Source organism: Nomascus leucogenys, chromosome 7b (assembly GCF_006542625.1).
Source record: "Nomascus leucogenys isolate Asia chromosome 7b, Asia_NLE_v1, whole genome shotgun sequence".
Lineage (NCBI taxonomy): Eukaryota > Metazoa > Chordata > Mammalia > Primates > Hylobatidae > Nomascus > Nomascus leucogenys.
Window position 1 is genome coordinate 65,520,962 of NC_044387.1, and position 72,089 is coordinate 65,593,050.

At 37.2% G+C, this 72,089-nt stretch overlaps 1 long non-coding RNA gene and 1 pseudogene across 1 annotated transcript; both read left to right on the forward strand.

The window, feature by feature from the left end:
• The first annotated feature begins 18,656 nt into the window (after positions 1-18,656).
• On the forward strand, positions 18,657-20,637 carry LOC100604725 (annotated as a pseudogene).
• A 4,205-nt stretch (positions 20,638-24,842) lies between these two features.
• LOC105740087 lies at positions 24,843-48,247 on the forward strand. The gene is made up of 2 exons (XR_001116101.2): positions 24,843-24,963; positions 45,553-48,247. It is a non-coding gene; the product is annotated as an uncharacterized LOC105740087 (long non-coding RNA).
• Positions 48,248-72,089: the final 23,842 nt, after the last annotated feature.

Consider the following 72,089-nt stretch of genomic DNA (forward strand, 5'->3'; position numbering starts at 1 on the left):
TCCTTTGTCCACTTTTTAATGGGGTTGTTTGTTTTCTGTTGGTTAATTTGTTCTTTATAAAAGTTCTTTATAGATTCTGGATATTAAACCTTTGTCAGATGAGTATCATATTTAGATGCATTCTTATACTGTCGAATGACTGAAAGAAAAGTTGCTACTAAAATTCTGTGGGGAGAAAAGATGATAATTTTAGTAAATGATGCTGTAACAATTGGATTTCCATATGGAAAAAAATGAATCTTGATGCCTACATCATTCCATACATAAAAATTTAATTTGAGTTTATCATACACATAAGTAAAAATGGTAAAATCATAAAAAATCTTTTGAAAAAGTATAGGAGAATATCTTCATTACTAATGCAAAAAGTACTAAATGTAAATTTTAAAATGTTAGATTAATTAATCGTAATAATTTCTCTTCATCACCATAAGATATATTAAGAGAGTCAAAAAACAGGCCACAGAGTGGGAGAAGATACTGACAACACAATATTCAGCAAAGGAATATGTACAGAATATATTTTTGAAAAACAATTTTAAGTTGGATAAAAGACATGCCCAGAATTGTTATAAAAGAAGATATACAAATGGCCAATAAATGTATGAGAAGGAATGCAAAATCATTACTCCTCATGGATAGCAAATTTAAACCACAGATACCATCACACACCCAGCAGAATGGCTAAAATTGAAATGGTTGGCAATATCAAGTGTTAAAAAGAATGTGAAGCAACGGGGTTGCTGGTGAAAGTGTAAATTGGTACAACCTGTTTGGAAAACTATTTGGCAGTACCTCATAAAGCTAAATATCTACCCACTTCATTGCCCAGCAATTATACTTCTAAGTACATATTTAAGAGAAATAAATACATTTTTACTTTAAAAAGACATAGAACATGAACAAGAATGATCACACCCGTTTTATTCATGATAACAAAAGACTAGAAATAACTGTACATCAAAAAGATCATGAATAACAGTATAAAAATTTATAGTGTATTGCTGTATGGGGAATACTCACACAGCAATAAAAAAGAATAAACTGCTGCAGTGGTAAACATTTAACGACTGTCTCTCCAGCGAGGGAAAAAGTCCTGATTGGTAGCATTTCCTGATTTTTGTGGCATAAATACTCCCACCATGGCCATTTTCAAGATACCAACACGAAGTCACAGAATGCAGCATTGCAAAGAAATGTGCACAACTGCAAGCTGTGTGAGCCAGCTTCAGCACAACGCTGCATTACTAATACATGCAACAATATTGAGGAATCTCTCACACCCTATGCTGAGCAAAGTAAGTACAAAGTAGAGAGTGTCCAAATATTGCTTTTATATTAATTAGAAGAATAAGAAAAAATATTTAATGATCATAGAAGTCAGAAAAGAGGTTACTATGGGGAATTGGTCTTGATAGGAAAGCAGGACAAAAAACCTTTCTAGGATACTAGAAATATTTTATATCTAACTTTACTCAGTGATTACACGCAATATATATCTCATATCTCGATAGATTTACATAAAAATTCATCAAGCTGTAAACATAAAATTAGTGTGCTTTATATGCCTTACTGTATATATGTAATATATGAATTTTTAAATTTTCAAGTAGGATAATGTTGAGTAAATGTAGCTAATTAAACACACATTTTTTTGGTTCATTTTGAAATCTGATTAAAGGAACAGAACTTTTTTAAGGCAAAGACCCATCAGAACGGGGCAAATAGGAAAGGAGACTACAAAATATTTGAAGCTAGAAAAATACTGGACAAGAGAAAATTACTAGTCTGAGAAAACTAAATGTTAAGCTGCCAGTGGAGAAGGCCAATACCAACATAGTTTACACCACAGATTCTCCAAGAAATTCAGAAACAATGCAGAAGTTATCATTAAAAACAAAAGCAGGGGAATGGTGCTAAAACAAGGAAGGTTGGTTGACAGCTTCCAGATGCGAAAAAAACAAGTCAAATATTAAAATTCGGGAATTAGAATGCCCTCTGAGTTTTCATAAGCAACACTGGAATCTAGAAGACAATAGAAAAATATGTTTTCAAAATTATTAAGAAGATTTACAACCTAGACATATTTATCCAAAGAAGTTATCAATCAAGTATGAAGATAGAATAAAAAATATTTTAGACATGCAAGAACTCGTAAATTTTTCTCTCACAAATCCTTTCTCTGGAAGTTATTAGAGATTATATTCTACCAAACTGAAAGAGTAAACTCAGATGGAGGATTCTGGCAACAGGAAATCCAGAGTCAAAGGGAATCCTAAATCGATGGTAGCAGTGATCCTGGAATGATCTCTCTTAATAGTAATACGGAGTAACCTGCCCATATTAGAAACTGTAAAAGGCTTAGAGAAATTTCTTCAAAAGGATGAAGTTGATAGAGTACCTAATATGTCTCAACATCTGAAGATGTTCACTTAGCAGTTTTGAAGCTGGTCATGTTATTCCTAGAAAGTCAAGTAAATGACATCCTCTGCCCCTTCCCCACCCAAAAGAAAGATATTAACTTCAGGGAACATGAATATTTGTCATAGGTTGCTTCATAGCATTTTTAAAAATTATAATAACAAAAGCAATAAATAACTATAAAACTATACTGTGAAATTATATTGAGGATAGAAAGTGCGTGCATATGTATTTGGCACAGGGAGAGAAAAGATAATCAAACCCTCATCCTCCATGAAGGAAGTTGAATAGATAATGCCTAAACTGAGAATCGAGAAGTAGCAATGCAGCATGCTATTCAGATATATAAAAATTGAATGAAATAAATAGCTAAAAAAATTAGTTTTTTTTGTGAATAGTAGGAATGTGAGACTGGAGGCAGGATCCAGCTATTATTTTCCTATAACAAGCTGTGGAGAATCATTTGATTATTTATACTACATAAATGTATAATTTTGATATACATGGTTTTTAAAAAGTAGAAAAGTTTGAAAAAGTAATGTTCAGATGAAGACTATAAGAGGCAGATATTGGCCGGGTGCGGTGGCTCATGCCTGTATTCCCAGCACTTTGGGAGGCCGAGGCAGGCAAATCACCTGAGGTCAGGAGTTCAAGACCAGCCTGGCCAACATGGTCAAACCCCATCTCTACAAAAATACAAAAATTAGTCAGGCATGATGGCAGGTGCCTGTAATCCCAGCTATTCAGGAGGCTGAGGCAGAAGAATTGCTTGAAACCGGGAGGCAGAGGTTGTAGTGAGCTAAGATCGCACCATTGCACTCCAGCCTGGGCAACAGAGTGAAACTCCATCTCAAAAAAAAAATAAAATAAAATAAAAAAGAGGCAGATATTTAAAAATTAGAGATCTTGGAAATTAAATATAGAATTATTGACTTTTTTTAAAAACTCCATAAATGCCCACACATAGACAACTGGTTTTCAACAAAGGTGTAAAGGTGATTGAGTGGACAAAAGACAGGTCTTCTGACAAATGATGGTGGGCCAAGCCAACATTGATATTTACAAAAAAATGAATTTTTGATCTATACCTTTCACCATATACAAAAATGAAGTCAGTCACAATGGATCACAGACCTAAAGGTAAAACCTAAAAGAAAGACAGTCTACATGACTTTGGATCAGGTAAATATTTTGTATATATGACAGTCCAAGCACAATTCATAAATAAATAAATTGATAAATTGGGTTTCATCACAATTTAAAATTTCTACCCTCTCAAGAACACTGTGAAGAGTATGAAAAAAACAAGCCAGAGGCTAGAAGAAAATATTTACAAAACATATGACTAAGAAGGTACTTGAATCCAGAATATATAAAGAACTCCTAAAACTCAATTATAGGAAAACAAATGACACAACAACAAAAAAGGGGTAAAATATTTGAACAAACAACCCATGAAATACAGGTGGCAAATAAGTACATTTTTAAATGCTCAATATCTCTAGTCATCAGGGAAATGTAAATGTAAACTACAATAGCATCCCCCTATACACTTATTTAAAGGGTTAAAATTTAAAAGATTGACCCCACCAAGTGTTGGCAAGGATGTGGAGAAATGGGAAATCTCATAAACTACTGGAGAAAATGTAAAATAGTACAACCACTTTGGAAAACAGTTTAGCAGTTTACTTAAATAGTTAAATATACATCGGCAAAATGATCTAGACATTCCACTTCTATGTATTTATTTAAGAGAAAGGAAAGTATATGTCCATAGAAAGACTTGTGCAGGAATGTCCATGGCAACTTATTTATTTATTTATTGAGACAGAGTCTTGCTCTGTTGCCCAGGCTGGAGTGCAATGGTGTGATCTTGGCTCACTGCAATCTCTGCCTTCTGGGCTCAGGTGATCACCCTGCTTCAGCCTCCCAAGTAGCTGGGACTACAGGTGCAAGCCACCATGCCTGACTAATTCGTGTATTTTTTGTAGAGATGGGGTTTTGCCATGTTGCCCAGGCTGGTCTCAAACTCTTGGGCTCAAGCAATCTGCCTGCCTCCAGCTCCCAAAGTGCTGGGACTACAGGTGTGAGCTGAGTTGAGGGTCAGCCTCAACTTTATTTTTAATGACCAAAAACTAGGACCAACCCCAATGTCCATCAACAGGTGAATATATACACAAGCTATGATGTATCTGTACAACAAAAAAAATTCAGCAATAAAAAGGAATGAACTATTGATACAAACTGCAGCATGAATGAACCTCAAAATAATTATGCTGAGAGAAAGAAGCTAGACAAAAAGAAGCACTTGCTGTGTGATTCCACTTACATAAATTTCTAGAAAATTAAAGCAAATATAAAATGACACCAGCATGGTGGCTCATGTCTGTAATCCCAGCTACTCAGGGGGCTGAGGCAGAAGGATCACTTGAAGCCAGGATGTCAAGACAAGCCTGGGCAACATAGTGAGACTTTGGCTCTAAAACAAATAAAAAATAAAATCATAATCATTTTTTAAATTGACAAAAAGCAGATCAGTGGTTGCCAAGGGATATGAGGTGGAGAGAACAATAGGAAGAAATTCCCAAAGGCACAAGAATTCTCTTAATAGATATGTTCATTATCTTGACTGTGGTGATAGTTTCACAGATGCATATACATTTGCCAAAATGTATCAAATTATCCATTTTAAATATGTACAACATTAAATTATTGTATGTTAATTACACTCCAGCAATGCTATCTTTAAAATATCAAGGCCATAAGAGACAAGGAAAGATTGAAGAATGGTCATAGTTTGGAGGACAATAAGGAGACATGACAACTAAATGGAATGTGAGATCTTGGACCAAATAAAGTCTGTATTTTAGTTTAATAGGGTTATACCAGCACTAATTTATTAGTGTATAATTGTATTATGTTTTGTACCAGTGCTAATTTCTTAGTTTATAATTGTATTATATTATGTAAGATGTTAACATTAAGAAAAATTGGTGAAAGTGAGTGGGAACCATTTTCAAAACACTATACACCTTTAATTATTTCAAAATAAAATATATTTTCTAAAAAAATCTACAGAAGGGATAACTCCCAATAGGACAAAGTTAAAGAACAATCAAATTAGAAAGTATAACTGAGGAATTCTAGCAAATGGAAAAATAAATATTTTTTGAATACAAAATTTGAATGACATGGAGAATAGATGCAGAAGTATTAACATTAGTAGTACATTCAAAAGTCTATAGAAACTGTATGAGAAACAAGAACTTAAGTAACAAAAGCAAAAAAAAAAATTCCCAGAACTTAAGGTTAGCATGAGTCTTCAAATAGAAAAAGTCATCATATTGCTAAACAGGAAAAAATGCTTTTAAAACCTATACCTTGAGTCCTGGCACCAAAATTTTAGAACATCAAAAATAAATAGTAAATCTTAAAAGCTACCAGAAAGACAGATGACCTGGAATGGAAGGAGAATCAAATTTATGTTAGATATCCCAAAAATAATATTGGTAACTATACAATGAATGGAGTGATATATTTAAAGATTTAAGTGGAAATAACTTGAAACATAAAGTTGTCTATCCAGACAAACTATCATTCAACAGTAAGAAAAATATAAAATATAGTCAGATATATAAAAATCCTAATGTATACTAGCTCTGATGTTGCACAACTCCAAGTCCATGTACATGGTTTTCCCTGGAGTGGTGCAGTGCACAGCCTGTGTAGTGTGTGCAGTAAACCTAATCCATAGATCCTTCTTGACAGAATTAAATTCAAGGGCAATCACGAGAAGAATAGGATATATTTCAAACAAATATAATAAAAGTATGGAACAAAGAAAATTTTATTGCTGAAAAGGAAGGGAAGAAAAAAATATGTATGAATAAAAAGTATGGTAATAGAAAACAAAAATATCATAAAAAGATTATGAGAATTACCCTCCCACTGTAAATAACCACAAAACTGAACAAAATATGAAACAACGCTTCTAAGATATTCAACAATAGGCAACATAGTCTTGTGACACTTGAGAAGCAGGAAGCGAACAAGATGAAACCTATGATTTTCCTGGCTTTCTGCCAGGTGGTAGTTTTACACAGCTCAAGAAGGGGATTATACATTCTCTTTATTTTCTCCTGAGGTGAGAAGAGATTGGAATTCAGGGAGGTCAAAATGACTAGAATTTATGCAGCAGAATTCCAGAGACGGGGAAACTGTGAAACAACAGCTCTACATTCTGCAAAGGAATCTTCTGGAGTGTTTGGAAGAGTATACTAACCTACACATCCATGAAATAAAACTCCTTGAGACTGAGAGCAGGAAATCAGTAGGCTGGACTATTCCCAGAATGAGTCTAGGAATAATTCACAAATCAGGGTACAGAAACTTCATAATATGCAGAACATTTGGAAGAGACCTCGGAAAGGTTAGATGTCAGTAGTGGGGCTAACCTAGGACTAAAGACTGCTCTAAATCCACTTAAGCAAAATTTAAAAGAACTAAAAGTGCTTGGCAAAACAAACTACAACACTCTTTAAAGGAATAAAATGAAATCAGGTACTCGACAATATAAAATTTACTGTGTGGAATCTAATTTAAAAATGAGCAAGCATGCAAAGAAGCTGTTATGAACTGAAAGTTTATGCCTCCCCCAAATTCACATGTTGAAACCCACTTATGTGATGGTATTAGGAGGTGGGGCCTTTGGGAGGTAATTAGGTTTAGAAGAGGTCGTGAGAGTATAGTCTTCATGATGAGATTAGTGTCCTTCTAAGAAGAGAAACAGACCAGTGCTCACTCACTCTCTCCACCATGTGAAGATACAGCAAGAAGGCAGCCATCTGTAAACCAAAAAGACACCAGGCACCTTAATCCTGAACTTTACAGAAATAAATGTTTGTTATTTAAGCCACCCAGTCTATGACGTATTTTGTTATAGCAACCTGAGCAGACTACAAAACAAACAGAAAAATGTTACATATAAGCGAAAGAAAAATCAATAGATAGAAAAACAAATGATGCAGATGATGAAATTGTCAAAGACTTTAAATCAAAGTGTATTAATATTATACTGAAAATTTTAAAGAAAAATATCAACACAATAAGAATGAGAGATAAAAATGATACAAGTGGAACTTTCAGAGATGAAAAAAAAATACACAGTATAGGATTAACAGAAGAAAATATTAGTGAACACAAAGCTATAGCAAGAGAAACTATCCAAAATAACACACAAAAGAGATAATTTTTAAAACAATGAATAAGGCCCTAGTGACCTGTGGGACATTATCAAGCACACTAACATACACATAATCATACTCTCAGTAGGAGGGAATGTAAGGGCATGGAAATACAGAAAAAATGTTTGAATAACTACTGGATGAAAACTTTACAAATTTGATCAAAATTATAAACATGATAGTCCAAGAAGTTTAACAAACCTCAAGCAAAATAACACAAAGATTATTCCTACCAAAGCACATTATAACAATGTTCGAAAACAGTGATAAAGAAAATCTTAAAGCCATAAAAAGAGACATATTACATATAAAAGTACAATGATAGAGGTTGTATCATTTCTGGTAAGGCACTTTTTGTCAGAAACTATACAAACTAGAAAGCTGAAAAAAAAAAAATCTAAAATTCTACACCCAGTAAAATATGTTACAAAACGAAGGCAAAATAAAAACTTTTCAGGCAAACAATGGCTTAGGAAATACATCACCAGTAGAACTGCACTAGAAGAAAAGACATTCTTCAAACAGAAAGAAAGTGGTACCTAATAAAAATTTGGAACTACCCAATGGAGTAATCAGCACCAGAAATGGTAAATATGCAGGTAAATATGAAATAAATTTTTACTGAGTTTTAATTAAAAGATCATTGACTTCAAACAGGCACAGTGGCTCACGCCTGTAATCCCAGCACTTTGGAAAGCCGAGGTGGGTGGATTGCTTGAGGTCAGGAGTTCAAGACCAACCTGACCAATATGGTAAAACCCCATCTCTACTAAAAATACAAAATTTGCCAGGAGTGATGCTGCATTCCTGTAATCCCAGCTACTTGGGAGGCTGAGGCAGAAGAATCACTTGAACCCAGGAGGCAGATGTTGCAGTGAACTAAGATCACGCCACTGCACTCCAGCCTGAGCAACGAGAGTGAAACTTTGTTTCAAAAAAAAAAAAAAAAACCATTGACTTCTTACAGCAAAATAATAACATGAGCTAGACACTATTATCTCCATCTTATAGATGAGAAACTGAAGCACACCTTGGTTAAGTAGCTTTCCCAAGGCCACACAAAGTGATAGAGCTTCTGTTTGAACCTAGATGGTCTGAACATTTGGCCCCTACATTATAACATTATATAATAAAAAAACATTATTTTTTCTCTATAGACAGGGTCTCTCTGTCACCTAGGCTGGAGTACAGTAGTATAATCATAGCTCACTGCAACCTTGAACTCTTGGGCTCAAGCAATCCTCTTGCATCAATCTCCCAAGTAGCAGGGACTACAGGTGCACACCACCATACCTGGCTAATTTTTTTTAGTTTTTGTAGAGACAGGGTCTTGCTCTGTTTCCCAGGCTGGTCTTGAACTCTGAGTGATCTTCCCATCTCAGCCTCCCAAAGTGTTGGGCTTATAGTTGTGAGCCACCACAACTGACAAAACATCAAATATTTATAAAATAAAATATTATAGACCCAATTAAATAAAATAAGTATGAACTTTATGTATTAAAATAGATGGATCTCAAAATATTGTTAGGCAAAATTAGCAAGTTATACAAAGATACATATAATATGAAACCATTTATGATAAAAACAAAGGCAAACATAAAAATAACATTGTGAATTTCACAAGGGCATATATATCTATGAAAAATATCTTTCAAAATATGAAAATATTCATGCCAAATACAATAACAGTCATTAGGAGAAGGAAAATGACCTGAACTTGAGAGTGTTGATCAAAGAAAACTTTAGTTTTATCTGTAATGTCTTAATTTTTAAAAAGTAGAAAACATTCATATAATAGTTATCAAGCTAAAAGTTTGTTACTGATTCTAGTGGACCAGTAATATCAACTATATTAATAATAATCAGTGTCAGTAGTATCAATGACAGTATCAACAGTATCAATGACAGTGTCAGCAGCATCAATAACAAACTCTTAGCTTGATAGCCCCAAAAGTGGATGATTTAATCTATTTTAAGTACACAAAGTCATGTGCAAATAATGAGAGTTTTATGCATGTTTCTTGGAGGAGCATTTTAAAAGTGAGCACTATTTTTATGAATAAACCTAAAACACAGAAGAGGTTATTGTAACTAGCATTTATATGTCACTTCAGAGATAATTATCAATTTGTGAATATATTCTACCATTTTTCCAGATTTATTGAGATATAACTGACAAATAAAAATTGTGTCCATTATAAAGTAAATTGATGTTTTATGTATGCATTGAGAAATGATTACCACAATCAAGCTAATATATTCATCAACTCACAGTTATCATGTGTGTGTGAAGAACATTTAAGATCTACTCTCTTAGCAATTTTCAAGTATACTATACATTATTATTAACTATACTTATCATGCTATACAATAGATCTCCAGAGTTTATCCTATAAAACTAAAACTTTCAACCTTTAACCATATCTCCCTATCCCCCCTCCCACCCAGCCCAATAACCACCATTCTACTCTCTGCTTCTATGAGTTTGACCTTTTTAGATTCCACATATAAATGAGATAATGTATCATTTGTTCCTTCATGCCTGGCTTACTTCACTTAACCTAATGTCCTCCAGGTTCATTTGTGTTGCTGCAAATGACAGAATTTCCTTCTTTTTTGAGACTGAATAGTATTTCATTTTGTATATATACCACATTTTCTTTATCAATTAATCTGTTGATTCTATATCATGGCTATTGTGAATAATGCTGCAATGAACATGAGAGTGTGGTTATCTCTTCAACATACTGATTTTATTTCCTTTGGATACATACCCAGAAGTAAGATTGCTGGATTTTATGATAGCCCTATTTTAAATTTTTGGAGGAACCTCCATACTGTTTTCCATCATAGCTCCAATAATTTATATTCCTACCCTCAGTGCACACAGATTCCCTTTTCTCTACATTACCACGAACACTTGTTTTCTCTGGCCTTTTTGACAATACCCATCCTAACATGTCTGAGGTGATATCTCATTGTGGTTTCAATTTGCACTTCCCTGCTGATGAGCATTTTTTTTATATCTGTTGTCCATTTGTATGCCTTCTTTTGAGAAATGTCTATTCAGGTTCTACACCCATTTTAAATTGGGTTATTTGCTTTCTTGCTATTGCATTCTTTAAGATGCTTATATATTTTGAATATTAACCCCTTTTCAGATGTATGGTTTTTAAATATTTTCTTTCATTTTGTAGATCGTAGCTTCACTCTTGTTTGATGTGTGTGTGTGTGTGTGTGTGTGCATGCGCATGTGTCTATTTGTCTGTTTTGCTGTGCAAAACTTTTTTAGTATGATGGAATTCCATTCTTCTAATTTTGCTTTTGTGTCCTGGGCTTTTGGGGTCATATTCAGAAAGCTATTGCTCAGATCAGTTTCAAGAAGCTTTTCCCACAAAATTGTTAAAAAGTAACTATAGCTAGAGAGGTCCGTTCCAAGATGGCCAAATAGGAACAGCTCCGGTCTGCAGCTCCCAGCATGATCGATGCAGAAGACAGTGATTTCTGCATTTCCAACTGAGGTACCTGGTTCATCTCATTGTGACTGGTTGGACAGTGGGTGCAGCCCACAGAGGGCGAGCCAAAGCAGGGTGGGGCATCACCTCACCCAGAAAGCGCAAGGGGTTGGGGGATTTCCCTCTCCTAGCCAAGGGAAGCTGTGACAGACTGTATCTGGAAAATCGAGACACTCTCACCCAAATATTGTGCTTTTCCAATGGTCTTAGCAAATGGCACACCAGGAGATTATATGCTGCACCTGGCTCAGTGGGTCCCATGCCCATGGAGCCTTGCTCACTGCTAGTGCAGCAGTCTGAGATTGACCTGCAAGACAGCAGCCTGGCAGGGGGGAAGGCATCCACCATTGCTGAGGCTTGAGTAGGTAAACAAAGCGGCCAGAAAGCTTGAACTGGGTGGAGCCCGCTGCAGCTCTGCAAGGCCTGCTGCCTCTGTAAACCCCACCTCTGGGGGCAGGGCATAGCTGAACAAAAGGCAGCAGAAACTTCTGCAGACTTAAACATCCCTGTCTGACAGCTCTGAAGGGAGCAGTGGTTCTCCTAGCATGGTGTTTGAGCTCTGAGAACGAAAAGACTGCCTCCTTAAGTGGGTCCCTGACTCCTGTGTAGCCTAAATGGGAGACACCACCCAGTAGAGGCCAATTGACACCTCATACAGGTGGGTCCCCCTCTGGGACGAAGCTTCCAGAGGAAGGATCAGGCAGCAATATTTGCTGTTCCGCAATATTTGCTGTTCTGCAGCCTCTGCTGGTGACACCCAGGCAAACAGGGTCTGGAGTGGACCTCTAGCAAACTCCAACAGACCTGCAGCTAAGAGACCTGACTCTTAGAAAGAAAACTAACAAACAGAAAAGAATAGCATCAACATCAACAAAAAGGACATCCACACCAAAACCCCATCTGTAGGTCACCAGGATCGAAGACCAAAGGTAGATAAAACCAAAAAGATGGGGAGAAACCAGAGCAGAAAAGCTGAAAATTCTAAAAACCAGAGCACCTCTTCTCCTCCAAGGATCGCAGCTCTTTGCCAGCAATGGAACAAAGATGGACGGAGAATGACTTTGACAAGCTGACAGAAGTAGACTTCAGAAGCTCAGTAATAACAAACTTCTCCAAGCTAAAGGAGGATGTTCGAACCCATCGCAAGGAAGCTAAAAGGCTTCCCACAAAGGGAAGCCCATCAGACAAACAGCAGATCTCTCAGCAGAAACTCTACAAGCCAGAAGAGAGTGGAGGCCAATATTCAACATTCTTAAAGAAAAGAATTTTCAACCCAGAATTGCATATCCAGCCAAACTAAGCTTCTGAAGTGAAGGAGAAATAAAATCCTTTACAGACAAGCAAATGCTGAGAGATTTTGTCACCATCAAGTCTGCCTTACAAGAGCTCCTGAAGGAAGCACTAAATATGGAAAGGAACAACCGGTACTAGCCACTGCAAAAACATGCCCAATAGTAAAGACCATTGATGCTAGGAAGAAACTGCATCAACTAACTGGCAAAATAACCAGCTAACATCATAATGACAGGATCAAATTCACACATAACAATATTAACCTTCAATGTAAATGGGCTAAATGCTCCAATTAAAAGACACGGACTGGCAAATTGGATAAAGAATCAAGACCCATCAATGTGCTGTGTTCAGGAGACCCAACTCACATGCAGAGACACACATAGGCTCAAAATAAAGGGATGGAGGAAGATCTACCAAGCAAATGGAAAACAAAAAAAAGCAGGGGTTGCAATTCTAGTCTCTGATAAAACAGACTTTAAACCAACAAAGATCAAGAGAGACAAAGAAGGCCATTACATAATGATAAAGGGATCAATTCAGCAAGAAGAGCTAACTATCCTAAATATATATGCACCCAATAAAGGAGCACCCACATTCATAAAGCAAGTCCTCAGAGACCTACAAAGGACTTAAGACTCCCACACAATAATAATGGGAGACTTTAACATCCCCTGTCAATATTAGACAGATCTATGAGACAGAAGGTTAACAAGGATATCCAGGACTTCAACTCAGCTATGCACCAAGCAGACCTAATAGACATCTACAGAACTCTCCACCCCAAATCAACAGAATATACATTCTTCTCAGCACCACATGCACTTTTTCCAAAATAGACCACATAGTTGGAAGTAAAGCACTCCTCAGCAAATGTAAAAGAACAGAAATCACAACAAACTGTCTCAGACCACAGTGCAATCAAACTAGAACTCAGGATTAAGAAACTCACTCAAAACCGCACAACTACATGAAAACTGAACATATACAGCCATGTGATCTTTGACAAACCTGAGAAAAACAAGAAATGGGGAAAGGATTCCCTATTTAATGAATGGTGCTGGGAAAACTGGCTAGCCATCTGTAGAAAGCCGAAACTAGATCCCTTCCTTACACCTTATGTAAAAATTAATTCAAAATGGAATAAAGACTTAAATGTTAGACCTAAAACCATAAAATCCCTAGAAGAAAACCTAGGCAATACCATTCAGGACAATACCAAGTCTTTGCATGCGCAAAGACTTCATGACTAAAACACCAAAAGCAATGGCAAAAAAAAGCCAAAATAGACAAATCAGATCTAATTAAACTGAGGAGCTTCTGCACAGCAAAAGAAACTGCCATCAGAGTAGAACAGGCATCCTACAAAATGGGAGAAAATTTTTGCAATCTACCCGTCTGACAAGGGGCTAATATCCAGAATCTACAAAGAACTTAAACAAATTTACAAGGAAAAAAACAAACAACCCCATCAAAAAGTGGGCAAACGATATGAACAGACACTTCTCAAAAGAAGACATTAATGCAGCCAACAGACACATGAAAAAATGCTCATCATCACTGGTCATCAGAGAAATGCAAATCAAAACCACAATGAGATACCATCTCACACCAGTTAGAATGGTGATCACTGTCAGGTTTGTCAAAGATCAGATAGTTGTAGATATGCGGCGTTATTTCTGAGGGCTCTGTTCTGTTCCATTGATCTATATCTCTGTTTTGGTAACAGTACCATGCTGTTTTGGTTACTGTAGGCTTGTAGTATAGTTTGAAGTCAGGTAGCGTGATGCCTCCAGCTTTGTTCTTTCAGGTTAGGATTGACTTGGTGATGTGGGCTCTTTTTTGGTTCCATATGAAATTCAAAGTAGTTTTTTCCAATTCTGTGAAGAAAGTCATTGGTAGCTTGATGGGGATGGCATTGAATCTATAAATTACGGATTCCCTATTTAATAAATGGTGCTAGGAAAACTGGCTAGCCATATGTAGAAAGCTGAAACTGGATCCCTTCCTTACACCTTATACAAAAATTAATTTAAGATGGATTAAAGACTTAAATGTTAGACCTAAAACCATAAAAATCTTACAAGAAAACCTAGGCATTACCATTCAGGACATAGGCATGAGCAAGGACTTCATGTCTAAAACACCAAAAGCAATGGCAACAAAAGCCAAAATTGACAAATGGGATCTAATTAAACTAAAGAGCTTCTGCACAACAAAAGAAACTAACATCAGAGTGAACAGGCAACCTTCAGAATGGGAGAAATTTTCGCAACCTACTCATCTGACAAAGGGCTAATATCGAGAATCTACAATGAACTCAAACAAATTTACAAGAAAAAAACAAACAACTCCATCAAAAATTGGGCAAAGGACATGAACAGACACTTCTCAAAAGAAGACATTTATGCAGCCAAAAAACACATGAAAAAATGCTCATCATCACTGGCCATCAGAGAACTGCAAATCAAAACCACAATGAGATACCATCTCACACCAGTTAGAATGGCCATCATTAAAAAGTCAGGAAGCAATAGGTGCTGGAGAGGATGTGGAGACTGTTGGTGGGACTGTAAACTAGTTCAACCATTGTGGAAGTCAGTGTGGCGATTCCTCAGGGATCTAGAACTAGAAATACCATTTGACCCAGCCATCCCATTACTGGGTATATACCCAAAGGACTATAAATCATGCTGCTATAAAGACACATGCACACGTATGTTTATTGTGGCATTATTCACAATAGCAAAGACTTGGAACCAACCCAAATGTCCAACAACTATAGACTGGATTAAGAAAATGTGGCACATATACACCATGGAATACTATGCAGCCATAAAAAAGGATGAATTCATGTCCTTTGTAGGGACATGGATGAAACTGGAAATCATCATCCTCAGTAAACTATCGCAAGGACAAAAAACCAAACACCACATGTTCTCACTCATAGGTGGGAATTGAACAATGAGAACACATGGACACAGGAAGGGGAACATCACACTCTGGGGACTGTTGTGGGGTGGGGAGAGGGGGGAGGGTTAGCATTAGGAGATATACCTAATGCTAAATGACGAGTTAATGGGTGCAGCACACCAACATGGCACATGGATACATATGTAACAAATCTGCACATTGTGCACATGTACCCTAAAACTTAAAGTACAATAATAAAAAAAAAAAAAAGAATGGTGATCATTAAAAAGTCAGGAAACAGATGCTGGAGAGGATGCGGAGAAATAGGAACGCTTTTACATTGTTTGTGGGAGTGTAAACTAGTTCAACCATTGTGGAAGACAGTGTGGCAATTCCTCAAGAATCTGGAACCAGAAATACCATTTGACCCAGCAATCCCATTACTGGGTATATACTTAAAGGATTATAAACCATGCTACTATAAAGACACATGCACACGTATGTTTATTGCAGCACTATTCACAATAGCAAAAACTTGGAACCAAACCAGATGTCCATTAATGATAGACTGCATTAAGAAAATGTGGCACATATATACCATGGAATACCATGCAGCCATAAAAAAGGATGAGTTCATGTCCTTTGCAGGGACATGGATGAAGCTGGAAACCATCATTCTGAGCAAACTATCACAAGGACAGAAAACCAAACACCACATGTTCTCACTCGTAGGTGGGAACTGAACAATGAGAACACTTGGACACAGGGTAGGGAACATCACACATGGGGGCCTGTCATGGGATTGGGGGCAGGGGGAAGGGTACATCAGGAAAAATACCTAATGCAAATGACGAGTTAATGGGTGCAGCAAATCAACATGGCATATGTATACCTAGGTAACAAACCTGCACGTTGTGCACATGTACCCTAGAACTTAAAGTATAATTAAAAAATAAATAACCATAGCTACAATCATTTGTTAAGAGATACAGGTTACAAAAATGTAAATTATGACATGAAAAACATTAAATATAAGTGGGGGAAGTAAAAATGTAGAGTTTTTGTATGCAAAATTAATTGGTTATCAGCTTAAAATAGTCTGTTATAACTATAAGACGTTTCATGCAAGCCTAGTGGTAACCACAAAGCAAAAACCTATAGTAGATACACAAAATATAAAAATAAGTATTCAAAACACACCACATAGAAGATCATCACCATCAAACCATGAAGAAAAACAGCAAGAAAGGAAAAAATGAACAAAAGATCTATAAAAAAACCAGAAAAAGACTAACAAAGTGGCAGTAGTATATAGCATATCCTTACCTATAAATAATTACTTTAAATGTAAATGGATTATATTCTTCAATCAGAAGCTGTAGAGTGGCTGAATAGATCTTTTAGAGACCAAGGCCCAACTATATGCTGCCTACAAGAAACTCACTCCACCTTTATGGACACAGATAGACTAAAAGTGAAGAGATGGAAAAGGATATTCTACTAAATGGAAACCAAAAGAGATCAGGAGTAGCTATACTTAGATAAAATTTTCTAAGTCAAAAACTATAAAAAGAGGCAAAGAAGGTTATTATATAATGATAAAGGGGTCAGTTCATCAAAATGACATAAGAATTATATACACCCAATATCAGAGCACCTACATATATAAAGCAAATATTAAATGATCTGAGGGGAGAGAGAGACTACACTACAATAATAGTAGGGTACCTCAATACTTTACTTTCACTGTGAACAGATCATTCAGACAGATAATCAATAAAAAACTTTGGACTTGAACTACACTTTAAACCAAATGAACCTAACAGACATATATAGAACATTCCATCCAAAAGCAACATAATACACATTCTTCTCACATGCACATAAAATAGTCTTCAGGATAATTTGTTAGGTCATAAAACAAATCTTACCAAATGTAATAAGATTTAAATCATATGAAGTATCTTCTTTCACCACAACCGTATAAAACTAGAGATCAATAGCATAAACAATCTCAACAATTTAAAAATATGTAGAAATTTAGAAACACGATCATGAATAACCAATAGGTCAAAGGAGAAATTAAAAGGTAAATTTCAGAATATCCTCACACAAACAAAAATAAAAACACAACATCCCAAAACTTCTGGGATGCAGCCAAAACAGTTTTAGAAGGTAAGTTTATAGCAAAAAACACTTACATCAAAAAAGAAGAAAGATCTCAAATAAACAACCTCACATTATATGTCATGGAACTAGGAAAAAAAAAAAAGTGCAAAGTCAGCAGAAGAAAGGAAATAATATAAGTCAGAACAGAAATAAATGAAATAAAGACTAAAAAAGAATCAATAAAACTACAAGGTTTTTTAAAAACTTAGTTATACTAAGAAAGAAAGCAGACTCAAATAAATAAAATCAGAAATGAAAGAGGCGACATTACAACTCATACCACAGAAATACAAAGGATCATAAGAAACTATTATGAATAATTCTGTGTCAACAAATTAGCTAACCTAGAAGAAATGGATAAATTCCTAGAAACATGCAACCAACCAAGACTGAATCATAAAGATATAGAAAATCTGAATAGACCAATAACAAGTAGAAAGCTTGAATCACTAACAAAAGGTCCTCATCAAAGAAAAACTCAGAACCAGATAGCCTCATGGTAAATTCTTCCAAACATTTAAAGAAAAACTAATACAATTTCTTCTTAAACTCCTTTTAAAACTTGAAAAGGAGGGAACACTTCCAAACACATTTTATTAGACCAGCTTCACCCTGATGCCAAAGCCAGAAAAGGACATTGCAAGAAAAGAAAATTACAGACCAATATCCCTGATAAACACAGAAGCAAAAATCCTCAAAAGAATACTAACAAACCAAGTTCAATAGCACATTTAAAAAATAATATTTTGTGATCAAGTAGGATTTATCCCTATCCTAGCAAGGACTATTCAACATACTCAAGTCAATAAATGTTATACACCACATTAACAGAATAAAATACAAAAATTATATGATCATCTCAGTACATGCAGAAAAAGCGTTTGACAAAATTCATAATCTTTTTATGTTAAAAACTGTCAATAAGTTATGTGTAGAAGGAAGGTACCTCAATATAATAAAAGACATATAGGACAAGCCCACAGCTAGCATCACCCTCAATGGTGAAAAGCTGAAAGCTTTTCCAGTAAGACCAGAAAAAGACAAAGTTGCCCACTTTCAGCACTTCTATTCAATATTTGATCATTTAAACTGCTTATGAAGGATGGCTATTAATTCAATGTTCAGCAAAACTGTAGTAAGTCCCAACCAAGGTGTCAGGCACTATTATAATAAATAAGAATACATTATTTAATAAGAAATACATACCACTCCAGCCTTTACAAAACATGTAGTTCAAAGTAGAAGAAAGGACTTTTAATTAGTCATTAGGCAAATAGGACAATGAAACAAAAGACATAGCTCAGAAATAAATATATACTTCCCTCACTGACCGCTGACGACCTGCCTCACCAAGCGCACGCCCTGCCGCCGCCCCGCAGAAACGCTTCGTTTACCCACAGTCTTTTGCCAGATGAGACTGGTGTCCAGGGTACTGGCTCCTCATCTCACTTAGGCTTATGCCAAAGATAATTTTGGTGCAGATGCCTGAGCCTTAATGCTTCAAGGTGTAGACCTTTTAGCCCATGCTGTAGCCATTACAATGGGGCCAAAGGGAAGAACACTGATTATTGAGCACTCAGAGCTGGGGAAGTCCTCAAGTAACAAAAGATTGTGTGACTGTTGCAAAGTCAATTGACTTAAAGGATAAATACAAAAATATTGGAGCTAAACTTGTTCAAGATGTTGCCAATAACAAATGAAGAGGCTGTGGATGGCACTACCACTGTTACTGCACTGGCACGCTGTATTGCCAAGGAAGGCTTCGAGAAGATTAGCAAAGGTGCTAATCCGGTGGAAGTCAGGAGAGGTGTGATGTTAGCTGTTGATGCTATAATCGCTGAACTAAAAAAGCAGTCTAAACCTGTGACCATCCCTGAAGAAATTGCACGGGTTGCTACAATTTCTGCAAATGGAGACAAAGAAATTGGCAATATAATCTCTGATGCAATGAAAAAGGTTGGAAGCAAGGGTATCATCACAGTAAATAATAGGAAAAGTACTGAATGATGAATTAGAAATTATTGAAGGCATGAAATTTGATTGAGGCTATATTTCTCCATACTTAATTAATACATCAAAAGGTCAGAAATGTGAATTCCAGGATGCCTATGTTCTGCTGAGTGAAAAGAAAATTTCTAGTGTCCAGTCCATTGTACCTGCTCTTGAAATTGCCAATACTTACCGTAAGCCTTGGTCATAATTGCTGAAGACGTTAATGGAGAAGCTCTAAGTACACTCATCTTGAATAGGCTAAAGGTTGGTCTTCAGGTTGTGGCAGTCAAGGCTCCAGGGTTTGGTGACAATAGAAACAACCAGCTTAAAGATATGGCTATTGCCACTGGTGATGCAGTGTTTGCAGAAGAGGGGTTGACCCTAAATCTTGAAGACGTTCAGCCTCATGACTTAGGAAAGTTGGAGAGGTCATTGTGACCAAAGACGATGCAATGCTTTTAAAAGGAAAAGGTGACAAGGCTCAAATTGAAAAATGTGTTCAAGAAATCATTGAGCAGTTAGATGTCACAACTAGTGAATATGAAAAGGAAAAACTGAATGAACACTGGCAAAACTTTCAGATGGAGTAGCTGTGCTGAAGGTTGGTAGGACAAGTGATGCTGAAGTGAATGTAAAGAAAGACAGTTACAGATGCCCTTAATGCTACAAGAGCTGCTGTTGAAGAAGGCATTGTTTTGAGAGGGGGTCATGCCCTGCTTCGGTGCATTCCAGCCTTCGACTCATTGACTCCAGTTAATGAAGATCAAAACATTGGCATAGAAATTATTAAAAGAACACTCAAATTTCCAGCAATGACCATTGCTAAGAATGCAGGTGTTGAAGTATCTTTGATAGTTGAGAAAATTATGCAAAGTTCCTCAGAAGTTAGTTATGATGCTATGGTCAGAGATTTTGTGAATATGGTGGAAAAAGGAATTATTGATGCAACAAAGTTTGTGAGAACTGCTTTACTGGATGCTTCTGGTGTGGCCTCTCTCTTAACTACAGCAGAAGTTGTAGTCACAGAAATTCCTAAAGAGAAGGATCCTGGAATGGGTGCAATGGATGGAATAGGAAGTGGTATGTTCTAACTCCTAGAAGAGTGCTTTACCTTTATTAATGAACTGTGACAGGAAGCCCAAAGCAGTGTTTCTCACCAATAACTTCAGAGAAGTCAGTTGGAGAAAATGAAGAAAAGACTGGCTGATGTTAAAGAAATCACTAAAACCATCAGTTACTGGTTTCAGTTGACAAAATATATCATGGTTTACTGCTGTCACTGTCCATGCCTACAGATAATTTATTTTGTATTTTTGAATAAAAAGACATTTGTACATTCCTGACACTGGATAAAAGAGCCATGTACCAATATACTGCTTTCAACTTAAATCATTGAGGCATTTTTACTACTATTCTGTTGAAATTAGGATTTTAGTGCTTGCCACCACCAGATGAGAAGTTAAGCAGCCTTTCTGTGGAGAGTGAGAATAATTGTGTACAAAGTAGAGAAATATCCAATTATGTGATAATCTTTGTGTAACAAAAATTTGTTTAAAGTTAAAAAACAAATATATACTTGATTTATGATAAAATTAACACATGCTAAGGATGGTCTTTTCAATAAACTGGATATTAAAGATATATATCTTGATGTACTTATTTTATATCATACACAAAAATCATTTTTACATGAATAGTATAAAACAATAAGCTTCTAGGAAAAAAAAACAAGAGAATAAAGTCATGATTTAGGGGTAGATAACAATTTCTTAAATAAGACAGAAAATCTACAAAGAAAAATATTGACAAATTATACTTTATTAAAATTAAGAACTTCTGTTCTGAGAAGATTGTGTGAAAGGTAAGCCAAAGACTAGGAGATGATATTTGTAATACACACATATTCAACGACAGACAAATATACAAAATATATTACAAAAAGAATATAAAACAAACCTCTAACATATCAACGGAGTGTGGTGGGAGAGGCAGCCCAATAACAAAGTGAGCAAAGACTTGAACAGGAATTTACAAAAGAAGATATATAAATGACCAATATATAAATGGCCAATAAAAAGATATTCATCCTCATTAGTCACCATTATGGAGATGCAATTTATAAAAACACAATGAAGATGCCACTTAGAATGACTTACCATTAGAATGACTAAATAAAATATTGGCAATACCAAATCTTGACAAGAATGCAAAGTCACTAAAATTTTCATACATTGATGGTGAGAGTTTATTTTTTATTTATTTAATTTTTAATTTCTGTGGGCACATAGTGGGTATATATATTCATGGGGCTGGTGGGAGTTTAAATTAGTAGAACCCATTTAGGAAACTGCTTGACAGTATCTACTAATACTGAACATATGCCTACCCATGACCCTGCAAATTCACTCTTAGAAATACACCTAATAGAAATACATAAATCTTTCAGAAACAAAAGCAGATACAAACATAAAAGAATGTTCATTATAGCAGCAGCAGTCATGATAGCCATAAATTATAAAGGACACAAATGACAATGAACAGTAGAATGGATTAAACAAATCTCGGTATATTCATTCAAAGAAACAGGAAAGAAAGACCATTGCCGTTCACACCATGAATGTTACAAACATAATACTGAGCCAAAGAAGACTCCAAGAAATACAGACTGTATGGTTTCATTTATGTGAAGTTCAAGAAAATACAAACTAATCTGTGGTGCTAGAAGTCAAGGTATTAGTTACCTTGAAAGAGCTTATTACTGGAAGAGGGAGAAAAGGGGTTTTTGGAGTGCTGGTAATATTATATTTTTTTTATCTGAATGGGTGATAACATGTATTGTGCACATTTTGTGAAAATTCATCTCTCTCTCGCTCTCTCTATATATATACACTCATGATTTGTTCACACTTTTGTGTGATGCTATAATTCAATTAAAAGTTTATTTAAATGAAAAGAAAATTAGAAATTTGATGAGAGTTTTGGAAATTAGCAGGATGATATGCAAGTATATCACAGAAGACAGATAAAGTCAGGACAGGCATCCTAAAGGACATACTATTTAAATTGAACTATGGGAATTAGCCAGGAAAAAGTAGGTGTGGTGTCAGCAGCAGGGAACAGATGGAGTGGAGAAGGAGAAGACTCTTTTAGGAAAGAAAGGATTTGAGCAGAAACCTAGACACATGAAAAGGGCATAGCTCATTCAAGATATAGAAGGAAGTCTGATGCAAGCAAAAAGACCTAGTGTAGGAATGGCAAGAAATGAGGCTGAAGACATAGGCAAGGCCTAGGTCAGACAGGGCCTTATATGCCATATCAAGAGTTTCAAATTCTATCTTAAATGCAATGGAAAGTTATAGATACACTTTTAGTACAGGCCTGACATGACCTGGTTTTATTGTTAGAAGATGGCTACAGCATGGAGAATTGATTACAGGGAAGAAAGACTGGAATTGGAGAGACTGTTTAAGAGACTGTCACAGTACCCCAAGTAGGAGATGATGGTGGATTCCATTAGCCTGGACAGAGGGAATAGAGAGAAAGAAATGTAGGATGTACATTGATGATGGGATATAAGGTATAAAGAAAAGGTACAAGTCAGGGAGGTTTCCCAGAGGTCTTTCCAGACAATTGGGTGGATGATAATGCCAGCTATTGAGATAGGGAATCCTGAAGAATGGTTAAATCAAGGCAAAAGGATGTGTTCCATTTTAGACATACCGACTTTGAGATCTCTGCAGGACATCCAAGAGGAGGTCTCAAGTAAGCATTTGGATACATAAGTCACAAATTCAGCACAGAGGGCTGAATTGAAGGCATAGGTCATTAGTGATTCTACTTCTTGTTGGCAATAGAATGTGCGACAGAATTATTTTTCAATATTAACATATGCTTTGTTTTTGTTCAAGAATTCTCTTTTACCCCATAACCTACCCCCATTCTGGCAACAAGACTTTACCATATTAATTGTATCAAAAAAGGGCCAAATTCTAGACTTCTAAGTCAAAGCTCTGAAGGACTTGAAGCCCAAATTTTACATCATAAACAATAGATTCAAAATAATACATAATCAGTTAGAATTAGTTTTCCTGCCCCAAAAAAGATAAAGAGTTTGAGGTTTGGGACAGAAAAGAGTTGAAGAAGTGACAAAAATCTACACTTAGGTGGTTTCTCTGATTAGGGGCCCTATTTATTACCCTCTACCCAGACCTGCCCTGGGCTGAGTCTTAGGAAAGGGAGAGAAAACAATGGAAACCTCAGATATGTAATCAGCTAAAATATCACGGAAACTATGTCTCAGTTCTCCTGTGAATCCCAGGGAGTTGACAGGTTCTTCAGAGCTACCTTAACATAGGGCAGGGTAACTAAGCTATAACAGACCTGTCCCGGACAGCCTGAGTGTTCCATGTTCTAGTGAGGCATGGGAAAATAACAGAAGTTGCTGAAAGAGAGAAGTGAGCGCTAAAGACCTATTGGTCAATATGAGAAAAACATAACAGCCATTTCAATGGATTGATGACCAAAAAGAAGATGAGAACAAAGATGTATCAAACAATATAAAAGTCTTATTAAAATACCATTACCTTGCCCCAAATCTACACAATAGATGTTAGCTCTTGGTGGAAAAATACTTCATAACAAACTATCCCAAACTCAGTGTCTTAAAATAAGAACTATTTAGCAAATGTGTCTGCAGGTTTGCTGGGAGTTAGCTGATCTAGGCTGATGTGATGGGGGGTAAATTCTGCTGGACATGTCTCTCACTCTTTTTCTAGGACTGGTGGACTAATTGAGGCTTGTTTTTCTTATGGTGCCAGTGAAGGTACAAAGGTCAGCACATCCAAATCTGCATATGTTTCAAACCTCTAATCACATTACTCCTGCTAATATCCCACTGATGTATATGGCTGCTAATATTCCACTAAGTCCCGTGGCCGAATCTGGAGTGAAGAGCTCAGGATAGCCTTGTCCAAAGGTATTCAGTAAAGAGAAAGGTGAAGAATTGGGGCCATCGATTCTATGTCTACTACATCCATACTTAGATGAAATCCCTGGAAGTGGAGGAAGGAAATATCTATGATTTAAACACAAAAGATACAAATTAGTGACAGAAAAATAAAATCACATTGCTTGCACACCCAGGATTTCGAATTGGGATTTGAAGGACTATTACAATAGGGGCATAAAAAAATGCAAAAGGAACCCAAAGGAAAAATCCCATTCTGACATCAGAATGACATCACAAATAAGGTGACATTTGATGAAAGTCCTATGAAAGATGAGTAGAATTTTGAACAACTGAGGTTAAGCAAAAGCACAGAATCATGAAAAATATTCTTTGAAATGGCAAAGATTTCTGTGGCTGGATCATGGGATTTATTGAGTGGAGCGATTTCTCCTCAGGAGACCAGACACATGTGAGCTATGCGAATCCACGGAAGTGTTGTTATCTTTCTATTTTTTCCTCGCTTATGTGAAGGACTATAGGTCAGGAACTGTGCAAGAGGAGGAATGTGCATATGTTGGGGTGGGGATAGATAGGGGAGGTCTGGAATGGATAATTCATTTCAAACTCAAAAAAGCAGACTGAAAGAAGACATAGGGAGAACAGACAGAGAAACCATGAAGCTGGAAAAAGATTAGAGAAAACCACAAGAAGACCTGTTTAACTCTAATTTCTGTGGTTTTTCTGATGAAGATGTAGTATTAATTGTTTCAGAGTTCATCAGAGATCCATGTATCTTAAATCTGAGATATAAGCCAACTGAAAACAAACATTCCACTTGAGTGGCATTTTAATGACACAAAGGCTAAAAGGAAAAATAAAAGATTTGCATAGCAATAACTATCATTGCTTTAAAGCTGCATAGAATTTTCAGAGCCCCGAACAACCACCAAATCAGGAATTCAAACCGCACCCTGGGAAGGCTGGGCTTCTTTTTGTTAAAAAGAAAAACCAAAGATCTCTGAGGTTAGTTACCAGGCAGTAAAAATCAAAAGTCCAAACTCCCCTCTAACCACTGAATATTTGCCATGTAGACCCACACCCACCTAGGACATTGCCAAAACCCCAAAAAAGTACTATGACTAAGATCCATGTCTTTCTCTGGGTACTATTTCCACAGAAAGCTTCTTATGTCTCTTCCCTGACATTTCACAAAATAGAGAAAAAGGAAAGGGAAAAAATGTCCCTGAGGAAAGGCTAAGTGTAAAGAAGAATTTGATTTTGGCATTGCTTTGAAAGGTTCCACTTACTTCGTCAACCGATGGAATGCTTATTGTTGAACCAACACCATAAGAAAGACACAGCTTCAGCTTCAATAAGACTGCACTGTATGCAAAAACATTGAATAAATGGATAAATAATAATTTTCGAACTCCTATTGTGTGCCAGAAATGGTAGTGAGAATTCTACATGTAACTCAAAGATCCTGACAAAGATTTTATAAAGTAAGTATTTTTATTATCCCCATTTTATTTTATTTTATTTTATTTTTTGAGATGGAGTCTGGCTCTGTCGCCCAGGCTGGAGTGCAGTGGCGCAATCTCAGCTCACTGCAAGCTCCGCCTCCCGGGTTCACGCCATTCTTCTGCCTCAGCCTCTCCGAGTAGCTGGGACTACAGGCACCCGCCACCATGCCTGGCTAATTTTTTTTTTTTTTGCATTTTTAGTAGAGACGGGGTTTCACCGTGGTTTCGATCTCCTGACCTCGTGATCCGCCCACCTCAGCCTCCCAAAGTGCTGGGATTACAAGCGTGAGCCACCGCGCCCGGCCTATCCCCATTTTATAGATGGGAAAGCTGAGGCAGAAATAGGTTGTGTATCTTTCCCAAGGTTGACATGATAAGAAAGTAGCCAAGTCAGGATTCAGTCCCAGCACTCTGATTCCAGGGCTCATCTGCTCATGTGCTATGTTCACTGACTCCTAGAGAAGAAATTAGAAATAACACCACCCTTACATTAAACTTTCCAAAGAATATAAAAAGAGAGAACATTTTCCAACTCATTTTATGAGACCTGGATATCCTTCACTAAAAGCTGACACGGATATAATAAATAAGGAAAATTACAGGCCAATCTGTCTTGGTAAGGTAGAAGCAAAAAAATGGTATACCAAAATAACAACGAATTGGTTTCAGAGAATTCATATAAACAAATAAGAAAAAGATAACCCAAAAGAAAAATGAGATTTCACAAAAGAAGATATCCAAATGGTTAAAAAAAAAAAAAGGAAAAAAACTTTTTTTTCCTTAAAAAACTATTTTTAAGTGCTCAATGTCATTAGTCATCAAGGAAATGCAAATTAATGATACAACATGTCCACCCGAATGATTACAAGTAAAAAGACTGACAAGACAAGGAGCTGGTGAGTATATAAAAGAAGAGGAACTCTTGGTACAGTCACTTTGGAGAAGAGTCTAGAAGTAGCTACCACAAGTGAAGCCATAAAATGCCCTATGAACTAGAAATTCAACTCCTAGGTTTTTACTCAGCAGAAATTCACATATGTGCACCAAAAGACACGTACAAAAATGTGTTTGTGACACCTTTATTCATAAGAGCCCAAAACTGGCAACAACCTAAATAACTATTAACAGTGTAATGGAAAAAAATGTGATCTATTTATACTAGGGAGTACTATACAGCAATAAAAATGATCTACTGCTATACACAATAATTTGAATAAATCTCACAAATTACAATGTTGAGCAAGAAAAAAGCCAGACATAAAAGTGGGCATACCCTCTATTTCCATTTACATACTGTTCTAAAATAGGCAAAACGATCTATGGTGACAGAAGTCAGAAAAAGACTTATTCTCTGGGAAGTGTTTGTAGTGACTGGTAAGAGAAGAAGGATGCTGGGAATGCTTTATTTGTTGATCAGGGCATTGGTTACATGGTTGTGTCTACTTAATGTTTCAAGTATAGTTCCAGAAGTAACACCTTGGTGAGAGAGAAGGTAATCCAAATTCATGGTATGTGTATCTTAAGTGAAAGTGGTTCAACCAGGTAGAGGAACATCAAGCAGACTAAATTTCAAAATCAGCTAAACATCCATAGCATCATTTATTGAGTATCTAAAATATGAATGAAACAAATGTTAAGTCCTGAAAATAAAAAGATGAAAAGGCAAACTTCCTATCAGCAAATTATTCACAATCAAGCTGAAAAGGAGGTATAAAAATAATCTATTTCAAAACAAAGTCTGCTCTCTTGGAGTTAGGCGAATAGTTTTGAGAGTTTAGAGGAGTGAGGGAAGGCCCTCCAGAAGTGGCAACACTTAAATCTTGTAAGTTTTGCAGGGGAAAGGGCTTCAACAGCCCTTCATCAGCCCATCCATCAAGTGGGAGAGGGAGGGGGTCTGGGCAAAGGTATTTCAAACAGTTGACTTCATTTGCAAAAGAGGACACTGAGAGAAAGCATTGTCAATTATAGGAACATTAGGTAGGTAGGTATAACTAGAGCTGAAAATGCAAGACAGAAATAGAGGTGAGGCTGGGCAAGTAAGGGTCTTGGATTTTTATACTGTGGGACATTGGAGCTATTGGAGCTATTGAAGAATTTTTGTTTAATCTAATGTGAAGGGTAGATGGGAGGAAGGTAAGACTGGGAAGATGAGGTAGGAGGTTTTGCAAAAATTCAGGAATATATGTCAGGTTTTATTAAACAATTCAAAATCTTAGTGGCTTATAACAGCAAACATTTGTTTCTTACTTACAGGTCTGTGGGTCAGTCATGGTCAGTTTTAGCTTGGCTGGGTTGGGCCAGGCTTGGCTTGGCTCTAGACTGCATAGGCAGACTCATGTGTGCTCCGTGGGTTTTCCATTACAAAATTTACGATGAAGGAGCAACGTCTTTTCTGTTCTTCTACTGGTGGATGGCAGGAGTGCAGGGAGGTAGTGGGGTGGGCAGAAACATGCAATATCTCCTAACGCCTCTACTCAGAGCTAGCACAGCATCTCTTCTATTCACCTGCCATCAGCCAGAGTCTCATGGCCAAGCTCAGTGTCTATAGGACGAAGTAGGATACTCTACCCATAGGGTGAGGAAAGAGAGAATGAACACTTGTTGAACATATTAGCTCAATCTACCACACCAGGCAAAAGATTATGAGCCACTAAACTAAGGCAGACAGAGTAGGAATAAACAAGAGGGGATTAAGAAACCAAGACTAACCAGATTCTGATCCTAGCTATTCTGGCTGGACTGAGATGGACTGTCTTGTGAAGAAACTAGGAAATTAAACCAGAAGTTTTAACTCAAGGAAGTGCCTGATTAGAGTTGGGTAGTCAATCTAAATCAATTAACTAATTTGAAAACATTAGCCCAAGATGAGAAATTCAAGAGCAAAGCCTCTCAAAGAGAGATAATGAGAGAGAAGAATTTAAATCAGTAGTAGGAGGTGGGGTCAGTAACAATCTTGAGCTTATTCCAGTCCTCGAGGTAATGAGCATCCTGGGAGCTCTCAAAAGGCAGCCCCAGAACATAGAAAGAATGACAGAATAGAAGAAGTAGGAATGGGAGAGTTTAGGATGACTCCTAGCTAGGCAGGCTAACAAATTAGGTAAATACTAGGGTCCTGCTGGGAATTATGGGACATAGAAGAAGAGAGTTTCAGAAAAAAGATGGTAAGTTCAATTTGGCTTGATTTTTGAATCTGAGCCATCTAGGTGAGCATGCCTCCTAGTGAGTTGACAATCAGGCCATAGAGCTCCCTCCTGTTTTCACATTCTAGAATTCCCTTTCTCTCCTCTGTCATCCGTCCAAAGTCTAAAATTTTCATGATCATTTAAACTTCCAATGCTGTCTTCCTTCTCTGAGGTGCTTACATTTGAAATTAGCATACCTCATTTAACATGGGCCATTTGTGTTATATATACACATGCACACACGTATGCACACATAACAATTCTGTACCCAAAAGTAAACTGCAAGTTACATAATGACAAGGCCTTATGTGACTTTTGTATCTTCTTCAGAACTTTAGCACAGTACTAGAAAAATGTTGAAACCTAACTAAAAAATGCATTTGATAATTAACTATTTCATAGTACTTTTATGACCTAGTTCGAACAATTGAAATAATTCTTATTCTTTAAATGCTTATCCTGGTGTGTATCTCCATGACTATATCTTTGTGCAGTAAACAATTGTTGAAATTTTAACCTTGATTCATACTAAGTGGCAGACAAAAGTTAACCTGGTTTAAAAATTAGGCCATAATAATCAATAATCAAGAGTCTTGAGAGTTGACAGTTTGTTTTTTTTTCAAGATGGTAGATTAGAGGCTTTTAGCACATCTAGGCTACTTGAAAATAGCAAGATAGTACATAAAGATCAACTTTGTGAGCTTTAATTCAAGAAGAAAAACAAGAATCCACCAGAATTATGAAGGACACCCCAGATCCCGGAGATGAGAACACTGGCAAAGAGCCTCCATGACAGTATCAGGCTGATAAAAAAGTGAATCCCCAGTATGTAAGAGAGGCAGAGAGCCTTCCTCCATGACTCACCTTTCCACTGGGGATCTGAGCAACCCAGGCCAAGTGAGAATACTTTGTTTCCCCCAGGCTCTGGAGCTAACTTGGGGAGAGTCTAGGAGACACTGTAAGGGAAAGATACCAGGAAAAGCTGCAGACATTTTCCTAGACTCATAACTGAGAGCAGAATGCCATTTGTAATGGCATTGGTAGGAATATAAATTAGTTCAGCCACTTTGGAAAGTAATCTGGAGATTTTTCAAAAAAATTTAAAGCAGAACTACCATTTGACACAGCAATTCCATTACTGGATATATACCCAAAAGAAAACAAATCTTTCTACCAAAAAGCACATACACTTGCATGTTCATCACAGCACTATTCACAATAGCAAAGACATGGAATCAATCTAGGTGGCCATCAGCAGTGGGTTGGATTTTTAAAATCTAGTACGTATACACCATAGAATACTACACAGCCATAAAAAAGAACAAAATCATGTCCTTTGCAGCAACATGGATGCAGCTGGAGTCCATTACCCTAAGTGAATTAACACAGGAACAGAAAGTCACACACTGCACGTTCTCACTTACAAGTGAGAGCTAAACATTGGGTACTGATGGACATAAAGATGGCAACAGTAAAAACTGGGGACTACTAGAATGGGGAGGGGGAAGGGGGAAAGAGTTGAAAGACTAAGTATTGGGTACTATGCTCAGTACCTGGGTGACAGGATCAATTGTACCCATGCCTCAGCATCATGCAATGTACTCAGGTAACAAACCTGCTCATGTACCCCCTGAATTTAAAATAAAAAATGGAAAAAAAAAGAGTTGACAAGACTGAATTGTCAACTGTTTTGTGGTTTCTTTCCAAGCAGATGCCAGTCAAAAGAAATAATACATGTTACAAATGTAAAAGCATCCAGAAAATCTAAGTATTTTCTTATAAGTGGTTTTGATTTTTTATATACTTTACATTCAAGTTACTGTCCATTCTACGAGAGAAGGAAGTATAGAGAGTAAATGATAAGCTCAAACTTATACAACTTTTTGTTTGGAGGCAGGAATAGAAGACAGGTCTCTAACTTTCAGACCAGAGCACTAAGACGAAGTGAGTGTAAACTCATAACCAGCTGCTTGATCCTAGTAGGGCAGGAATAAAAGACACAATTGGGGCAGCTAAAATTAAAGGGAATGTTTTTAAGTCTTTTAGTTCCTTTTTTAAAGGTAGGCTTTGAAAAACTTCATTTTGTGAGGTGTTCAATGGGGACCTGGAAAACTGCTCTTAGCATTTTAACATAAATTAAAAATCATTTAAGCAGACCTCTATTCAGCTCTTGCCAACTGCACATTTATTTTTCTGGTAAAGGAGGCTTTGCTGTTGCAAATGAAGGGGAAATGAAGGCATTAGAGTTTGGGCATATCAGTGAAAAAAAAGAGTGAATGTGGATGTTGGATTAAGTTGCTCTCATGGCTGCAATTCCATTTATCTGGGCAAGGAATTTGCCCCCCAACAAAGTACTCTTTAAAACATTCTCTGAAAACTTAAGTCGCTGTGTAGAATCTGGAGTTGCTGCAGGTGTTTCTTAAAAGCTCATTAGCCCTCCAGAGAACTATGAAAATAAAATCACATCAGACCTAATGAGAGTCAGAGAGCAAGGTGGTCAGGGAAGAGCTAAGTTAGGAGGGAGCTGTTTTAATTGCACCTGTATTGAGAGGTGGGTGACCTCCAAGAAGCCTGTAAGCTTAGTTCCATTTTGGATAAGCAACTGAAAGAGTGGGGGATGGGAATGGGGAAATGAAGGATAAAACATTACTTGCTAATTCTAAACATATGTAGCCTGTGCATTGGTGAGTTGAGGTTGGCAAAGGGTAAAACAAAATCTTGCTGCACTGCTTTCCTCAGTGACAGCTATATTTGTTGATTTTTCCATTGGCACCGAGCATTTTGAGTCTCCATTTTCTTAATTCTGAAACAACAGAGGGCAGTCATCTCTCACGGCTGAATACAACACTTGACATCTATGTTTTCATATAGAGAAGATCATCCTCTGTGGGCCTGCAAAACATCAGTCTCACTCAGGCCTACGGAGTAGAGAAATTTATATATCCACAGTCTGGTGGGTTCAGAGACCACAGACTACACCTCTTCCTTTCCTTCTTGGCTTCTTCCATTTCCTAAAGCATAACCAGTATCTGAATAGAATACGGCACATAAGGTTCTTCCCCACCCGTTTTCTCCTATTAATAGAACATGGCAAAGGAAAAATCCCATGAATGTCAACAGCTAACTCAATTAAAGATAGCCCACCTGGAGTGAAAATTAATCAGTAGCCTCCTCTTTTAGAAGGTGAAAGAGAAGTCAGGAAGGGATGTCACAAGTTACCGTATCATGGAACGTGAGAATAACATGAACCAGGAAGCTGCATGTTCTGCAGGAACTAAGAAGACAAGGTATATTCTATGATAAGTAATGTAGCCAAAAAGCTTCTTTTTCACTGTGCTTAAGCTAGGACTGGCTGGGAAATAAAGCAGCTTTGTGAATATTTTATTAGTTCTTTCTTATGGGTGAAGTACTTCTTGTAGAAAAACCTTTATTAATTAAAAATGAGCTTTACGAGAATAAGTTTCCTTACTTCTCCCTACACTTCTGCCAAATCTTGTCCCAGGAGGTTGTGAGAGAACCCAACCCACTAACTGTGGTCCCATTTAAAGTATTATAAACTTTGTCCTCTTTGAAGTTACAGAGCTGAAATATTGTACACTTTGAGCAGTCTGTAAGCTCCTTGAGAGTGAGTACCATCCATATTCATCTCAATATTTAGCACAACACCTACCATTGTCTGTGAATATATTTCAACTGGTATCAACTAATATTTATAGAGAATATACATTGTCCAAAACATGTTATTAGCATGACACGGGATATAAAGGTAATTAAGAAATTTATCCCTATTCCCAAGGTCTTTCTACAATAGAAGAATGTGATTAGAGATGTACAAATATTACAGTAATGCCAGGTGAAATAAGAGAAGTATCGTGAAAGAAGTACAAATCATGAAAGAATTTTAAGGGAGAGAAAAAGCCTCTCTTTCTGGAGGTATCTGATATGGTTTGGCTCTGTGTTCCCACCCAAATCTCATATTGAATTGTAATCCCCAGTGTTGGAGGATGGGCTTGGTTGAAGGTGACTAAATCATGGGAGTGGTTTCTAATGGTTTAGCACAATCCTCCTAGTGCTGTCTTGTGATAGAGTTCCCAGATCTGATTGTTTGAAAGTGTGTAGCACTTTCTGCCTTGTTCTCTCTCCTGCCAGCTATGTGAAGATGTACCTGCTTCCCCTTTGCCTTCTGCCATAATTGTAAGCTCCGAGTCCTCTCTAGAAGCAGAAGCCTGCACACCCTGCAGAATCTTTAGCTGATTGAACCTCTTTTCTTTACAAATTACCCAGTCTCAAGTATGTCTTTATAGCACTGTGAGAACAGACTAATACAGTATCCATGAAAGCTAACTAGAGCCAATAATTTTTTAGATAACCCTGACAGATCAACAGGATTTAAATAGGCAGAGCTGAAAAAAGAAAACTGCTTAGTGTGATATGCATACAGAGAATAATGATTCTGTTTGGCCAAGGAAAAGGACACACAAAGAAAAGTGAATGTTAAGGCTGGAAAGGTGGATTCAGTCTAGCAGAGTTTTCTCAAGTTGCAGGTTATGAATGGATAAATATTGTCTGTTGGTATTTGGTATCTATTCATGGCCCTTTCTATTCTATATTATGGTCCCATACATCAAGCTCTAGAAAGCTAAATATTACATGTGCAAGACTCTTTTGCAGCTTAGGTTTTATATATGATTTAGAATCTGACAATGAGACGTATTCCTATAGAGTTTGGAAGGCAAAAAGGAGATGTGAGCCAGTGGTGTGCAGCAGTGTCAGCTAACAAGATTGAAAATTTGGAAGACATTTCAGAGAGCATTCCAGGAGTCCAGTTTTCTGAGGTTATGCTGGGAAATCTCCAAAGTTGAAAGATAAGACACTGTGCCTTGAACACCCTATAACTATGAAAAAGGCAGTATTTGGTAGTCTCTTTCCATTCAGAAGGCAATATGTATGAGTATGGCAACTATGGGATAGTCTCAGCTGGGAAAACTCAGCTCTTTGACACATGGTGTCATATCTTCCAGCAACCTAATACTGTACAGGATTTGGAAAAAGAAACAAACACACAGCACCTTTTTCAGCTTCTCCTTCAGTCAAGTTATCTGGTATCCCATTGACCAATGCAAGTCTCATTGCTAAGCCCAACAACAGATAGAAAGGGACTATAAAGTTACAAGTCAAAGTGTATAGATACATGGCAGCCATTAAGTGGGGCCATTAATGCAATCATCTACCAAACTGAGTACGTGTTGAAGCTGCCAGTTTTGAGTAGGTCCCAGAATAAGAGAAGGCTCTGCAGCCAGTCTAGGCTGCAGTTCAAGAAGCTCTGGCTTTATGACCCAGTATATCTAATGATTTTTAAATTGTTACAGATGCAGATACTATACATGCACTCCAGCAAGTGTTGATAGGAAAATCCTGAAATTATCAGAGCAAGCTATTTCCCTCTTGGGAAATACGTATTTACCAAATACTCTTGCTACATTGCAACCTCTCCACAAACTAATACACATGGCCTTATGAGGAGTTCCCTGCAACTAATTAATTGAAGAAGAAGAAAAAAATGTCAGCCTGGTTTGTAGCTGGCACCAGCCAAAACTGAACTGCTGCATATTAAAGCCCCAATTGTAAGTTGCCCAATAAAAGAACAATCAGAAAAAGCAATATGTTCAATGAGCAAAATTTTACGCATTTTTTTTGTCTTTTTTTTTCTTAAGATCCAATTTTAGTTGAAAGAAAAAGCAGAGGAAGGATTAAAGGTCACTTGAGCTGGTTGAAACAAATATACACCTCAGGGAATATCCGCACAGGAGCCCACACCTTTGCTGCCACACAAACACAGAGAAACAAGGTGCGTGAATAACAGGAAATGTATGTTTAAGAAGTCACGTGGCATGCAAAGTGAAAACAAGGAAGCAGGCTTGCCCTCAAGGTGGAAGGTCCAGCAGTGGCTTTCCACTAGGAAAGTATCCAAGTCATGGCACCAAATATGTTAGCGGTGGAAGGGATCCGAGTTACACCAAGTTACCAGTGGCCTATCTTCGGGTCTGTAGCAATTTCAATTCTTGCTTCCTCAGAAGACAGAATTCGACTGAGTGGCATAAGGCAGAATTAGAGACTGAGGCAAGCTTCAAAGCAAGAGTGAACATTTATTAAAAAGCTTTAGAAGAGTAAGGAAAGGAAGGGAAAGAGAGAGAAGAAGGAAAGTACCGCTTGGAAGAGGGCCAAGCAGACAACCTGAGAAACCAAGTGCACCCAATGAGCAAACTTAAATAGTGCATCTGGCTCTACACTTTGCCTGAAAAGACAGAAAGAAGGGTTTGAATCTACAGTCCATGGGAAAGAGCTAATGGTTTGGCCAGACAATCTTGCATGGGAAAGAAAAAAGATTAGAGAATTAGTTACGAGAAAGTCTGGAGAAAAGGCCTATTGCTGGACTCCTCAGTATGGCAGAGTAGGAGAACATTGTGTTCCACTGAATTCTCACCACAGGGCTGGCTTCTCCATTGAGGAGAACCTACCTAGTGAGAAGAAGAAAACCTGGTTTGTGTATTTCATTTAGGCTTTTTCACTGGCTACCCTAGGGCTTGGTCAATAAGCATAGAAACTTACTGGCATGATAGCCAAGATGGAAGTGATGCATGACTCAGCAATATGAACTTTCTCTCACCAAGGAAGATGCAGAAAACGATACTAATGAATATCTGCTACATCAAGGAAACAGCAGAAAACACATAAATATACACAAACACACATACAGAGAGAGAGGGAGAGAGATGTGAGAATATTGTATCCATAAAATAGAACAGTTATGGTATTGAAAAAGGTAAAATTATTTTAGAAATAATTAGAAGTTTAAAATATAACTCTTGATTTAAATAATTCAATATATAGACTAAATAGAAGAATGGAAAAACATAAATATCAAATAACTTAGCTTGAAAATTGAAATAAAAAAATTATCCCAAAACACAGTAGTAACACAGTACAAAGACACGTGAGTAGAAAACTGGAGACATAAAATATGGATGTAAGAGTTCTAATATTCAAAAAAGAGCCCAAATAGCCAAAGCAATCCTAAACAAAAAGAACACAGCTGGAGGCATCACACTACCCAACTTTAAACTGCACTACAAGGCTATAGTAGCTAAAACAGCATGGTACTTGTACAAAAACAGACACATAGACAAATGGAACAAGTTAGAGAATCCAGAAATAATGGGGGTACACTTACAACTATCTGATCTTTGACAAACCTGACAAAAACAAGCAATGGGGAAAGGACACCCTATTCAGTAAATGCTTCTGGGATAACTGGCTAGCCATGTGCAGAAGATTGAAACTGGACCTATTCCTTACACCATATATAAAAATCAACTCAAGATGGATTAAAGATTTGAATGTAAAACCCAAAACTATAAAAATCCTAGAAGATAACCTAGGAAATACCATTTTGGACATAGGACATGTCAGAGATTTCATGACAGAAATGCCAAAAGCAATTGCAACAAAAACAAAAATTGACAAATGGTATCTAATTAAACTAAAGAACTGTTGCACAGCCAAAGAAACTATCAACAGTATCACCAGACAACCTACAGAATTGAAGAAAATATTTGCAAACTATGCATCTGACAAAGGTCTAATATCCAGAATCTATAAGGAACTTAAACAAATTAACAAGCAAAAAAACACCACCATTAAAAATTGAGCAAACGACATAAACAGACACTTTTCAAAAGAAGACACACATGGAGCCAACAAGCATATGAAAAAATGCTCAACATTGCTAATTATTACAGAAATGCAAATCAAAACCACGATGAGATACCATCTCTCACCAGTCAGAATGGCTATCACTGAAAAGTCAAAAACAACAGATGTTGGTAAGGTTACAGAGAAAAGGGAACCCTTAAACACTGCTGATGGGAATGTGAATTAGTTCAGCCATTGTGGAAAGCAGTTTGGCAATTTCTCAAAGAACTTAAAACAGAGTTACCATTCTGCCAAGCAATCCCATTATTGTGTATATACCAAATGAAATATAAATTATTCTACTTTAAAGATACATGCACATGTATGTTCATCAGAGCATTATTCACAATAACAAAGACATGGGATCAACCTAAATGCCCATCAGTGATAAACTGGAGAAAGAAAATGTGGCACATACACACCGTGGAATATATGCAGCCGTAAAAAAGAATGAAATCATCTCATATGCAGCAACATGGATGAAACTGGAGGGTATTATCCTAAGCAAACTAATGTATGAACAGAAAAGCAAATACCACATATTCTCATTTATAACTGGGAGCTAAACGTTGAGTACACATGGACACAAAGAAGGGAACAACAGACACTGGGGCCTTCTTTAGGGTGGAGGGAGGGAGGAAGGTGAGGATCCAAAAACTACCTATTGGTACTATGCTTTTTACCTAGGTAACAAAATAATCTGTATGCCAAACCCCTATGACACCCAATTTACCAACATAACAAACCTGCACATGTACCCCTGAACCTAAAATAAAAGATAAAAATAAATAAATAAATACATAAATAAATAAATAGAAAAAATGATGTGGGAAAAATGTTTAATCATAAGAACTCAAATACAAGTTTACGCCAAACAAATCTGAAAATTAGTTGAAATAGATAATGTAGTAGAAAAAACAGTAAGCAAAGTTGACTCAAAAAGGAGCTGACAGCCTGAAAAACCCAGTAACTAGAAAAGAAATTTAGAAGAAATCAAAACTCTAGAAAGGGCACAATGCCCAGACAATCTTATAGGCACATTGTATTAAACCTACAAAGAACAGATAATTCCTGTATTATTTACACTGTTACAGAACATAGAAAAAAATGGAATGCTTTCGGCTCATTCTACAAATTTAACATCACACTGAACCATAACCAGATAAAAATAGAAAGAAAGAAACCCACAAAAAAATCAAAAAATCCAAAGACAAATGGAGGCAAAAATCTCCCCAAAAATATTGGAATTTTTTATATTACACTTTAAGTTTTGGGATACATGTGCAGAACGTGCAGGTTTGTTACTAGGTGTACACATGCCATGGTGGTTTGCTGCACCCATCAACCCATCATCTATGTTAGGTATTTCTCCTAATGCCATCCCTCCCCTAGCCTCGCAACCCCCAACAGGCCCTGGTGTGTGATGTTCCCCTCCCTGTGTCCATATATTCTCATTGTCCATCTCCCACTTATGAGTGAAAACATGTGGTGTTTGGTTTTCTGTTCCTGTGTTAGTTTGCTGAGAATGATGATTTCCAGCTCCATGCATGTTCCTGCAAAAGACATTAACTCAACCTTTTTTATGGCTGCATAGTATTCCATGGTGTATATGTGCCACATTTTCTTTATCCAGTCTAACATGATGGGCATTTAGGTTGGTTCCAAGTTTTTGCTATTGTGAATAGTGCTGCAATAAACATACATGCACATGTGTCTTTATAGTAGAATGATTTATAATCCTTTGGGTATATACCCAGTAATGGGATTACTGGGTCAAGTGATATTTCTGAGTCTAGATCCTTGAGGAATTGCCACACTGTCTTCCACAATGGGTTGAACTAATTTACATTCCCACCATCAGTGTAAAAGCATTCCTGTTTCTCCACATCCTCTCCAGCATCTGTTGTTTCCTGACTTTTTAATGATCACCATTCTAACTGGCATGAGATGATAGCTCATTGTGGTTTCGATTTACATTTCTCTAAAGACCAGTGATGATGAGCTTTTTTTCATATGTTTGTTGGCTGCATAAATGTCTTCTTTTGAGAAGTGTCTGTTCATATCCTTTGCCCACTTTTTGATGCGGTTGTTTGTTTTTTTCTTGTAAATTTGTTTAAGTTCCTTGTAGCTTCTGGATATTAGACCTTTGTCAGATGGACAGATTGCAAAAATTTTCTCCCATTCTGTAGGATGCCTGTTCAATCTGATGATAGTTTCTTTTGCTGTGCAGAAGCTCTTTAGTTTAATTAGATCCCATTTGTCAATTTTGGCTTTTATTGCCATTACTTTTGGTGTTTCAGTCAAGAAGTTTTTGCCCATGCCTATGTCCTGAAGGGTATTGCCTAGGTGTTCTTCTAGGGTTTTTACAGTTTTAGGGTTTTTATGGTTTTAGGTCTTACGTTTAAGTCTTTAATCCATCTTGAGTTAATTTTCGTATAATGTTTACACATTGAAGGGCTCCAGTTTCAGTTTTCTGCATATGGCTAGTCAGTTTTTCCAACACCATTTATTAAATAGGGAATCCTTTCCCCATTGCTCGTTTGTGTCAGGTTTGTCAAAGATCAGATGGTTATAGATGTGTGGCATTATTTCTGAGGACTCTGTTCTGTTCCATTGGTCTATATATCTGATTTGGGACCAGTACCAAGCTGTTTTTGTTACTGTAGCCTTGTAGTATAGTTGGAAGTCAGGTAGCATGGTGCCTCCAGCTCTGTTCTTTTTGCTTAGGATTGTCTTGACCATACAGGCTCTTTTTGGGTTCCATATGAAATTTAAAGTAGTTTTTTCTAATTCTGAGAAGTGTTGCGGGAAGTCAGGGACCCCAAATGGAGGGACCAGCTGAAGCCATGGCAGAAGAACATAAATTGTGAAGATTTCATGGACATTTATTAGTTCCCCAAATTAATACTTTTATAATTTCTTACACCTTTCTTTACTGCAATCTCTGAACATAAATTGTGAAGATTTCATGGACACTTATCACTTCCCCAATCAATACCCTTGTGATTTCCTATGCCTGTCTTTAATCTCTTAATCCCGTCATCTTCCTAAGCTGAGGATGAATGTTGCCTCAGGACACTGTGATAATTACCTTAACTGCACAAATTGTTTGAACAATATGAAATCTGGGCACCTTGAAAAAAGAACAGGATAACAGCAATGTTCAGGGAACAAGGGAGATAACCTTAAACTCTGGCTGCCTGTGAGCTGGGCAGAACAGAGCCACATTTCTCTTTTTTCAAAAGCAAATAGGAGAAAGATCTCTGAATTCTTTTTCTCAGCAAGGAACATCCCTGAGAAAGTGAATGCATCCCTAAGGGGAGTCCTCTGAAATGGCCGCTTTGGGGACGGCTGTCTTTTACGGTCATAGATAAGGGATGAAATAAGCCCTGGTCTCCCGTAGCACTCCCAGGCTTATTAGGACGAGGAAATTCCTGCCTAATAAATTTTGGTCAGACCGGTTGTCTGCTCTCAAATGCTGTCTCCTGATAAGATGTTATCAATGACAATGCATGCCCGAAACTTCACTAGCAATTTTAATTTCGCCCCGGTCCTGTGGTCCTGTGAGATCACCCTGCCTCCATTTGCCTTGTGATATTTTATTACCTTGTGAAGAGTGTGATCTCTATGACCCACACCCTATTCGTACAGTCCCTCTCCTTTTGAAAATCACTAATAGAAACTTGCTGGTTTTATGGCTCAGGGGGCTTCACGGAACCTGCCAACATGTGATATCTCCCTTGGACACTCAGCTTTAAAATTTCTCTCTTTTGTACTCTGTCCCTTTATTTCTCAGACTGGTCGACACTTAGGGAAAATAGAAGAGAACCTACGTGAAATATCGGGGGTGAATTTTCCCCAGTAGAGAAGAAAGTCAATGGTAGCTTGATGGAGATGGCACTGAATATATAAATTACTTTGGGCAGTATAGAAATTTTCATGATATTGATTCTTCCTATCCATGAGCATGAAATGTTTTTCCATTTGTTTGTGTCCTCTCTTATTTCCTTGAGAAGTGGTTTGTAGCTCTCCTTGAAGAAGTCCTACACATCCTTTGTCAATTTTATCCCTAGGTATTTTATTCTCTTTCTAGAACATAAATTATCACATAAACAGAACCAATGACAAAAACCAAATGATGATCTCAAAAGATGCAGAAAAGGCCTTCAATAAAATTCAACACCGATTCATGCTAAAAACTCTTAATAAACTCGGTATTGATGGAACGTATCTCAAAATAATAAGAACTATTTATGACAAACCCACAGCCAATATCATACTGAATGGGCAAAAGCTGGAAGCATTTCCTTTGAAAATCAGCACAAGACAAGGATGCCCTCTCTCACCACTCCTATTCAACATAGTATTGGACATTCTGGCCAGGGCAATCAGGCAAGAGAAAGAAATAAAGGGTATTCAAATAGGAAGAGAGGAAGTCAAATTGTCTCTGTTTGCAGATGATGTGATTGTATATTTAGAAAATCCCATCATCTCAGCCCAAAACCTCCTTAAGCTGAAAAGCAACTTCAGCAAAGTCTCAGGATACAAAATCAATGTACAAAACTCACAAGCATTCTGATACTCCAATAACAGACAAAGAGAGAGCCAAATATTGGACATTTTAACTCAGTAGTGCATTAAGAGAATTACAGCATGAACTGGCAGTCTTTTTCACAGAAATGCTAGAACAGGTTAACATTAGTCTGTCGTTTAGTGTAATTCACTACACCAAGAGCTTAAAAAAGAAAAATTACATTATTATCTAAATACACACGAAAAGGTACTTGCTAAAACTTAATGATCACTCTTGATAAGAAAAGTTTTTATTCAGCAAACTGACAGAAGCTACCACCAGAAACCTATATGATACTTCTGATGAATCATAAAGACTATTCCCATTGAAGTTTAAAACAAGAGGAAGGTTCTGTTACTCCCTTAGTGGGAACAAACTCCAACAAAGCAAGGTAGTAAATCAAGAAACAGAAAGATATAGGATCCAGGAAGCAGGAGATACAACACAGAAGAGAGGCAAAGGAAATCCTCAGGATTACTGTGAAGGAAAATCCAGAGTGATAAATGTGCAGCAGATCTAGAAAGTAAGGTACGGGAGGTTGAATGATTACTGGAAGGATAATTCAAAAAAAACTAAACTGATAGGAAAGTGTTAAAATTCATTGTGACAATATGTAGACTTCAGGCAGAGAGTTTGCATACAAATTAGTAATACATTTACAAAAACTAAGCAAAGAAAAAATGAATTAATGATTAACCCTTCACAGGGAGACTTAAGAAAAATAAATATAGTATTCTATATGACTCAGCTGAAAATACTATTTATAATCATTGGGCCAGGCACAGTGGCTCATGCCTGTAATCCCAGCACTTTGGGAGGCCGAGGCAGATGGATCACTTAAAGTCAGGAGTTCGAGACCAGACTGGCCAGCATGGTGAAACCCCGTCTCTACTAAAAATATAAAAATTACCCCCACATGGTGGCAGGTACCTGTAATCCCAGCTACTCAGGAGGCTGGGGCAGGAGAATCACTTGAACCCGGAAGGCAGAGGTTACAGATAGCTGAGATCATGCCACTGCACTCCAGCATGGGTGACAAGAGTGAGACTCCATCTAAAACAAAAAATAAAATAAAAATATAGCCATAATAACATGTAATATGTAAACTGAATACTGATTTAACAAAAATTGTGATATAAATCATTTGGGAATATGGGGGAGGGTATGTATTAGAGAGCTACTTTCTAATCTTCCATAATGGTAAGTCAATGAATAATGCTTAAAATTGAAAAAATTTAAAAGTAGTAATATAAGCATGATATTTAGAAATGTAAGTATAAAAAACAGAAGAAATAGCTATGAGAATTGAAAGTGGTTGCCACTGAGGAATGACCGAGGTGAAGAAGGATGCAGCGAGGACTGCCAGTTTCTATGTCGTGTAAAACCAATTTACTTACTTAAAATACCTTCATATATTCCTTTAGTAAAAATTAAAACTAAATTCAGATTTTAAAAAACACTGACAGTATCCAGTAAGGACACAGAGAAACATATGTAGTCTCAGACCTGATAGCTAAGAGAATAACTTAGTACAGGCTTTTTGGAGAGCATGTTGGCAATAATATCAAAATTTCAAATATCCTTATTATCTAATCCAACGATTCTTCCTCTGGCAAGTTATTTTAAGAAAACAACAGGACAGATGTAAAAATTTACCTAAAACAGTGTTCACAGCATCATACTTTAAAATACTGGAACATTCTGACTATTCATGTACATTAATAAGGACAGATTAAGTACATTATATACTTCCATACAGGGGAATACCTGCAGACTTTTACAATATTGACAAAAAGTAGTGGTTTCAAATCATGTTTCTGGAAGTCTATATTCATTTCTCTAGGGCTGCCATAACAAAGTACCAAAATCTAGGTGGCTTAGAAAAACAGAAATCTATTGTCTTACAGTTGTTGGCTAGAACTTTTAGATCAAGGTGTCAGCGGGGTTGGTTCCATCTGAGGGCTGTGGGGGAGAATTTCTTTCACGCTTCTCTCCTCCTTCTTGTGTTTGCTGGCAATCTCTGGGGTTCCTTGGCTTGTGGATGCACCACTCTGATATCTGCCTTTATCTTCACATGGCAGTCTTCCTATGCATGAACCTGTGTCTGTGTCCAGATTTCTCTTTTTTGTAGGGACACGAATCATGTTGGATTAGGGTCCACTCATCTTAACTTTGTAAATACCCCGTAAGCATTTGGTCACTTTCAAAGGAACTGGGAAAGTAGGACTTCAACATCTTTTTACAGAATACATGCAACCCATAACAGAATTGTGGGGTCTCTAAGGGGTGCCTCAAAAACTATTGCAATTAACTGTTGGTCCTGAGCTGGTGAGCTCTAGACTTCCCTCGTCCACTTTAACTATAAAAGTTCCAATTTTTATAAATTAATATTCTGAAAGTTCATATGAAGAAAAGCTTCCACAATTTAAAATGTTTAAAAGCAACCATTATAAAGCTTATTTATATATGTGCCAAATATATTACTAATTAACAAAAGCAGTTTGCAAGCATGTGAATATGTTCCCAGTTCTATATAAGTTTTAAAAAGTCACCGTCTATATCTACAGTGCTTATATTTAGATGAACATCATTTTTGGTGCAACATATCCCCAAAATATTCGCAGTATTAACACGGCTACAATTTTTCAAGTTCCCTTTATATTTGTCTTCATGCTTTTCTATATTGTCTAGTTTTTTGCAATGATATATCTTGTAATTTAAAAAGACTATATTATTAAAGAGACAAAAAGGTGGCCAGGTGCAATGGCTCATACCTGTAATCCTAGGACTTTGGGAGGCCAAGGCAGGCAGATGGCTTGAGCCCAGAAGTTCACAATCAGCCCAGGCAACATAGCAAAACCCCATCTCTACAAAAATAAAAATAAAAATAGAAAAGGACATGATATTCAGTAAATACATGTTGGCAAATTGATCAATATAATTTTATTAGTCTGGCTTGACTTATAAGACTTTTGAACTGAGGGAATTTGCATAATTATTCAAGTTCTACTCTTCAGAACATCAGTCCTTGCCATTCAAATCCTATTGATGCTCTCTGATAAAAGTGAGTCTGCAAACCCAAGTCTATTCATGGATGAACAAATAAAATGTAGTACAAACATACAATGCAATATTATTCAGCCTTTAAAAACAAGAAAATTCTGACACATAGTACAACATGGGTGAACCCTGAAGACATTATGTTAAGTGAAATAAGCCAGTCACAAAAAGACAAATGCCATACGATTCCACTTACATGAGGTATTTAGAGTGCTCAAATTCATACACACCAAAAGTAAAATGGTAGTTACTAGGGACAGGGGGCAGGGGGAAATGAGGACTTATTGAATGAGTATGGAGTTTCAGTTTTGCAAGAACAAAAAAAGTTCTGGAGATGGGTGGTGGTGATGGTTGCACAACAATGTGAGTGTGCTGAACACCACTGAACTGTACACTTAAAAATGGTTACAATGGGCCGGCCGAGGTGGCTCACGCCTGGAGGCTGAGGTGAGTGGATCACCTGAGGTCTGGAGTTCGAGACTAGCCTGGCCAACATGGTGAAACCCAGTCTCTACTAATAATAACAAAAAACTTAGCTGAACTTGGTGGTGCATACTTGTAATCCCAGCTACGTGGGAGGCTGAGGTGGGAGAATCACTTGAACCCAGGAGGCAGAGGCTGCAGTGAGCTGAGATTGCAGTGAGCCGAGACCGTGCCATTGCACTCCAGCCTGGGTGACAAGAGCAAAACTCCATCTCAAAAAAAAAGTTAAAATGATGACTCTTGTGCATAGTTTACCACAATTAAAAAAATAAAAATAAAAAAAAGACTTTGATCTTAAAACACTTCAAGGTAATGTGTACCACCTATCTGACTTTCATTTTTAATATCATAAACTCATTTACTTATTATTTTTCATTAATGAATCATTATAGTCACCATTTTCATCATCCCCATCAGCATCAAAGTACTGCAAAAACCAGTTGTATGCTTTATTCTAAAGATCACTTTTCATTTTCTTTATACAGGCAGCATAAATACTTTTTGGAGAAAAACACTATGAGGAGCATTGAGAAAGTCCTCATTTGGAATACTTAGCTGGACTTACCTAAACTGAACTTTCCCTTCCTTGACCCAGGGCAACCTCTGCCAAGCCCACCACCCTCCAGCTCCTATGCCATGAAAGATGGAAGAAGATAATCAGAAAAGCCACCCAAGAAAAGGAAAAGGGAGAATCAGTTACATATCCAGCAAACCAGAAAACAAGAAAACCCAAATCTGTTCCAGTTCTCTAGTTTCACCTTAAAGGCAAAGAACTGTAGATGCTTGTGAGGAGCTCTTCAAAGCCTGAATTCATAGCCTCTCTATGCGGGAGGTTACCAGCATCTGAAGAAAAACAACCACTACCAGAAAAGCTCTTCTTTGTTTTCATTCTTTGCAGTCCTTCAGGAAACTCTTGATAATGTGAAATGTTATTACTGCAAATGTTGGCTCAAGCAAGTTTACTCTAGAGTCTGACTATCACTGACTTGTTCGCAAAATAAAATCATTTTTAAAGCCTACGAGGAAAGCCAAGAGCAAACCACAAATCAGAAAACCACCAAGGCGGGCTGGTCTCATTGCCAGAATTTAATGTGATCTAATGGGAGGACAACAAGATGTGAGAATTTGATTTTACGATGCTCCATGTAACATTTGGCAATATGGAGGGGTTGGGCCCAACTTCCCCATCCTTAAGCAAACATTTGAAGTAATGTTTCACTTTCTCATCAGTTTTAATTCTGTCAGCGAGAGGGTAGAGATTCAGCCGGCCCTGCTCATTTTAAAAGTGCTGTCTGCTTTGGATGCTCATAGATTTGCTTAATATCCATTTGTATAAGATGAAGATGGGCAGATGGGGAAGGGGCCAGGAAAATAGGATGAAGCTATTTAGTGGCAGTTTACCAACTGGACTGCCACTCTCTTCTGCACTGGTGATTTATTCCATGGGTGGGAAGGCAGGAATAGGGCTAACTTAAGCAACATTCTTTCACAAGCAAAAACTAACCCCAATGAGAAAGAGTCAGATCTGGGCTGAATCACATTGCCCAGTCTCACATCAAATGGGACTGGAACTCCGGTGGAGCTCTATTTCCCATCACTCATTCTTTAAAAAAGAAATAAAATGGTAGCAACAGAGAAACGCTTTGCATATGTCAAATTAACAATGGAGGACCCTATGGAATAAAGAAGCCAGTCAGGAAATCCCATAGAAGGGCACGTGAGCAATGAAAAATACATTAAAGTTACGTATTTCATGCAGTTTTTATTTCTGTTGCCAGGACAATGGAATGAGAATCAGATCTCTTTTTTTCCTTCTCACAGAATAATGCAACCTTACCAATGCCAAACTCCTACTTACACTGTCATTTTATAGCAGTCACAAAGTTGGCCCAGTAAAGAAATGTAAAACGCATAGAGTCAAGTTTCTTAAAGCAATAGTTTGCTAAGGGAAGTATAACAAATACAGGGTCTAGGAAAAAATTACTAGAACTTCTATTTCTATTGACTTTTAAGCTAAACACTAAGAAGGAAAGAAAGCCTCACTAAGAGTTAAAATCTGGATGACACCAGTTGTCCTCATTTGGTGCAGATACAGACAGTCACCTCTCACCCACCACCTGTGGACTGTGAGTCTTCCTGAAAGAAGGTTGAGGGCTCAACTGTGCTAAGGGTATGATAGGGGTAGCATCAGTTCAGGCCGGCTGGGCTGCAGTAACACATAGACCAAGCAGATAATGGCTCAACACAATAGGAAGTTTGTTCTTGCTTAGGGTGCCATTCTGGTGATGAGATCAGCAGGACAGCTCAAGCCATGCCATCACTTAGATGAGGCTCTGCCAACTTCGGCTTATGGTTAGCATAGCCGTCTGCATCGCTTCCTGCAGGAAGAAGGAAGAACCTTGGAGAATCACTTCTAGAAGGCTTTTTATGGGACCAGACTGAAAGTGGTACATATCATTGAAGCTCATCCTCCATTGGCCATGACTTAGTCTCAGAGCCACACCTAACCACAAGGGAAGCCAGGAAATGTAGCCTGGTTATGTGCTCAAGAAGAAGAAACAAATTATGGCAAACAGTCAGCAGTTTCTACCATAGGTGTGCTCATCCATTCAGTGGATTGCAATGTATTGCAATCGACATGTTCCCCTTACACAGATTTAACCATTTCAATAAAATTTAACCTCATAAAATGAACAGGTAGCTGAAAAATATTCCTACTACAAAGTTAAAGATTGAAGATAATATTAATAATACGAACACAAGCCAATCACAAGAAAAGAACAGAGCTCACGCCTCATATTTTAAACTCTTTATCAACAATAATGTGAGGTTTTTTTAAAAAAGACTATTAAATTACTTCTGGAAAGAAGTCAAACCAAATATTTTTTAAAATTTTAAGTTTATTTGAAATACAGATTTATATCCACTTTTATAATAATGAACCTTATATACCATATATACCTGAAACATGGCTAATAAGAATGTGAACATATCAAAATTAGCAAAAAATTTAAGTAGCCATAAAATAAACATGGAGAAAAGCTTCTATAATTTTATGTGCAGTTTAAAGTCGTGTTATACTTAACCTATTATTTTGAAAAATTTTACTAAACTTGATGAGAGATGTTTAGAGGTCTCCTTTGAGATTTCTCATTAAATAATAAAGTACAAAAAGCCACATATCACTGGGTTCTCATTTTTTCTTCACTCCGTAATTTAAAATGGCAAAATAACATATGTAAAACAATCTGGCAATAGGCTGGCATGGTGGCTCACGCCTGCAATCCCAGCACTTTGGGAGGCCAAGGCAAGCAGATCACTCGATGCCAGGAGTTTGAGACCAGCCTGTGAAATGTAGCAAACCCCGTCTCTACTAAAAATTAGCTGGACATGGTGGCACACACCTATAATCCCAGCTACTCAGGTGGCTGAGGCACAAGAATCACTTGAACCTGGGAGGCAGAGGTTGCAGTGAGCTGAGATTGCACCACTGCACTCCAGCCTGGGCAACAGAGCGAGACTGTCGCAGAAAAAAAAAAAAAAATCAGGCAACAAAATTGTATTCCTTTGTTAATATAAAAAAAAAAGCTGGCCGGTGCAGTGGTTCACACCTGTAATCCCAGTACTTTGGGAGGCCGAGGCGGGCAGATCACGAGGTCAGGAGATCGAGACCATCCTGGCTAACACAGTGAAACTCTGTCTCTACTAAAAATACAAAAAATTAGCTGGGCGTGGTGGCAGGCGCCTGTAATCACAGCTACTCGGGAGGCTGAGGCAGGAGAATAGCGTGAACCTGGGAGGCAGAACTTTCAGTGAGCCAAGATGGCGCCACTGTACTCCAGTCTGGGCAACAGAGTGAGACTCCATATCAAAAAAAAAAAAAAAAGCTGAAGTTTAAAGAAATAATTAAAATATGTTTTGAAGTGTTGGGAGGTTGATTTACAGATAAATGAAAGCACAGGTTTCTAATGTATCTCAGCTTATGGTATTTTCTAGATTCTGTTTCAATGGTTAAATATATAACTATTTGTGTGCATGTGTGTGTGCACGCATATACCTGTGCATATACCACAAAAAGATATGTATTAAAGAATGTATCTTCTCAAAAATCACTCAAGTAATATTTATAGAGCACCTGCTCCTTATCCTGATGCAGTTTTAATTACAGTAGCAATACTCAATCTAGCAAAAACAATATTTTAAGAGAAAATTGTGTAAGTGTATCAATGATGGAGCAACTACTTTGATGAAATGTCTTAAAAGGTTTTTGGAATAAGTTTACCGAGGCAGCATAAATGAAATCTTTTTGCTTCACTATTCATAGGCAAGCTATTGTAACAAAATGCTACAAAATGTCACTCATAAGTTCAATTTTAGAAAAACTAGAACCTTCAAATAAAGGGAAGTCAAATACCTAATACCCATTAGGATGACTATTATCAAAAAACAAAACAGAAAATAGCAAGTATTGGCAAGGATCTGGAGATAGTATATTCTTGTGCACTATTGGTGGGAATATAAAATGGTATAGTTGTTATGGGAAACAATATGGTAATTCCTCAAAAAATTAAAAATTGAATTACTATATGATGCATAAATTCTACTTCTGGGTATATACCCAAAAGAATTGAAAGCTGTGTACTGAAGAGATATTTGTACACCCATGTTCATTGCACCATCATTCACAAAAGCCAAAAGGTGGAAGCAACCCAGTGTCCATCAACAGATGAACAGATAAGCAAAATGTGATACAGATATACATACAATTAAATAGTGTTCAGCCTTTAAAAAGAAGGAAATTCTGACACATGCCATAATATGGATGAGCCTTAAGGACATTATGCTAAACGAAATAAGCCAATAACGAAAAGATAAGTACTGTATAATACCACTTATATGAGTACCTATAATAGTGAAATGCATAGAGACAGAAAATGAAAGGGTAGTTATCAGAGACTAGGGAGAAGGAGGGATGGACAGTTGTTTAATAGGTACAGAGTATCAGTTTTGCAAGATCCATATAATTCTGGAGATTGGTTATCCAACAATGTGAATGTACTTAACATTAATGAACTATACATTTAAAAACTGCTAAAATGGTAAATGTGTATTATGAGTATTTTACTATAATTAATTGTTTTAACGTAGAGGACTCTACAGTTTGACATTGAGATATGGAGCAACGTTGAAAATATTTTCTATCACTCAGAGTTTGCTGATATTTAAAAAACAAGTGACACACACATGCTATCTACTTTCAAGGTAAAGATGATATTTTCACAATCAATTTAAAATAACTGTTCTTTGAAAGAAATTCAAGCTATGCTGATAACATTTTGAAAACATATTTAAAGCGTTTCCATCACTGTATGTGTTGTTGTCAATAATTACACAAATGCAGCCCTATAAAAATTTTCATAACTGAACACTTACACTTAGAAATGGAACATTTAAGCTATTTAATAATTTATCAAAGAGTTTTAATGGTTTAGAATTCAATTGGTAAAACAGTAACAAGCAACTCCCAATTAGTTTGTAAGAGCAAGTGGTTAGCATCAGGGAAGATAAAAAATTTTATCCAAATTTCAACAGAAGTTTCTGCATAATTGAAGTATAGACTAGAAAAATGATCATCATGATTTGGTAAGCCTTGTCAATGATGGGTTCCTTCCATTCCTTCATTCCTTTCATTTGTAGATTCCATTCAGATCTACAAATAGTTACAAGTGATCTTTTTAAGATAAGGCAGTCAAAATTCAAAAATTCTCTGATTGTGGATTCATTAAATTCGAGTTTTATGCTAGGATTTTAAAAACATATTGAACCATATTAAATCATACAACTCTCACTAATAAGAGCAAAAAGAGCTAGGCATCGAAAGCAAAAATAAGTAAAATAATTTTTAAAGTATTCTTTCTTTCATCTATTTTAAGCCTATGTTATTTTCTATCTTACATACATCTTATAAAGTGCATAATATATTGGTACATAGCCTATGCATATAACTCACAAATTAATTTTGTTCACACATAAAAATGTTTATTAATATGGATATAAAATACAGAGACTATTGGTCTAAAATGTCTTGGAAACCAGTTAGGGAGGAGTCTACAAATTTTGGTTTAAAAAGCAAATGGTCTAAAACTGCAATATGGAAGACCAAGGTTATATATGAGACAGGCTTTTCTTTATGGTAGAAGCAAGAAGCCACAAAACTAATTCTCATCCATTGAAATTATGTAGGTATAGCTCTTCCTTAGAGTAACGAGATCAATTCATTTTATTCATAGGAATATTATGTAGCTCTATTGTCCTTAAGTGCCAGCCAGAAGATAATTCTAAGTATATATCTACAGTCAAGAATAGCATTTTGGTAGTAAAATAACACTGTACACATAGATTTTCCCTTAGAATATTTAAAATACTTATGCTTTCATCAATAAGTTTTCTTGAATCTGTTTTGGAATGTGATGGGACATATTTAAGTAAACAAACAATCACATACATAAACACTGTATTAAGCTTTTTATCATCTGATCCCTCCTTTCATGTAAAACCACTGCAGAAGGAAAAAATTTTTTATCACAAAATAGCTATGTCATTCCCATTATTTAGAATGCCTTTCCTTTCTTCTTTCATTTTATCTGAGTTTTCTCTGTAATTTGGGGTTCACTTCCAAAAAATTGTATTCAACAACTAGTATACTACCTGCTTCTATGGTAGATTGATTGCAAAAATGGCCCTGTTTTCTGTATCTACATGCTCTTTGCAATGTGGCTTTGCAGTTCCTCTTATTAGAAAGTGAAGTAAATTTTCCCATCTCTTGAATATAGACTAACTTTGGCACTTTTATTTTTGGCCAATAAAACATGGCAGAGGTGATAGTGTGTCAGTTCCACTCTATGCCTACTTTCACCATATGCCTTGGAAAACTCACTAACCCACAGAATAAGACCAGGATGGGTAAGAGACCACATGCAAGAGAGCAGAGGTGTTCTAGATGATCACTAACAAATATCCCAGGCTGGGCATGGTGGCTCACACCTGTAATCCCAGCACTTTGGGAGGCCGAGGCAGGTGGATCACTTGAGGTCAGGAGTTCAAGACCAGCCTGGCCAACATGGAGAAACCCCGTCTCTACTAAAAATACAAAAATTAGCCGGGCGTGGTAGAACATGCCTGTAATCCCAGCTACTTGGGAGGCTGAGGCAGGAGAATCGCTTGAACCCAGGAGGTGGAGGTTGCAGTGAGCTGAGATCGCACCATTGCACTCCAGCCTGGGAAACAAGAGTGAAACCCAGTCCCAACCCCACCACCGCCCCCCAAAAAAATCATTAACAGAGTTGCCTAATCTGCATGTGGCTAACAGCAGATGCATGTGGAGGTCCAGCCAAGGGCAGAAGAGCCACCCAACTGAGCCCAGACCAGATTACCAGCTCATAGAATTTTGAGCTAAATGAATGGTTACTATTTTAAGCAGCTAAGTTTTGGGCTGGTTTGTTAAGAAGTATTATTGTGATAATAGTTAACAATCCTTACTAGGCATACTAAAAAGATGGAAACAATGTGGTCCTTTCTGCCCTTGAAGGACTCATCTTGTGTATAAGGTCTTTTAATCTGGGGCCCACAGATGGACTTTAAAGAGATTTTAAATTCTCTTAAATTATATGTGAGATTTAACATGTCTTCTCACGTGTTTTTCCTCTGGGGAAGTGGAGTTTATAGTTTTTATCAGATTCTCAAATAAGGTGGTCTCTCACCAAAAAGTTAATACAGCACAGTTGTGAAGATATTGATGCAGTTATAAAAAGTATAGTATCATACATCAAATCCAATAATAGAGGTATGTACCCAGGTAGTATGGCAATACAGAGAAGAAAACGTTTAAAATCTCCTGAGGAATTCTAAGGCTTTCTCAAAGAAATTATTCTTCCCAAGTGTCTCCACAGACACAAGGAACCTTTCAGGCAATGGGATAGCAGGTACAACTATCCCATTTACATGTACAATTTCTTTTCCCTAAATAAACCAGGCATGGAAAAGTAAAACTGCCTGGTTTATCTAGGGAAAAGAAATTGTACATGTAGCAAGATACACAGTCAAGTATGGAAGATAAAACTGAAGAAGGCTGAGGTCAAGATGTGAAGGGCTTGTAGTCCATGCCAGGGAATTTGTTTTTTAAAACTGTAAGGATCTGCCACTAAAAGTTTTTAAGCAAAGAAAAAACATTGTGGGCTGGACGCGGTGGCTCACGCCTGTAATCCCAGCACTTTGGGAGGCCGAGACGGGCAGATCACGAGGTCAGGAGATCGAGACCATCCTGGCTAACATGGTGAAACCCTGTCTCTACTAAAAATACAAAAAAAAAAAAAAAATAGCCGGGCGAGGTGGCGGAGGCCTGTAGTCCCAGCTACTCGGGAGGCTGAGGCAGGAGAATGGCGTGAACCCTGGGGGGCGGAGCCTGCAGTGAGCCGAGATCGCGCCACTGCACTCCAGCCTGGGCGACAGCGAGACTCCGTCTCAAAAAAAAAAAAAAAAAAAAAGAAAGAAAAAGAAAAAACATTGTGAAAAATCGCATTTTATAAGTCCTGGTAGCAGAGAATAGAACAGCTTGCTTGGAGAAATGACTAGTGCAAGCTGGCAATAGTACAGGCAGGAAATGATGGAAGTCTGAATTCAGGGAGTGGCACAGAGATGTAGAGGACAGAGGTGAGGTTTGAAAGTAGAATCATCAGGAGCTATTGACTGATTAGATATAAAAATGAGAAAGCAATCTGGGATTAGTATTTCTTGATTGCACGAATGGAGATGGTGATAAAAATCACTGAGGAGAGAATGCCAAAGGAACATCACAGACAGAGAAATTATTTTAAATCCCATTTTGAACATGTTCAGTTATAGATTGTGCAGCAGGCCTAGAGCTCAAACAAATAGTGAAGAATGAAGACTTGGAAGTTACTGACTATAAATTCTGAGGAATTTGAGGAGCCAAGGGAAATGCAGCATGAAGAAAAAATTGAGGGTGATACATATGTTCTAAACATGAAAATACACACGCCTTGGTCAAAGGCACTTAAAGAATTGCCAGCACAGTACAAAGATGACTCTTCTGTGACTGGCTCTTGAAAAGAAAAAAAGAGACAGAGAGAGAACAAAAAGAGAGAGAGAGAATACCAACCTTTCCTCAGTACATGGAGCAGCAGTGTGTCCTCACAGGCCAACTCCTGTGAGCTGAGGCTGGGGTTGAGGTCAATGCTCTACCCCTTGAATTGCAAATGCACACAAGCCTCCAGTCCATGCTGTCATCCTGCACACACTTCTTGCAGATCAGCTCCACACATCTGTCACTTGAACCAACACTTCCTAAGAGGAGGAAGTTATAACAGCACAGAGAGCGAGAGATATTTCCAAAAGCTTTGGATAAATTAGCATCAAATTCAGATTTTATAAAGCTTTTATGTACAAACACTGACTTATCCTGAAACAAAAACAAAGCAAAATAAGAACCTCCAGAAAATGTTTAAGAGGATACCTAGTACAGAGTCCATGGCAGAGTACTGTGAGAATGAAAAGATGAATAGAGCATAAAGTCTGATCTTAAAGGAGGTATCAGCTACCACCCATGGTGACTGTGAGATACATAATTTGCAAGTTACAGGTATAAAGCCCATGAAAATGGATAAGGCTAACCAGAAGGTGGGGGAAATGCAGAATTCACAAATGGCAGCCTGTTTTTCCCAGAGTTTTGTTTGGCCTGTACAGTGATTTTTAAAACGATGTTATCTGCCAATATTTAAAAATTGGGAGATTTCACCCCAAAAAATCAAATTCAACTTCTCTTGGAAAATTAATTAAAAGAAATTGCAACACTGGGCTCATGTTGCCACTCAGCAATAACTGGAGCTGAAAAGCAGCGGCCACCTTTAGAAAAACCATGTGTCCTTCAATTAGCCGCCTTTCTCATTGTCTTCACTAATTGTATTTACCTGCCTGCTGCTTGTAGGCATCTGAATTTGTGACCCTCTGTGTAGAATCAGAAAAGAGGTCTAAGAAAGGAAAACTGAATCATGTACATCCAGCTATGGCTGTTTATAAGACAATATCTCTTCCCCACTAAAAATTAGCTGTTTAAGATCAGACTTGATGCTCCATTCATCTTTTCATTCCATTACTCTTCCATGGGCTCTGCACATAACAGGTATCCTCCAAGCATTTTCTGGAAGTTTTTATTTTGTTTTGTTTGTTTTTGGTTTGGGATAAGTCAGCATCTATATATACAAACTTTATAAAATCTGAATTTGATGCTAATTTACCCAAAGGCGTGTTCATTATTCATTTCCCCTATTCACTGTCATTACCCTAAACATCTGCTCTGATCAGAATAATAAAACAGTAACAACCTATTATACTTCTAATTCACTTAAGATCAGAGGGTCTTACTGAAGCTTTATGACCTTCTGTGGTCAGTAGCTAGAGTTGCACATCCAGAGTTAAGTGATATAGTTAATTCTGTGTCATACAAAAAATATAATAAGAATATAATAAAACCTCAAGAAATATGAAAAAAAATTCTTTTCAGTTTATTGGGCTACTTTTTAATTTTCCATGCCATTCTTCATTTAGAAAGATCAAAAAGAAGGACTTGAGATCATATACTTTGATGACTGGAACACTAAGAGAAGGAGAAAGAGCAGAAGTTTACATTCTTAAAAAAAAAAAAATCAATGTGCTAGTTAGAATTGTATAAGAATCCGACAGTTTCACTGGCTTTTGGCAATAAGTTCCTACTGCCAATTTAGGAATATAAAAGAATTAATTGTATTATCAAGATAAAAGAACTATCAGAGCCACTTATCTGACACCCTCAATCCCAGGGTTTTGCTCTATTTTAATTTTCTCATCTTTTTCCTGCTGAGTAAAGAAAGTGAGATATTAGCTTATATTAAAAAAAAGATACAGCAACTATGACATGAAAGTTACATCAGTGATAAAGATTTACAGTCTAAGGTTTACTCTCATTTTCAATAGTTCCCCCAAACCAAAGGTGATAAAAATACATTTTATGTAATCACATTAGCTCATTAATCACCTAAAGGCCTGGCTGTTGACCCTTCACCTTTCCCAATGGGACTGAGGAAGTCAATCAACTGATAAAATAAAGTCTCCATCAGACTTTAAAGAGAAAAAAAACTTTTTTAATGATTATGAATAATATATATGTGAGATTCAGGTTAATTTCCCAAAATTTACATTGAGAAAAGAATCAAGAACATTAATTATACCAAAAAAATGGGATTTTTGCAATCTCTTTTTAAAAGTGAAAGTGAAAGAGAGAATAGATTTTAATGAGCTTCCCTGTTCACCTTGATTAAATCAGAACTTTAGAGAAAGTAACCTAGCAGAACTTCAGAAATGTGAAGTTCAAGTTCAACTAACGAAGGAACAAAGACTTTAATTTTAGCTGAATGATCTTCCCATTTCTGTGTCAGTTTCGCACTCTATTAGATCCTCTGGAACAAAAGGCCTAGACCCTCCCACTGGGAATCTTTCTCTGGAGCCCTAGGCTCTATTGTTGATTTTATCTTAAAGGGCTTGGGAACACATTTTATAAACATGAAAACAGAGAGCAAGTAAGTGTGAGAAACATCCAGTGAAAGAAGGTCAATGCTGTCAAAGCCCCACTGAATTTCTTTTAAAATGATGTAGGTAGATGCATTTCTGGTTGGTATGTTTAGTCAGATAGAGGTTTGAAAATGATATTCATTTGTCCCTTTTCTTACATGTGAAAATAATCACAATTTCTCAGGGAAGAATCTCCTGCTGGGTTACCAGCTGCTGGGCTCATCCTCTCATACAACCAAATACCTTATTTTCAGCCTGAGACTTGGGGATGCTTTCTTTGGACAAATCAACATTGGCTTCATATATGGAAATTCTCCTTCCTAGGGTTACCCAATGCAAGTGAAACCATGGAATTCCATGACACCTGTAAACCATTTCTCCTCTTCTGACTGGATTTGGCACAGCTAAGCATGGAATCAGAACCAGAAAGCCAGAGACCTACCTGCCAGATGAATGCTATTTCAGGATGTCTTCGATGTTGTTGTTTTCCTTTTAAATAAAAATGAAATAAAATCACATAATAACACCACAATGAATTCTGCACATGCTAAAATATGAAAGAGACGACATTATTTTTTGACCTTTCAATATATGTAAAACACATTTTGTACTGGAACAAACAACTTGAAAATGTATTATATGCGCAAATAGCATGTGAATGGAACAGTTGCTTATGAGACTGGGAAAGAAGAGAAACTCTATTCATTGACAGAGGGCTGCCAAAATTAGATATTAAAAACTCCAAACCTTTCTCAGTTTAAGGAATAAAATTAGTCTCTTACAGATCCTACTCCTAAATCAAAAGATGAAAATTACCAAGCTTTAGTACACAACCACATGAATAATTCAGCCTATGAAAGCCACTATTATCCAGCATAGAATCTCTAATATGCAATAGAAAGTTTTCTCAGAATCTCAGAGGAGTTCCAAGATTGAATTTCTCGTGACAAATAGTGGTTTTGACAAATGAAAATTCTACCATGAAATATAAAGTCGACATTAAACTAACAATCTATTTAGTCAGCAAGCATTCAGTAACTACGAACCAGCTGGAAAAGACTCACCCAATACAAATCTATATCTGTTCTGTCATCTATTCAGGAAATATTTATTGAGGACCTACCACATGCTCAGCACCACGCTGGGAGCTGGGGTGTCAGCAAGACCGACATAGTGTTTTTCCCATGGATAGAAATAAAGAGTCCCACTTTCTACTACTGGGCATGCCAAACTATAAGTGATAGTGACAACTCAGATTGAAAAGGTGCTGTTATTGGTGGCAGAATGATAAAACTCTTAGATCCAATTCTCTCAAGGCCAAAAAATTGATGGGGTTACATATAATTAGATATAGATATTTAAATCACTTTTATTAGTTAAAAAATTTACATAAAGTCGATGTGAATTGTTTTTGTTTTGTTTTGTTGTTGTTGTTATTCTTCTGTCTTCTCTCCTTGTAGATCAAATTACGGGTGGATTGAAGTAGGATTAATGTTACCAACACAGAACACTGACTCTCATTTACAGCCTTTGGCATTGAACTGATCCAGAGAAATATCACCAGCATCAACATCATCATCATCATCATCAAGAGGCTTGCAAGGCCTACTTTATCAATCCTATTTATTATATCCATGGAACATGTGTTGTTATCACCAAAATGGCACTGGAGACTTACAGAAAATGTCTCAATTCATATCTCTGTTTATTGAATAGCAAATGGATTAAGTATTTTAGAAGTTGCAAATAGGCTGGCAAATGCAGATGGGCTGGGACTACAAGAAAATGTAATAAACTTCTCATAAAACATTTGAGCAAACTCACACATCTGTGGACAGATGGGAGGCATTATGTAATCAAGTCATTGCTACAGCAAGCTCTAACCGCGCCCCCCTCCTCTCCACCCCGCCAACCCACCCCTACCCCCGACCCCACCCCACTGCTGCTGTTGGGCCAAGGTTGAGGGTAAAGGGCCTCTGTGAGTTTTCCTTCTCTGTCAGCATTCAGAGAAAGTATTTTTAATATTTCTAAGATGAACTATTAAAATAGACAGCCTTTGACCCACACCCACAAAAACACACAAAAAACCCCAAATCCTTGACCCAGGAAGCAAGGTTTCACTGCTTGTATTTGTTTGTTTTTTGAAAACATAGTATTTCCATGAATACACTTTGCCACTTGCCAGAAGTTTTTGTCTCTGACAATGGCACTAGATGGTAATGTTTGAGGTAGGCTCCTTAATGTAGCTTTGGGGAGTAATTTCTGAAGTGATCAATCAGCTGTACAAACCACTAAACACAGACTAAGTGAATAACATGAAATTAACACTTAGAAGCCCTCCTTTTAAAGAGAATGTAAATATGTGTGGGTGTGTATAAATTTTACTGAATTCCAGAGTTACATTAGAATTTTCTCTTTACAACAACTGACTAACCTTCAACTTGATATTCTGGAATGACTTTCCTCCCTTGATCAAAAGTATATCTCCTGGAGTATTAAACACTTAAGGTGCAAAAATCTGGGGTGAGGGACAGGGGAAAAGAGGAAAAGGGGAAAACACTTCTACAGCATCTAAGAGAGAAGTTATCACAGAGAACTGAAGCAAGTATGTTTTAGAGATGAAACACTGACACAAGCTTTAGAGTCAGCTAAAACAGGATTCAGTCTTATCACTTTTCTGGCCATGTGACCTTATAGTACGTTTTTCTAATTGGTAAAATGGAGACAAAAATACTGTTGCAGTAGGTAGCTAGTCAGGCATGAGCAGGACAGGAGTGGGCTCCCCCCACCCCCGCTCCAACCCCAAACACATACCAGAAGTGTCAGGTTACCATCAGGTGATGGTCAGGTGGTTGTTAGCTGTCTCTCTAAAATAATAATTGGTCACAGCTGGCACTAGAGAAGGCCGTCTCCTAATAGATAGAAAACACCTGAAACTGGTGAGCAGCAGCTTCCCCATAAGATCTTAGGAGTTGGGCAAGTGGGCTCAAGCACGTGCACTAAGAGGCAAAATGGCGGGGTTCAACTGATATATTACCTTCCTCTGGGAATGCTAGTAGACTGGTAGGGGAAGAACGCCTCAAGTGAGCGTGCATACAATTCCAGTAAACACATTGCATATGCAGCCCCTCCCAAGTGCTGACCAGCCACTGCGCATAGCCCACCCTGAGGGAAGAATCAAAGAAGTAAAGCAAGACCGCGGAAGCATGCCAACATATAAAACCCCAAGTCAAAAGGTCAAACCATGCACTTGATCTCTCAAGTCACTCGCTTGGCCCTCTTCCAAGTGTACTTTACTTTCTTTCATTCTTGTTCTAAAGCATTTTAATAAACTTCCACTCTTGCACTAAAACTTGCCTCAGTCTTCTCCTTCTGCCTTATACCTCCTCTGTCAAATTCTTTCTTCCGAGGAAGCAAGAATTGAGGTTGCTGCAGACCCCCTATGTATATGGATTTGCCCCAATGACGATAGTACCTAAAATAGAGATAAAACTGGTGTTTAAAATTATTGTAAGGTTTAAATGAATTATGTATATAAGGCACTTAGAACAATGCCCAGCACATAGTAAGTACTCAATAAATGTTAGTAACAAATATTGTGTATTTCAGACCAAAGTGCTAAAAAAAAAATCAACTAAAAAAATTATTGTTCAACTGTCAGGATCCTGAGTTTTAGCAGTAATGACAGTAGGAATCAAAGACCTCAAACTGTTTAGTAAATGTATGATAAGTCCGTTCTTAAAATTTTCCATTAGAAGCTAGATCGTTATCATACACTTATGGTTATAACTCTCTTAGATTCTTCTGGTCCATCAATGCCAACAAACTGCTAAAATGAAGATCATCACTGAAGAAAAAAAGAGTGTGACTGTCTTCCAGCACGGGAGCCTAAGAACAAGAGATGTAAAGTAGAACTTGACTATGAAATTCATAGGTTTGAGAAATGATATTTCCAAGATCACAATTCATAGGATTTCATAGGCAGAAATTAGAATTTCATATGTCAACTCATAGAATATTTTATTATAAAAACTTTCAAGTATACAAATGTGTAGAGAATATCATAATAAACACTGGTATCCCAAGCCTTAAAAATTAAAGTATTATGAGGACACTCAGGGCTACCATGTTGAACAAAGGCACTGTTCTTTGAGTAGAAAGTGAATGATCTCCCTGGAGGATAACACGTTCTATTCTACGTAGTTGGAACCCCACCCACTACCCCAGGAAGGAGCTATGTAGCCTTCAACCTAGACACAACCAAAGAGCTCCAGTAAAAATTTCCTGATATCATTCAGATGCCACAATCCTGAATCTGATGTTTATTATTCCTAGTCCTGTTTCTATACTTTTATTACAGATGGATCTATTTGTATGGATTTTATGTTTTGAACTTATATGAACAGTATTATTCTTTATGAATCCCTCTGCAACTCGCTTTTTGTGAACTTGATATTATGCTTCTAAAATATATTCCTCTTGATGTCTATAACTTTAGTTCATTCACTTTAACTGCTGAATAGTATTTCATTATATGAATAAATCGGTTTATTTATCCATTCTCCTTTTGATAAAGAATTGGAAGTTGTTTTTCTTTCCACATTTTTTGGATTAGAGCCTTGTAAGTACTCAATAAATGTTAGCAATAATTTTGTTTTGTTTTGTTTTGAGATGGAGTCTTGCTCTGTCACCTAGGCTGGAGTGCAGTGGCACAATCTCAGCTCATTGTAACTCTGCCTCCCTGTTTCAAGCAATTCTCCTGGCTCAGCTTCCCAAGTAGCTGGAATTACAGGCACACACCACCACACCTGGCTAATTTTTGTATTTTTAGTAGAGACGGGGTTTCACCATGTTGGCCAGGCTGGTCTCAAACTCCTGACCTCGAGATCCACCCGCCTCAACATCCCGAAGTGCTGGATTATGGGCATGAGCCACCACGCCCAGCCTGTTAGTCATAATATTATGTCTTATTTTGCATTCAGTACCTTGGTGAGTAGTATCTACTCTTCACTCCTTATGTGACTTCTGTAAATTGGTATCTAAAAAGCTAAAAGTTGTATTTATCAAATTCCCTCACAGTAAGAGATCCACATATGATTTTGGTTTGGGCAAAGACAATCATGAAAGGTTTTTCAGCCTGAAAATAAGATAGACACTGCACTCCAGCCATTTCTGCTGCTGCAGTTGATAAGCACAATCACAGAGGTATTGACAGTGATGGCAGTAGTCTTAATGTCCACTCACTCACAGGTTTGAGAGGCAAGGCATAGTGTATCCATTTTGTCATTGTGAATTGTTGCAGACCTGCTATGGGTCTGGAACTGGCAGCAGCAGCAACAACTTTCCTAATGATGTGATGATTTCCTAATTGTAGCAGCTTCCTGCTCATGGTAGTGGGTGGTTTGGTTCTATGGCTGGCAGCTTCCAGATCATAAAAAAGATGGTTCATGCCTATAATCCCAGCACTTTGGAAGGCTGAGGAGGGTGGATCACTTTGAGGCCAGATTCAAGACCAGCCTCATCAATATGGTGAAATCCTGTCTCTACTAAAAATACAAAAATTAGTTGGGTGTGGTGGTGCGTACCAGCAGTCCCAGCTACTTGGGAGGCTGAAGCTGGAGAATCACTTGAACCCGGGAGACAGGTTGCAGTGAGCCAAGATGGCACCACTGCACTGCAGCCTGGGTGACAGCGAGATGCCGTCTCAAAAAAAAAAAAAAAGAAAAAACATGGCTTCAGTAGTCCATTCTGCAGTACAGCTTTAGAAGTCATACCTGAAAGCTCAATTGAAAGTCTATTTTTTCATCCTCTAATGATTTCATTTAATACCCTATAATTAGAGATAGATTTACCATGACGTTATTGAAGCTTAAGATTTCAGAGACCCTCATTGCACGGGCCAATGACTGGTTGTGTATTTTTATAAAAATTGCAAAAGATATTTTTATTGCTATAAATGAAGGCTATTGTCTCTTTCCACTAGCACTTCCCCTCAATTATACTTTCCAGTGTTGATGGAGTGGCCTCAGGCATTTTCAGGTTGCAGTTAAGGAAAAATTGAGTTGGGCATATAATTAGACTGGATTAGCAGACATATTTTTTGTGTTTGCAATCACTCCTAGTTCTCACTGTGTGAAATCACCCAACTTCATGACATGAGGGGACAAATCGAGAGATCACATTGCATCAGGAGAGTGAGTAGTGAAGAGGCAACAAAGTTTAAAATTGACAGAGCCAGAAGTTAATCTGTGGAAAACTTATCCAAATCTTACGCCTCACATAAAAAAGAAATTTGACACAGCTCTCCCAATTTTGGCAACAATTCTAAAAATTTACATGGCATTGTCAATAATGAGTTGTAAAGATGAAAGAAATTTTATAAACTGTTAATAACAAATTTCAGTCACCCACAAAAAAATGATACTACAAAGTCATTTATCAAATAAAGTCAATCAAAGGATGTATGAAGCAATATATATAGAAAAATGCTGTAAAGGTTTATCCATTTGATTAATAAAATTACACATATTATTGTTCTTGATTTGTGATGCTTGTAAATATAAGCTTTTTAAAAGCTGTAATTTGTTGTAATTTATTATCTCATTAATAAGTTTAAATTCATACCTAATTTTGTATTTGTAATGTAATATTCCTTTTCCTGAAGAAGGTCCCAAATTTTGTATTAAATTTGTGCCCCCAAACAATTAGGTCCTTCTCTGCCAGTAATAGATTCTTAAGCCAAAGTGGATTCTGCCCTCTGCCAATGGAATTCTAAATTAGTAAATTATGTAATTAGTATCAAGTGTGGTTGCATGCAACAGAGTTTCAAGGAAACTGACCTCTGGAGTTGGTTATCTCTTTTAGGTGGGTTTGAAAATAGTGAGAATCTTATTAGCAACAGATAATAACCTCTACCTGGCAGGAATGAAGTACCTATGAAATGGAAGGTTTTGGCAGACCAGCTGGCTGATCTACAACCCCTTATGGTGAAAATGAGAAATAAAAGAAATGTGGGCGGAGTTGGCTAATTCTAAATGCATTGGAAAATTTTTTAAAAGAAAACATGAAGCTCTACATTTTAAATTCTTAGCTCAGTCCACAAGGGACCAGAGAATTTTAGAATTTTCCTAAAATAATGGCTCTCAAACTTCAACATGCGTAAGAATCCCCTGAAAAAGGCTTGTTAATGTGCAAACTGCTGGGTCCCCAGCCTCTAGAGTTTCAGAATCTAGTAGATCTAAGGTGAACCCTGAAATTTACATTTCCAATTAGTTTCAAGGTGATGCTAATATTGTTGGTCCAGGGACACTTTGAGAACCACTGCCCTCAATGAATGCCTTATCTTTTGTACCTTCAAGACAGATACAACTATAATCAGATGAAATGAGTGACTGAAATACAACTTAAATTCACAGCTTCACTTGGTCTCTTATGTGAAAGTTCGCACATTAATTGAGAAAGCATGGGACGTTGTGAGTTGGAATGGGAACACTTGAGGGGATTTAGATGACTCTGAGTAACTGAACCTCCAAGCCCCACTGAGACCGAAAACAGCAAATGTAGCCCCTCCCACTTCTGTCAGATAAATTTGTCATATTAAAAGATCCAGTGTGACTGCACCTGCAGTAATTACCTTGCAAAAAGATGCCAATTCTCCTTATGCTCCAACCTACCACCTCTCATCCACTCCAAATATAAAGTCAGGTCCCAGCAGACCCCAAAGATGTAAGTACATAGTCTGGCTGAGAAAAAGCTTTATACAACAAAACAGTCTTAAGATTTTGCTAAGTTGTATTGGCATGTTTGTGTGCTGAGTAACCACAGAGGTGCAGTGTAGTATACATGGCTGACTGAAATTCACATGTGCAGACGATAGAAAGCTAAAACAATATCCCTTCTCTTTTACAGACAGGTTCTGGAAGTGATTTAGACTGTGCCAACCAGATAAATTCAACAAGATTTGGGAGATAGAAGTGAGACAGAGATTGCACTTCTGCTCCTTCTGTGCTCTCTCTACTGGCAAGAATGATCATGGAGTCAGTGCTGGCTGAGTCGCAGTAGTCACGAGCTTTGTAGGTGTCGAGAGCCAGGGCAGGGTCTGTGTTGGTGTGGGTCATAGCAGGCATGGCACTGATGTGGATCCAGCAGCAGTAGCAACAGTTTTCTGATCCTGGCAGTTTCTGGACTATGACAGTGACCTGGTGTGACAATGTACTACCCTTGGCAGTGGCAATGTGTTTCTGGAGCCAGTGGCTTCATGCTCATACAGGAGGCAGCAGCTCCTTTATTGGCTCAGTTCTGTGGTTGGAGTCATGCCTAAAATCACAACCTACAGTTTTCAGCCCTCCCAATAATGCTAAAGTCATTGAATAACTTATAATAAATGCCGTCCCACTTAAGTGGCTAGAATAGATTCTGTTCCTCACAAATGAACCCCAACTGATACAGAGCACATGTGTGAAAATGTCTCCAGGGTATATCCCCAGGAGTGAAATTGTTGAGCATAAGATTGGGCCATATTTTTCACTTGATTGGATATTGCCAAATTGTCCTCCAAACTGTTGTGCCAATTTACATTGGAAAATTGGAGAAAATTCACCAAAATTTGTTATTATGACATTTTTACTTTTTGCTCAATCGATCGATATGAAAAAAGATCTCATTTTAATTTGCAATTCCCAGATTACTGATTTTTTTGTACATTGATTAGTTATTAAGTTTCCTTTTGCAGTGAATTGCCTGGTCATATAATTTGGTCATTTTATGTGGACTTGCTTATCTCTTTATTGATTTTTATGAGTTCTTTATTCTGGATACTAAATCTTTGCAATTGTAAATATCTTCTATTCTAGCTAATGGTATCCTTTTTCACTTTACTAATATAATTTTTACTATACAAAAATGTTTCACATCAATGTAATTATCAATCATCTCCTTTGTTGTTCATGCTTTTTGTATCTCATCTAAGAAATCTATCCTTTCTTATATGGCATAAGAGATATTCTCCTATATCTTTTAAAAGTTTTGAAGTTTTTTTATTTTTACCTCTGCAATAAATCTAGAATTTATTTTTGTAGATATATGTAATGTAATTTTATTTTTTGCATGTGAATAATTGTTTCGGCACTGTTTTCTAAGTAATTTATTTTACCCCACTGATTTTTAAAAATTCATTAATTTATTTTTTATTATACATACTTAAGGTGTACAATACGGTGTTTTAATAGGCACAGTGAAATAATTACTAAAGGTAAGCAAATTAACATATCCATCACCTTCCATGGTTACCTCTTTGTGTGTATGTGGTAAAAGCACCTAAAATCATTATCTTAGCATATTTTAGATATACAATATAATATTATTAACTATAGTCCTCATACTGAACTTCATAGTTACTGATCCTGCATACCGATCTTCATACTGATCCTCATACTGATCTTCAGAGTTACTCATCCTGCATAAGTGCAAGTTTGTACCCTCTGACCTACATATCCCCATTTCTTCTCCCTCCCTGTCTCTGGTAACCAACTCTACTCTCTATGTATTTGACTTTTCTTTTAGATTCCACATATAAATGAGATTATGTTGTACATTTCTTTCTGCATCTTGCTTATTTCACTTAGTATAATGTTCTCTAGGTTCATCCATATTCCATTGTGTGTATGTGTGTGTGTGTGCAGACAGAGAGAGACCACGTGCACAATTTCTTTATTCATTCATTGGTCAGTGGACACTTAGGTTGTTTCCATATCTTGGCTATTTTACCCCACTGATTTAATGCTACCTCTGTCCTATTCCAGGCTTCTATATATCCAATGGGCATTTTCTGAGTCATCAAGTCTCTTCCATTACTTATGTCTATACTTGCAGCAGTACCACACTTTCAAAATTTTTATATTGATAATCTGGTAGGGCAAGTTTCACAACACTCATGTTAAAAAGTTGTTTTGGCTACTCTAGGCAGGCAAAAGGCTATAGTTATAGACCAGAAGAAATAAGGCTACCCAATACAGACAAATTTGGGGGTACCATGTAACTAGTGAACAAATAAAATGCTGTATTCTAGAGTATCAATATGTTTTCTCTTAACTAAATCTATTACTTCAAGTTTTGTACCTTCGACTTCAATAACCTTCTGTTCATTCTGCTTAACAAGTAGTTAATTACACTAATCTACAAAACATGGAATCTCTTTTTTAAACTCATGTTTTAATGACCATATTATTCAGCCTTAAAGAAGAAATTGTATTAGAAAATGATATTTTTAATCCATTTGTCTCTATGAGTCTACTAATTTCCTTCAGTACTAAAAAGTAAGAGGTAATGGATGTACTTGTGCATATCCAACTCATTTTGCTATTTGCTTTAGCTCCCTAATAACCTATTTTAAGAGTAAGTCTGTTTTTCTCTTAAATTCAAAGCCTTTCATAAGAACTGAGGCATTTAATTCTCACAACAGCCATATGAAGCAGTTACTATTATATCATGCCCATTATACAGAAGAGGAAAATAAGACACAGAGATCCTAAGTAATGGGGACAGTGTCCTCTTGCTAGTAAATGGCAGAACCGAGGCTTGAACCCAGGCAATATGGCTTCATCACTCTCCCATTTAACTTAACCTCTGCAGCTCTACTGCCTCTCATCAAACTGAAAATCACAGAAATTTATAGTTACAACCTAGGACAAATACTTTTGAAGGAGAAGGACAAAGATCTATAAGAACATGTAACAAGAAAATATGACCTACTACTTACTAAGTGTAGTCCTTCCTGTACCTACATTCTCTCACTCTCTCACCTTATCAATTATCAAAGTATTTTTCTAATACAGTTCTTTTTAAGGAATTTTGGTTAATAATATTTTCTTTATATTAGTATGTAAATATTTCAAAATCATCTAGTTATAAATATCAGCTACTAATATCAACATTATTATCACTCATTGCTGTAGAATATTGTTTCTTAGTATGTCAAAAAAACATTACTTTAACCCTTTATTTAGATTTTCCTTAAAGCAGAATCATCCATTTGTCAGAGTGTCTCTAATCCAAACCAGAGGATGACTGTACTAATTAGCTTTATTGTAGAAACAATGAACCTCAAATGATAATGGCTTCCTAAAAAAGGGGATTTTTTTTAATTGACATTTCACATAGGCTCTAGGTCAGCTGCCCACGTGTTTTTGGCAGTGAGTAGGCTGTATCTCTTCTTTATATTGTCTTCACATTCTAGAACACAGGCTGAAGATGCAGCCTCCATGTGGGACATGCCATTCTCACAGCAGATGGAAAGGAGAGCCAGAGTCAAGCACACAATGGCTTTTCAACCTTCTGCTCAAACATGATATCTATCATGTCCACCCGCTACTGGCCAAAGAAGTCCCTACTGGCCAAAGAGGCTCAATGTCAGTGAGACAAAGGAGAGAGACTAAATATACAGATGGATAGTGGCTGGACCTAGGCAATAGAACTGACTCACAACCTCTGCAGCAACCAGCCTAGGAAGCCAAACCACAACCTCTGTAGCAATCATCCCAGAACAGTCAGGACTTCATCAGTGACTCCCGGGTTCCCTCCTTTTTGCCCCTGCTTCCAACTTAGGCTCAATCAGAGAAAGTAAAACATGCTCTCCTAACCAATCACATAACATGCCCCACTTCAAGTTAGCCAGCCTACAGTGTTGCCAGACCAAGCCTGTTTTGTCCATGATGCAGTATGCCAATCACTGAGATGATGAGTTTTGCAGCAGAGAAAGGGTTTATTCATGAGTCAGCCAAAGCAAGAAGATAGGAAAATCTGTCTCAAATACATCCTTTCCCCCACTAAAGATGGGATTTTAGGGGTATTTATGGCATAGAAGGGCAAGGTAGTTCAAGACATAGGGAAAGGTGACTGGGGATAAGGAATAGTGAGGCAATCAGTGATCTTCACAAGCATAGTCAAGCTTCATAGCTCTTCACAGGATGCATAGTAACAAAATGGTGTCAGCAGCATGATCGGAGGTTGGAGTTTTTGGCCCTCTGACAACAAAAGGTCAGCCATTGGACCCTCATGCAGGCCCAGTTGAAGTGCTGGTGGTCTTGGCCAGCTTGAATTAGACAAGAGCTGACTCTAAGTTCCTGAAAAATAACTTAGGCAAACATTATAATGGTTACCTATATATTAGAGATGTTATTTCTAAGGAAGGTAGTGGGAATTTAGTTATATAGTTTAGCTATGTGACTTTTAGCTATATGGGTTTTAAAATCAACTAAAAGCAAGTGACTAAAAACAAGTGAGGCAATTTAAGTTTGGTGTGCCTAGTGATTAGCCCTTGGTTTGGCAGCTTTCCCATGCCAACATCCTCCAATCAGAACATAACTGAAATCTTCCCTATAGTTTTCACTATAAACTTTCCTATTCTGTCTGCCTGCCTTTGAATCTCTGGTAAGTGCAAGTGATGGTGGCTGGCCCCCTTGCTATATAGCAAATTCTGAATAAATAGCTTCTGTTTGTTTCATTTGGGTGGTCTTTTCTTATTTCCACAAAATATACCCCTCCTATGGTAGCAGGGTGAGGTGGGGAGGGTTACTGCAAATTACAGTAACCTAGGTGAGAATTCCCTGGGTGAGAATGAGTGATCTTCTTTGAAGGAAGAGGAGAAGGATATCATTGTTCTTTGAAGGAAAAGAACAATAATACAATTGACTATTGTTCACCCTTGGTATCATGAAGTTGCTTCCTCCTCTTCACATGTGAAATTCTATCCAGCTGTGAGAGTATGCTTGAAGTCTAGCATTTTTTGATAGTCTCTATTTCAGGTCTGGATATCTCTACTCTTTCTTCAGAAACATCTGGACTAAAACACGAGTTATATACCCAAGATATAATAGTGGCTCAGAAACAAGACAATAGTAACAAACACTTTTTAGAAAGGAGAGTTGAAGATGCACAGCAATCACTGATCTAAAATCTTCCTGGGCAAATGTTACAAAGGCTTCTTCTTCTTCTGTGTGGAGAAAATGCTCCTTGATTGGACTCCAGTTCTTTTTCCTGGAAGTAGTTCTGCAGTCCATTTTTCTCTTGGCTATACCCTCTGGGAAGTCTTTCTTTTTTCATTATCCTCTTTGGCTACATCTAAAGAGGTCACTATGGAATATGCTCTCCTTTGTACCTGAGCATCTTACTTGCCTGCTTCCTGCTTATTGAGAATTGGGGACCCAACAGTTTGCTTTGTATTGAACAGTCAGGTGCTCTCTCTCCCTCTCTTTGTCTCTCTCTCCCTTTTATAGGCACACCATACACACACACACACAGACACAAACACATACACACACGCATGCACATGCGTACGCACCACTATTGACTTTATATCTATTTGATTCCAGTTAGATCCATGTATGCTATGGTTTGAATGTGTTCCCCAGTGTTCAGGTGTTGTAAACTTAATCCCAAATGGGACAGTGTTGAGAAGTGGGGCCTTTAGGATATGCTTAGATAGTGAGGGCTCCTCCCTCATTAATGGATTAATGTGGGTTAGTTATCTTGGGTATAGGTTCCTACCAAAAGTTCAACTGCTTTCCAGTCTCTTTTGTGCTCTTTTGTCCTTCAATCTTTCACCATGGGATGACAGAGCAAGAAGGCCCTCACCAGATGCAGCTCCTTGATGCTGGACTTCCCAGCCTCCAGAACCCAATAAACTTCTATTGTTTATAAATTAGCCAGTCAGGAATTCTGCTATAGCAACAAAAAATGGACTAAGACAATGTGCCGAAAGCCGTGAGTACAATTTTTGTCAAGATCTTCTCTCTAACAAACTTATCAGTGTTTTATAGAATAGACATGCCCTCATCATCTCCTTTCCCTGAGCCATCTGTCCAGATGAAAGGATTTATTTTGGAGGGAGTGTCATCCTTTTAGAGATGTTAACTAATGATGTAGTAGCCACATCCCTCAATTGATTCTTGTTTGAACGTTGAGTTTTAGTTGGCCCCTGTTGCTCAGAGGATGTCTAAATTTTATCTTCTACTGTTAGATAAGAAAAATAGTTGCATGTTTTCAACCCTGGAAGTCTCAACATTTCCAAATTTTCCGTTTCTTTTCTTTATCCTTGGTCAATTCTTTTCTGAGCTCATCTCTTCTTTATAGTTTCTTGTCAAATGCATCTAACAACAACCATGGTACTCTGGTGACATTCTGTTTTACTACATCTTAACCCAAATCACAAGTATATTAATATATTATCTGCCTTCAAATTTTTGTGGACAGCAGTTATAACAAACGCTCACTACTCCACATCATAGATTGGCATTTTTGTCTGTCTTTAATTAAAGTTTCCTTGTTACACACTGGCCAGGAGCTAATGCTATACGTTTTAGGGGTTTTGCTATGCAGCATTCCACTCCTGGTTCCATTTTTTTCATATTAGGCAACTTTGCTATAATAACAAATGATCCCCCAGTCTCTTTGGCTTATGAAATAAAGATTCATTTAGTATACGTGTTACATGCAGGCTGCAGGTAGGGCTGTGACTCTACTCCACACAGCTTCTCATTCTCAGACCTAGGCTGGAGAAGCAGCCCCTGCTTGGAACATGTCATTCTCATGGTAGATGGAAAACAGTGTCATAGCCAAACATTTAATGGCATTTATTACATCTGCTCAAATATGATTGGTCAAACGAAGTCACATGGTCAAGTCCAATACCAAATGGGACAAGAAAGAATATTTCTCCATAGGAAGGAATTGCAACGGGTTAAAATGTACAATCTTGTCACAATGAAAGGGGAATAAAACAGAGAAATAATCAAGTTGACCATTATGATAAAGAATAGAATTACTTGAAGAATATATGTTTCTCTCTTGATACGGACAAAGCAAGAGAATAAAAAAATGAGTTTAAAATCCCAACTAAAACTTTTTGTTGTTGTTTGTTCATTCATTTATAATCATAGCTCCTAATAATTTTAATTTCTATTAGCAAGAAACTAGTTTTGTTATCTCCTGGGAACAGTGATGAACCCCATCTTTAGCTGGGTGCAGTTATTGTTTATACTGCCTTACATTTGTTCCTGCTAAACTTTGATAGGAAGAAGGAAAAAAAATACTATATGTGTGATTTGCTTTTGCTCTCGGTTGCTTTGTTTTCACTCTTCCGCTCTAGTCATACCTGAATTTGTAATATCCCATGTAGAATAAAAGAAAAATTGTTCCTCATCAACTCTGCTCACTTCCTGTCCCTAAGAACACCAAGACAAGAAACACTGGGTGGCAATGGAAGGGTAGGACTGTAGGTTCCAGCCTTCAGGGATATAAAACTATTGCTCCCTCTGGGAGCTTAACTTTCACCAACAGACTAGGCCAATTTTGAGAATAGCATGAAGATAGTAAGGCCACATCTATTCCAATAATAAAAGTACTC